This window comes from Papaver somniferum, chromosome 8 (genome assembly GCF_003573695.1).
Source record: "Papaver somniferum cultivar HN1 chromosome 8, ASM357369v1, whole genome shotgun sequence".
Taxonomy (NCBI): domain Eukaryota; kingdom Viridiplantae; phylum Streptophyta; class Magnoliopsida; order Ranunculales; family Papaveraceae; genus Papaver; species Papaver somniferum.
The window spans coordinates 41,654,082-41,725,724 of record NC_039365.1 but is presented as its reverse complement, the minus strand read 5'-3'; the positions used below and the strand labels follow the sequence as shown (position 1 = coordinate 41,725,724).

At 36.3% G+C, this 71,643-nt stretch overlaps 5 protein-coding genes across 9 annotated transcripts; 4 read left to right on the top strand and 1 right to left on the bottom strand.

Moving 5' to 3' along the window:
* Window positions 1–14,152: 14,152 nt before the first annotated feature.
* Window positions 14,153–29,982, top strand: LOC113306748 (DExH-box ATP-dependent RNA helicase DExH7, chloroplastic-like). Of its 4 annotated transcripts, none has more exons than XR_003338817.1 (35): window positions 14,153–14,502; window positions 14,603–14,705; window positions 14,791–14,993; window positions 15,342–15,410; window positions 16,823–16,976; window positions 17,058–17,473; window positions 17,693–17,911; window positions 18,088–18,199; window positions 18,336–18,509; window positions 19,051–19,130; window positions 19,559–19,681; window positions 19,899–19,985; window positions 20,488–20,588; window positions 21,538–21,595; window positions 21,882–21,947; window positions 22,083–22,174; window positions 22,307–22,490; window positions 22,736–22,888; window positions 23,031–23,132; window positions 23,245–23,397; window positions 23,499–23,603; window positions 23,912–24,052; window positions 24,131–24,220; window positions 24,325–24,381; window positions 24,772–24,855; window positions 25,415–25,513; window positions 25,606–25,746; window positions 25,992–26,062; window positions 26,514–26,583; window positions 27,302–27,391; window positions 27,657–27,872; window positions 28,356–28,448; window positions 28,794–28,916; window positions 29,360–29,515; window positions 29,603–29,982. XR_003338817.1 is itself a non-coding variant. In XM_026555658.1 (35 exons), the coding sequence occupies exons 1-34, from the start codon at window positions 14,182–14,184 to the stop codon at window positions 29,435–29,437; spliced, it is 4,428 nt and encodes a 1,475-aa protein (XP_026411443.1). In that variant the 5' UTR covers window positions 14,153–14,181; the 3' UTR covers window positions 29,438–29,479; window positions 29,603–29,982. The 4 variants fall into 4 exon arrangements, 2 of the variants coding, with proteins under 2 accessions (XP_026411443.1, XP_026411444.1); XM_026555658.1 differs by having other exon boundaries at window positions 29,360–29,479; XR_003338818.1 differs by having other exon boundaries at window positions 14,386–14,502; window positions 14,587–14,705.
* A 1,916-nt stretch (window positions 29,983–31,898) lies between these two features.
* LOC113306749 (probable serine/threonine-protein kinase kinX) lies at window positions 31,899–36,331 on the top strand. 2 transcript variants are annotated; one of them, XM_026555660.1, is made up of 4 exons: window positions 31,899–32,025; window positions 32,675–35,608; window positions 35,726–35,884; window positions 36,085–36,331. In XM_026555660.1, exons 2-4 carry the CDS (start codon window positions 32,681–32,683, stop codon window positions 36,295–36,297), a joined length of 3,300 nt encoding a protein of 1,099 aa, XP_026411445.1. In that variant the 5' UTR covers window positions 31,899–32,025; window positions 32,675–32,680; the 3' UTR covers window positions 36,298–36,331. The 2 variants fall into 2 exon arrangements, with proteins under 2 accessions (XP_026411445.1, XP_026411446.1); XM_026555661.1 differs by having other exon boundaries at window positions 31,908–32,025; window positions 32,679–35,608.
* A 45-nt stretch (window positions 36,332–36,376) lies between these two features.
* Window positions 36,377–38,436, top strand: LOC113306750 (SNF2 domain-containing protein CLASSY 3-like). Its single transcript, XM_026555662.1, has one exon. It carries the CDS (start codon window positions 36,421–36,423, stop codon window positions 37,240–37,242), a length of 822 nt encoding a protein of 273 aa, XP_026411447.1. The 5' UTR covers window positions 36,377–36,420; the 3' UTR covers window positions 37,243–38,436.
* A 277-nt stretch (window positions 38,437–38,713) lies between these two features.
* On the bottom strand, window positions 38,714–43,086 carry LOC113301369 (FHA domain-containing protein PS1-like). The gene is made up of 7 exons (XM_026550143.1): window positions 42,625–43,086; window positions 42,321–42,535; window positions 42,132–42,200; window positions 40,595–42,037; window positions 40,372–40,510; window positions 39,583–39,977; window positions 38,714–39,209 (listed from the first exon to the last, which is right to left on the bottom strand). The coding sequence occupies exons 1-7, from the start codon at window positions 42,902–42,904 to the stop codon at window positions 38,952–38,954; spliced, it is 2,799 nt and encodes a 932-aa protein (XP_026405928.1). The 5' UTR covers window positions 42,905–43,086; the 3' UTR covers window positions 38,714–38,951.
* Window positions 43,087–58,883: 15,797 nt separating this feature from the next.
* Window positions 58,884–62,891, top strand: LOC113306747 (uncharacterized protein At5g49945-like). Its single transcript, XM_026555656.1, has 3 exons — window positions 58,884–60,047; window positions 61,671–61,874; window positions 62,229–62,891. Exons 1-3 carry the CDS (start codon window positions 58,998–59,000, stop codon window positions 62,454–62,456), a joined length of 1,482 nt encoding a protein of 493 aa, XP_026411441.1. The 5' UTR covers window positions 58,884–58,997; the 3' UTR covers window positions 62,457–62,891.
* The last annotated feature ends 8,752 nt before the right edge of the window (window positions 62,892–71,643 follow it).

Sequence of the window (71,643 nt, the reverse complement as noted above, 5' to 3'; positions counted from 1 at the left end):
TCGTAAGCATATATATTGTTTTTGCCTTCCCTAATTGAAAACGAAAATGGAGAACTCCTCAAGACCTCAATAAGTGGTGAATCTTGAGATGGAAGAAGACATTAAAGGATGCGATTCTGTTCAAGAACTTGTCTCGGAAAAAGATGATTGAAAGGAAGGAGTACAACTCCTGGATTGGATATTTTGTCAAGGATTTAATTCTTTTTCAGAATGACTCTAGGGTCGAATTTGCAAATCTTCAACTGCAAATAAATCAGATTATTGATGGTCAAACCAAAATCCTTGATAATCAAAAGATCTTGATTAGGAATCAGAAGAAACTCATCATGGACTATGTCAAAGCTAGGCATCTTGGCCGCATTGTTGGTCAGAAAGTCAATGTTCAAACTCATGAACATGGAGTCTCTACAGTCAAAAGAATCAAGGATATCAGTGATATCTTTTATGATGGACCCTTTCAAATGTATGATGTTATCAAAGAAACTTGATTTTGTCTAGAAAACTTCTTATGAGAATTTATTCTTGTGTTTTATAAATGATAAATAGGGTATGGAATAACAATTATTGTGAGTATACATGGCTATTACCAACAATTTTCATCTTGCAATGTTTTTAGATTTATTAATTTAAATTCTAAAGTTTATTTGGAAGATGATTTTGCAGTATTAATCTTTACTGGTTTTATATATTGCAAAAATTCTTATGGGATATGTGTGTTTGCGTCCGTGAACTATGATTGTCCCATATATGTCAAAAGTTAAGCCTATTATGTCATTATGTAAATATTGATGGATGATAGGATGAACTTTTGATTGCAAAGATGAAGTCTATTATATGTCTTTATTCAAATATTGATGAAAAATAGAATGAATCTTTGAATATTCCGCGGTATTGATCCTTCCCTGATCCACTTCTGTGCGGCTCTGTAAGTTCTCTTATGTTGAGCATTTCCGATTAAATTAATCATGGATTCTCTTGTGGTTAATTTAATTGAGTTTTTTGGATACAAATTCATATTTCGTATAATTTGTTAATGTCCAAAGAAATCCTTATTTTCTTGTAAAAGTAAGGTCGCTCTTGTTGTTCTTTCGGGAATGACATTATACGGGGGAGAGTTCTTAATTGAACTTGTGTTTAATTGCCAAATATTTGTGGGGAGTGCGGCTGTGGAATATTATAGGAGTTATCTTGTATCTTTATAAACTCCTTGATGAGTACACTAAGTTTCGACTATGTGAAATCATCGAAACAAAGTTAATATGTTTTCTTTTAGTCATGAAGTATCTCTATGAGAATTTCATTATGATCCCACTAGTTTTCGTCCCTTTGCCAATTTATACTGACAAAAATAAGGAGAATTAATGTGTATTTCACACTACAAATGCATATGGTTTACGGATCATTATGTAAGGGGAAGTGGTTTTCATGTGAGATGAAGTATTGACTAAGGCGGAGTGATACCTATCACCGTAGTATTGTTGTAAAAGTTGTGATGCAATTGAACTTAGATGTTGTGTAATGATACTATGACACTGAGTAACAATGATTGAGAGCGACTGTTTTCTCATTGTTATAGCTACGGATCTTCAACAACTATGATGCTGAGTTGAATACGTCCATAATCACTGGAGTGCTTGGAAGTGACAAAGATTTCGAGTAATGTTGAGAACCAAGGAAATCAAGCATTTGGATGAGAAGCTACAAAGTTTATTTATTTTGTAATCCATATGTATTGATAGTTTTGTCACTAAAATTGACAAAAGGGGAGATTGTTAGAGAACCGCTTGGCCGAACTAGCAAGCGTTTCTATTTCAAGCTTGTTGTCAAGTTTAGTTGTCAAAACTATAAGTCTTGATTTCTAATCTACTTATAACTAAGTCTCGGATTAGGATAAAAAGTATAGTTGAGCATTAGACTTCACGACGTTTATCGATTGAAGACGAAGAACTACTAAGAGGAGCATATGGAACTTCATCAACAAAGGGTATGTGGAGACTTGAACTCATCTATCACTCAAAAATCTATATACTCTATCTCATATTTGAGACAAAAGTCGTATAGCTATATAGACTTCGATTATACACATTTGACATTTCGAGCTGAGTTTAACTCGCTTACATATTTTCTTGAAATATGTGTTGGTAAGCTTTTGCTTTAACCAAGTTCATCTTATATTCTTGACGAAACTAAAAAGATGACCATGTGAAAATCTCCTTGTAACATCTTACGTGATTTATGTGATACAGTCATTTGATGTAGACTCGGAATGTTTCGTATTGATCATCGATCACTTGAAAATTGCTTTGAAGCTAATAGTTTGTGTGAGACAACTTTTCCCATCTTCTGAGAATGTTTCAATGATTGAATTGGGAGTTTAGAACTATTAACCATGATTGGATATAACACAGTATGCGTACTTGTATGCTAACTGTTGCAAGTTATTCCAAGTCCGGGAACCATAGTATGCATACCCGTGCACGTACTGGTTGGTTTAGTGAAAGTCTGGGAACTTAGTATGCGTACCCATATGCATACTGGTGTAAGTTCAGTTCCGGGAAATTCAACTGAGTTTGGAAGGTATGCGTACCCATTCGCATACTGGCGATCCCAAACTTAGTCCGGCCACTTAGGTATGCGTACCCGTTTGCATACTTGAGTAGGTTATGTTCTAAAATCGGTTTGTTCATGAACTAATACATATTTTTATTAAGGAACGCAATCTTTTGCAAACCGTGGCTATAATGTTCATGAATTAATTTGAGTGAATCCAAATCGATTTTGCTTCAATTGTGTCTTGTATACTTCTACGAGAATATAAACAATTGAACAACTCTAGAACTAGTTTCATTTGAACTAGTTATGATTAAGATGAATAAGGTTGATATGAAAGTGTTCATATGGCTAACTTCGGTTAACTATTGTTGATCCAACAAAGTGTACACGTTTAGGTACAATTACTCATATCTAAATGAAGTCACTTTTCATTTGTGTGTAACAAGCTAAGTTCGATCTAACGGTTGAAAGATATTAGCTTGAGTCTAATCAATTTTTCATCTAACGGTGGATATTGAATGCTTTGTTACCAAGGTAACATTGATCGCAAACCCTGATTTGAAGACTATATAAGGGAGAACTCTAGCAAATAGGAAACGTAATCCCACACCTCATGTGTGATACTAGTTGCGACTAGAGTCGATTCTCCTTTAACCTTAGGTTTTTTCCAAAACCCTGTAGGTTAACGACTTGAAGACTTCATTGGGATTGTGAAGCCAAACCCAACTATTTCTCTGTAGTTGCGTGTTCTAGTCTTGCTGTTTTCTATCATATTGAGTATTATCTTCTCTAAGATTTGCTCGAGATTTAATCTCTGATAGGAAAGATAAAAAGTAGTCACAAACATCTTCGTCTCATCGTTTGTGATTCCACAATATCTTGTTTCGCTACCATACATTAATATTATTGTGAGTTGATTGATATTACTAGGATGTTCTCCGAGAATATAAGTCCGGTGTATCAATTGGTTCCCGTTCACCTTGATTTATAAAAATATGGAATAAAACTCTTAGGTATTTCTGTGGGAGACAGATTGATCTATTCAATAGACTTTTCTGTGTGAGACAAATTGGTTTATCAAGTCTTCGACTTTGAGTCATAGCAACTCCTGGTTGTGGGTGAAATCAACTAAGGGAATCAAGCGCAGAGTCCTGCTGGGATTCAGAGGCGTAAGGAACGCGATCGTACCTTGATCGGTGTGATATTGGTTAGGTCTCAACTACATTCCAATCCGAAGTTAATTTGGAGTCGGATAGTGTCTGTAGCGGCTTAATACAGTGTGGTGTTCAAATCTGGACTAGGTCCCCGGGGTTTTCTACATTTGTGGTTTCCTCGTTAACAAAACTTCTGGTGTTTGTGTTATTTCTTTTCCGCATAATATTTGTTTATATAATTGAAATATCACAGGTAGTGCGTAACTTCAATCAATTATGAATCCAACCTTTGGTTGTTGATTAAACTGATTGAAACTTGGTTTTTGACACCGTCCAATTTATTTCTTATATTCAATCGGGCTCGCAAATTCCTATTTGTTTGATTTCAGATTGAATTGAGGAATTGAGATATAACGCTGGGATATACTTTTCTTAAGATTGAGTCTGAATTTTTAGTTGATTCTCTTGAAAGTATATTGGAGTTTGTCTATATAGATTGTTAAACGAAATATTGGGTGAGGTTGTTAGACCCCCGCTTTTTCAGGAATGTTCTCTTGTTATTAGGGAAGCAAATAAAACAGGTGACTTGTTATAGCTAAAGAGGCTTGTGATTGCAATTCAAAACTGCTTAGATTTCAAAAATCTCATTTATGGTTGAACTCCTTTATATGTGAAGATAATATATCTTGGTTAATTCAATATTATATTTCCTTCACTAGAAAAAAAATCTCTAACAATTCTTGGTCATCAAGAAGACTAGATTAAGGATTTGTAGATTTTTTAACTACTCCGTATATGATAAGATTTTAAAATAAATATTGATCCCTAGATGTCTCAGGCATATCAATTTTGAAACCGATTTTGTTATATCTTTGTCAAGGTAAATATTTTATTCTTTTTAGCAAATTTAGTAATATGTGTCGAACGTGAGATACTAGTTACGATTTTTTTATTTTGGTAGTCGAAAAACATCATGAATATTACTGTCGAACATGACGGAGTGTATGTTTCCAAGAATTCCTTCCCGGTACCCTGTGATTACAAATATATTGGATGAACCTTACATGAAAAACAAAATGGATGTCTCGTGGGAATCGGAGGAGGGACCTTTCATGAGAGATTTGACATTAGACTCTATCTGAATGTGAAGACCCTATCTTTTTTGAAACCTCGGATTATTCTTTTCATTGGAAAATACATCCATTACAGTGAATAAATATCAATGGATGGTGATGAATATCTTTGTAAAATAGGTAGATGAGGGTAAATCAATCAATTGCCTTGTAAAAGAGGTAGTAGGCTATTTTGATTAACATTAGTAACACTAAGACTAATTGGATACAGAGAAATACGTGCTTCCAAAAGAAAAAAGAAAAAAAAAAGACGAATATGGGAGTCACAATACTTAAACAACATGTTAGGAGTCGCGACATGCAACCACTTGAATGTATACAAAGACATGATTGAATTTTGAAAAAGACGATTTGAGGCCAACAAGATTGAGAATTATTGGAACTAGGAAAATATTTGCATATATTATCCCGACTTACCATTTGTCAATGCACATTCAAAGAAATGATTTATAAATCCTATGCCAATGACAACGAAACTGTGAGAATCAAAGGGAAGATGCAGATGTCGACTTTGTATCAGAAGTAACCATCAAAGGAAGTACACATGAGATGATTAGAGTTTTAACATCCACACCAATCTGTGATGAATTTTCTGTATTTTTTCTTCAATAATTTTTTTTCTCTCACACCATAACATCTAGAGAATTGCTGCCGCAATTTTTTCGATATGGTGATAACATTTGATGTTGTCGGAATGTTGGTAGCGAGGAAAAAGATAGTGGAGGCTACGAAGCTATGTAGATGGAAAAATTTCAGGCGGTGGATGATCTGCAAAAGGGAAGGAAACAAGTAGACGAGTGGATGCACTTCGTTTCAAACACGTTGGCATCGACTAACCAAGTGAAAAAATAATTTTCTATTGAAATTTAGCATTTAATAATGTTTAGCGCATTTTGTTTATTTGGTATTTATTTGTGTATACGCCTAGGTTCTTATGTTTATTCCTCACAGGTGTTCTTGGAAAACCAATAATATTATGCTACGAGAAAGAAAAATTGGACATGCATGAAAATGATGTATTAGAATCAACGATCGAAAACACAAGGTAGCGTAATAGAGTATACTTATATATTTTGATGAAAATAAATAAACATCATTACCATTGTTTTTTATTTTCTTTTTTAAAATAGAGATGCATAAAAAAGGATTAGCATGTATAGACAATGCGATTGGGATGACGAGAACTCGAACATGAAGCAATGACCAACAGGGAAGGAGAATATAATTTATAGAGAAAAGAAGAGAGTGGAGGGAAAGAAAAAGTAAATTCAAGGGGCGGCCTCCACTCGGACAAAGTGTCCCAATTGTTACTACTTATTTATTTCATAAGTGAGACTTCAGAGCCAAGATGATTTTCAGCGCGTGGTAGTGCTTCCGGAATAACAGTAATAATAATTGCAGCAACATTTGTACGGAAAAAAATGCAGGCTACAAGTTCAACAAATGGAATTCACATCAGTTCGCATAATAGGATTTAAAAAGAACATCATAAATTGTACATCGAGTGTTCCAATGACAAACTCGAAGAGTGGTAATTAAGTTTCTTTTATAAGTCTGTCTGATGCAAGGAGAAACATGAAATTATTGAAGATCAAATAAACTTCGTTGATAACTATTATATCAAATAATTAACCGATTGTGTTTTATCTTTACCTGCAATGGAAAAATGGTCAAAGACCACAATGAAAATTTGCATTCCTAAGTTAACACGTGTTATTGCAAATGTTAAATGGAGTGTTTTTTTTTTTATTCTTATGAACACGATCATGCACACAACTGAATGCCAAATATACTTCAATTTTAGAATGCAAAATATATTGACCAATACATTCCAACACAAAAGTTAGTTGTTATTGTCGATGTGCGGAACATTATACATTAGTGTAATACACATGATTTCTACCTATGGAAGTTAAAAATGACACACCGTTGGAAGTTCCCTTTCGGCTTGGTTGTTTAATGCTTGTGGAAGCTAATATTATTTGAACTTTTAAAAGAATATTTTTTCCCCAAATTTTTCAGAAGAAAATGAACAAGTTGAGCATCATGCTTTCGTGCTAGGTATTATTTAAAAATTTCAGTTTAAAAAAATAATATTTCAGAGGCGGCACATAAATATGTACCTTTCATTTATGTTGTCAATCTGGTGCGTATGTACCGTGTCCAGGCTTGTATAGATTATCACGAACAATGCGTCAAATTTTAAGGCATATGGTGGGTGTATTCAAGAGTACTTAAATATTTACTAGAGCCCTTGCATCACATTGTGTGAACTTAATGTGTGAAGACATATCTGGGATTCAGAAATTTTCTGAAGCCATAATGTAAGACAGTTACTAGGTACATCTAACCATGTTAACGTTCTTGCAATGATGAGAAGGTACACTGTTGATGGAAAGCATACATACAGTAAAGAACGGACTAAAGGTGATGACGGTTTCAGCGGAATGGACATTAAATGGGAAAAAAGTTCTGATAGCAATAGAGTGAGCAAGATACTGAATGGGTCTCAATTTGGAAGGATTCAGACTTTTGTTTGAAAGTTTTCACACCATTGGTGAATCTTAATTTAGAAAAAACTCCAGTGATGTGGTATATATACCATGCAGTTGATCAAATGATGAAGCAAATTCTTGTTATCTTGAGTGATCCTAATGATAAGATTATTCTTGACAAAGTGATGAAGATTATTAGGGAACGTTGGTCAGAACAACTCCACCAACTGTTGCATGCAGTGTATCTCAATCCTTCAATCTACTTCTCTGATCCACCGGAATCTGGGGAAAGTCTGGATAGTAATGCTGGTGTTAAACAAGATTTATATGATGCTATGGAAATGTTATTTAAAGATAACGAGACCCAAGACAAGATTATTCATCAATTATTGAGTTATCGGTCAGCGACAGGCTTGATGGGTAACCAAGCATCCATAAAGAATATAACAAAAACATCACCAATTGGGTAGATAAACTGGGGATCATAGGTTCCTTCCGCTTCTTCGTGCGAAAGAAATTGGAGTTTATTCAATAATGTAAGTTAAATCTTAACGTTAGTTAGTTGTTCATTGTTCTCTTGAAAGTTTTTATAAAATTCTCTGCATTCAATAATGTCAATGAGTTTGATTTTTAGCAACTCAGACATATATACAATCATTTTCAACTTAGAACAATATATTTATAAATAACGCTACAACTTAGACATACGATATTTAGTTTAAACTTAGAACCAGAGGCGGAGCCACATACAACTTGTGTTTGATCTTAAGTTCTTGAATTTTGTTTTGCATTTCCCTCCAAAATTTTCGGAAGAAAATCTCTTTTATAAATAACAACATATTATTAATTTTTGTTAAATTGGTATAGTATTCGTTAAATCTAGCATTAATTGGTTAGAATTTTTTTTTTCTTCTTGCAAGGTAGTTTATTAGGAAAAGGTATTTCTTCTTAAAATAAAATTCTAGTTTAGTTGTATTGTAACAAAAAGATCAGAAGACCCAAAGTCTGGAGAAGATGCACATCAACATAGTTTTTGTTACTCGTGGTTTGAATCATCTCCTAGTTGGCAAGAATATTTTCCTGTATGCCAATGGTTGGTAAATACTAGGTAGTCAATAACTTATCCTTATATCTACAAATTGTTCCTTCTTGTACGCTTGCACTTTCGGTTTCTACCCCAACAACATAAAGATCATTTTCTACTATGGGTATGGTCAAAAGAAAATGACTCCCCACTAGTATACATTGAAAAGCAAATCTCCAAAAAAATTAGTTTACATTCGGGATCTAAAATAGTGACACATTTTATTTTGATATAATATCGAGTTCAAATACTTGAGAAGATGCCCATTTGTCGTTCTAGTTTTTCGTATAACACATTTTTATTAGGTTAATTTATTAACAATTTAGCTTTCCGCTCTGGTATTAACAAATGTATATTTCTCGAGAGTGTTTTTGTCAATTTGATTTTTATATGGCCCCTCCAACATTTAAATCCTGGCTCCGCCGCTGCTTAGAACAATATACTTTGTTCTTTTTGTTTCGTTATTCTTATTTCAATTTTGATATTTTATTTCTCATCAACAGTTGCATACCAAAAAAAAGGAACAAGTTAGACCATGAAAAGTTGAGTAACCTCGTTTTTGTGTCTTACAACTCGAAGCTTCGAGCTCGTTATTCGGATAGAACTAGCGGGCCAGGAAAATATATTGATCCTCTTATTGCGAAAGGTTATGATATTGCATAATAAGTCTTTCTCCTTTAAATGAATATGATGAGTGTTCGGATAACGAGGATTACAAAACAAACAAAGAATATGATGCTCATATCACAAGGCAATATAAGAAGACTGTAAGCAAGAAGAAGACCTGTTGATGATAAGATGATGAGGAAACTGACAAAGAAGATGATGCTCACACAACCACAAGGCAGTACGAGAAGAGCATTCCAACCAATTCTAACCAAAAGGGTGAAAAGAGACCTACAAAGACACGGGGATTTGACGAACCTTATAATTCTGATTCACTTGAAGAGGATGAAAAAACTCTAACTTCTATTCTTAAAAGAAGGAAACGGAAAGCAGTTGATCTCCAAGATTCTTCCGATTCACTTGAAGAGGATGAAAGTCTTAATGTACCTCTAAGATATTTAAGACAAAAGAAGATAGGCCTTGATTTCGATGAGGTTAATGAGATGGGTCAAGCTACTGGTGGTAGTGGATTAGGAATTGGAGATGAGGCAGTAGATAGATTTGTTTGACTGAATGTGTGCCGTCAACTATATAAGAAAGAGGATGAGATTACTTTGCTCTCTTTATTGTTATTGTTTTTTTAAAGTTTATTACTTTTTAGACATGAAAGTTGACTTAAAACTCATGTTTTCTTTTAGGATTGAGTTCTTTTTGTTACATACCAATGGTATAAAAATATGTCATAGAAATCCAAAAAACAAATAAATCATATTAGTGGTCGCCTAGGGCGCTAGGCATTAGGTCTGACGTTTAATACAACATAGATCTAGACAGCCGTGATAAAGTTTCATCTTTCTACCACATCTCTCACGTGGTCAATCCTAACCGTTCCCGAAATCAATTGAGCTCCCAAATGTTTATCACGAAAAGATGCTTGGGTCATGTCAAGTAAAGTGACAATGCGTCTTTTCCTTCCATTTGTACAACCACCGATATAAAGCTTACTTTTAGCAGTATTAATTACTCAAAACACCATGTGTGCGAAAAGTACGATTACATGAATATAAGTCAAACTTGGAATAGCTTAATAAAACAAAATACATACTCTTCATGACTTTAGGGAGTATCTAATAGTTTTTTCAGTACATAGAATATCTATTGGTGCATGCCAACTCTGTTTAATTTGCATAATAAATATGAAGAATAACAACATGACTATAGTTGAATCTTCACTATGGGGACATATTTATTTAAAAACATAGTGTATTTCATGGAATATCAACCGCAAGATCTTAATGCCAGAAATAAACTGTATTTTACAGAGTGAAGATCTATGAAATTAAAAAAAAAAACAAAAAAAGATCCATGAGATTTATACGACGTAAGTAATTCGAATTGATTTTCTTTTTTTGTCATATAAATTCCACGATCTAATGTTTTTGATGATGAGGATAAAATTGCATACCTACAATTCATCTTTAAATTTCCATTTAATTCGATGTAATATCTACACCATAAATTTCTCTATCACCAATACAATTGCTGCCAAAATATCGACGGAGATTGAATTTCTTTTACCTTTGTAATTTTGATAACTAGAAAACTAGGGTTTTATTAGTTTTTTACCCTCTCTAAATTGGATTTTTCTATCTTTTATGATTTCTCCTTCCAACACCATCAACAACACCAATACCCAATTATATCTCTTCAACACTAATACCCATATCACTAGAGAAATCCAAATGATTGATGGGTTTCTTCACGTTGCTATTAATGTACATAGGGAGAGAAAGCAAAGAGAGAGAGAGATTGAGAGAAAAAGAGAAAAGCCTGGTAATACAATGAGTCAAATGTTTTTTAATTTCTTAGATTAATTGAATCCCGTTTTAGATTATGTCATGCTAATTTTCATTCCTCCAATTCATCAATTACTGTCTAATAAGTATTCTTTTATGTGATTCTTTATTCTGTCTATTTTTTTCCCTACATATTATATATGTCTCTAGGTAATTCATTTGCACAAATTTCATCAGTTTTTTTGGTTTAATTGTTCATCATGATTGCCTAAATCTTTTTGCAGGTCCCCTTGTTCTCCTAATGGAAGGCTTTCAGTATTGGAACTTTGTTGCAAGTATTCTCCTAATTACAATGTTGTTACGATCATGGACAACGTTTTCAATCTCTCCCACAACAGTATTGCAATCCATCAATTCCTCGATGGAACCTACAAGTATATATGTTTTAGTATTATCATCAGAACTCAGGTCAACCGAATCAGTTCATAACCCTTGAAAGTACTATTCAGATCCCACCATGTATTCTTACCAAGAATAAGAACGGTTAAGATGATCATGTTCAAACGTGACACATGATATTTTACTCCCCTTGCTTAATTACATTTCGAACCCTTTGAATTTTGGTCCAAAAATCATTGAATTTCAGATTTTCCAATAGATATTTGACCTTCTATTTAAATAAAAACCAAAATTTCAAATTTCAAAAGAACTGCTCCCCCATGCAACCGGTAACCGATTTCTAAGCCACCAAATCTGTTAACTTTCTAACTGAAACTCAATTATTTCAAAAAACATTCCATGTTCATGAACTCTACAACTCTGGAATTTTTGGTGAAAGACTTTCAAAGAATTAGTTAGAGAATTAAAAACTCTCCACCTTGGACCAATAGCTGTCAACTAGTATAAATCTACACTCGTCTCAACCATAATATATGATTTCTTGAGTCTTCTCAATTCCACTATTCCCATGTCATTCTATATCTTTAATTTCCTAATTCAGATGGATCCTACCCTATCCTTGAAGTTTAAGTTTATCGATGTCATTCCAGCAGATTGCATTGCGTTTGTGTATTCCCTCAATCTTATATGGATGCTCTTTTAATCACATATCCCCTTTAAGTCTATGTGAATACAGATCCCCTCGGATTTCTTATTAAAATCGATCCCTACAACCATAGCATGATTGCCAGAAAGCTAATCAACCAAATTTCAGAAGGTTTGAAGATTTTTTTTCCTGCAAAAACACGAAAGAAATAAAGAATTTTAAAGGACTAATATGAATGAACGCAATTAATATGAATTAGAGTATGTGTTTGAAGTTTAAATTTTTCATGATTTACTTTGAAGTCCTAATATCTCAGAAATAGATATGCAGGGAAAAACCAATAAGAACACATCATCTACCCACTTATACCTCACCCTTTCTGATCCTATTGTTGATATCCCTATTATCTAGTTCCTTTAAGTCTACCTATTGCTGCTTTTTCTTTTTATAGGAAAAGATATGTATTGATAGAATCAAACTGTCATGGAGTTATAGTCATTCTCCTAGTCTTCCATAAGAAATGCTGTAGGTAAAGACCATTCGTCATTTACAAAATTTTCTCTAGCATACTTAGCTAAGGTATCCGCACAAAAGTTTGCAGTTCTCTTGACAGATTTACATACCCATTTATTAATAGAAATAAGCTTAATCAAACAATCCTGGACAATATTGATTATAGTCCAACTAATACTGCTTAAAGATCCATTTATGGCTGAAACACTATTGCTACTGATTCCAAATGCAATTGCTGAATCTCTTTTGCTATAGCCCATTCCACCTCTTCCAGGACAGTTAGAGCTTCATCGTGCTCCTCATCTAATGTTGTTAATGTGACTCGTTTTGCTGCTCCAACTCCAAAGCCACCTTTACAATTCCTTAAGATTAGTCATAATCCTGCTATATTAGTAATAGAGTTTTTATCAAAAGAGACATCAATATTTATTTTTCCCATCCATTATCTGGACACTTCCAACATTCAATGGTCCTCAGCTTTGGCTTTGGACCAAATTGATATCAGTCACATGGTTTTCCCGTTCAGATATGTTTCTATGAGTCAGAGTAATAATTTCATATGGATTCACATGTACTTTATCAAAAACCACAATACATCTGTATTTCCATACCGTCCACGTGTAAATCTCAAAGATTTTTGACAGTTCTTGTAGTGGAAATTTAAAGCAGTAAAACAGTATTCATCCATTAAGAAAATGAACTATTTATAGCAGGAGAGGACCCCGGAATCCGACTACTAGGGGTGTGCAATGGACGGACGGCTGCGGATTAGGGGTCACCTGCGTCCAATCCGTTAATTTTGAAAAATCCAACCGTGTCCGGTCCAATCACCCGCGGATTTCAAATCCGCGGATCAACGGATGATACGGGCCGGATGCGGATTAACCACGGATTTAGATAGAAAAAAAAAAGTAAAACCCAAAATAACATGAGAGAACTAGTTTCGAGTCCTCCTTCAATTAGATATGAACCGAAACCTTTTACCTTGATTGTACTAATAGAAAGAAGGATATTGTCATCAACACCCCAAACATACTAGATCTTTAAGTTTTGCTCACGGATGCTTCATATCCTGTTAAGCACTTGGGTAGTTGGTTCAAAACGAAAATCTAGTTGTGTACCTTCTGAAGTTTAATTGTGTTGGAATTGGCTCCATTTGTTTACACTTCCTTCTCCTAATAGCAAAATCAAGAAACAATCTCAAGTGTCAGAGAATGTTGTAATCCTAATTTCAAACGATCAAGATCTGGTAATTAAATCTTTTATTGTTGGCATGTTTCATTTTGAACTGCAAACTGCTTGAGTTTACTAAGTCTGTTATAGTTTTTTACAATGGATATTTGTTCTTCTGGGTGTATGTTTTTACGGCCCCTAGAGTTTACTAACTATCCTAAATATTTCTATCAAATTCCCTTATTACCCTACAGTGCGGGTAAATCCGCGGATTGTAAAGTCCAACCGCAACCAAACCGTATAAACGTGCGGATTTAAGAATCTCACCGTGTCCGGCCCATAACTCTTGCGGATTGAGTTTCACCCGCAATTTTGCGGACGGATACGGATGAAATTCGCGGTTCCGATTTTTTTGCACACCCCTACCGACTACCCCTACTTATTTGGGCCTAGGACCAAATGATAAATTTCCTTTTTTTTCCTTTCTTTAATAGCCCATTACCAGTTACTTACTGCCTCGCTTCGCCACTGCTGCGAACAACATGGTGGTGCTGGACCGCTGGTGGTGCTATTGACAATTTAAGACCGGCCAATAGTGATGAGTCATCTCTCTCAAAGAAAGGGAAAAAATGGCACCAAAAAAGAAACCACAGCAAAATCAACAATCGAAGCAAAACCAGAAGAAAAAAACCCCAGCTTCATCATCATCTTCTAATTCAGGTCCCAAACTTCAAATATCAGCCGAGAATGAACAAAGATTACGAAGCCTTTTACTTAACAAATCAAACAACAACAAGTCCACCACCACTACAACTTCCACCGCTGGTGCTGGTGGTGGTGAAACCATTTCCAAAGCTCAAAAAGCTAAAAGACTTCGAACTATTTACGAAAAGCTTTCTTGCGAAGGATTTACATCAGACCAAATTGAACTTTCTCTTTCTAATATCCATGTAAATTTCTATGTTCCCAATTTTTATTTAGGGTTTCAGTTGTTATTACGTTAGTTTTAAATTTGGGTTTAAACCTTAATTTAGGGTTTTGGTTTTTTAGGATGGAGCTACATTTGAGGATGTACTTGATTGGCTTTGCTTAAATCTTCCTGGAAATGAGTTGCCGTTAAAGTTTTCTACTGGTACTCCTATCAGCAATGAAGGTATAGTACATGCATTATGAGGTTATGTATATATCGAAAGCTACTCGTGGTTCTTCTACTGACAATTGATACTTGTTTGGTGCAGGGTTAGGAGGATCGGTGAGTATTATATCTGGTTCTAGGGATGATTGGGTTCCTTCATCTAATCAATCTAGAGTAATTGATAAACCAATGGATGGAGTTTCGATTAGAACTAAAGGGAATGTTGATGACAAGACTTTGGATTTGCGGCAACCGTCTCAAGCTGATTGGATTCGTCAGTACATGGAGCAACAGGAAGAGGAAGAGGTACTTAATTGAGACTTTTAATGACATTATTATTATCTCAATATAAGTTCTATAGGCAAACAGCATAAGCATAAAAAATCCTCAGAACGATATGTATTATAGAACAACCACATATGCATTAAACAGCCTGTGCACAGTAGATGTCATATGAAACAGTGGAACTCAGGAAAAAAAATCTAAATTATGAGTTTCCCGATATCTTTGCTTATTGACTAAAATCACTCGGTGTTATGTGGAAGAAGACTACTCACATTTCATTTGGCCATACTAATAGACATAGATTAAACACAACAACTGTAGTGCTGCATGTTTCTACGGAAATTCTTACATACCTTGCATTACTTACAGGATGATTGGGAAAGTAGGACAGACGATTACAATCCTAATCATTACATTGCCAAAGATTCTCCCAAAGAGGTATTTGTCTACCTTACCAAGTTGTTAACATTGTTACTAGTGCTTAATGAACTAAATTGATGAATATACTGTATATGTGTAAATGTAAATTTATCAAGAGCTGCCCATGTGCTTACATTGTTTCTGCAAGTAAGTTTCATTTTGAGTTGCTCCATGCTGTCTGTAGTTTTTGTTGCTGCACTCTGATTAAATGCCCCTGTCACTTCTGATAGGTAAGTTACTGTTTTCTTCCTTATGGTTCAAGTACTTTCTTAAGATTTCACCCAAACCTAGCTTAGTAAAGCAGTAAGCGTGTAAGATGCTATGCGCTCCATAGCCTGAGTTCAAACCTTTAATATGAGAGATTTCCACCCTTCTACTTGCCGAATTAAAACTACTGAGATAAATAGCTGCAAGTGCCAAATTGCAATTTTTTTTCGAGTGTTTTTTCCCCATCAAATGTGGTAGTTTGCTACCTTGATCTCTAGTCCCAATTGTCTCTAACACCCAGTGTAAAACAAACCTCTAGTCTCCACCCAAAATATGTTTTCTGTCTGTATACACTGTACAGTTCTATACTTCTAACCAAACCTTCATTGGGATATAAGTAATTTAAGATCTTCATAGAAGCAAGATACGTAATATGCAGATGAAAATTTGGTGTGTTGTGTGCCATGTTATCCTAAGGTTATTTACTTTCATTATCAGTTTGATGTTCTCTGCGGTCAGTTGGATTGGTATCCAAAATAGCTACGAACTCGTCGCACATTTTATTTCATTTATCATCAGCATATGTATAGAATATCGAAATCCAATCTTATAGTCATTATTATCTGTTGCAACCTCATTAAACTTGTACCTAGGTAGTCCTTCGCCAAAAGCTCAGCATTTCATTTTGTTGGCATCACAAGTATTCAAAAGGAGTTGCTAGTGTCACTCTAAAGGGATTTTATCATATATACTTATTTATTATTGTATAATATAAAGCTACGTATTTTTTGTTCAACGTCTATAGAAACAGTAGATGCCCAGATACTTATACAGTTGTACTTGTAGTTTAAAGCAAGGCATCAATGTTTTGTCTATTTCCACCTAAACGAGTATTTATTATTCTTACTTTGATGGACCGTCCTTTAGTAGCATGAAATCCTATCTTCCTCCCCATGTCGGAGGTTGATGGTTCGACCCTCGTAAAACTCATCTTATATTCCTCTTAGTGTAGGAGTGTATATTGTAACGGGGTTAGGGCGGGCTGGATTCCTAATTACAAATAAACTGATTAAATTAATCAAAATCCATGCGTGTAACTGTGTGACTCTTGTTACCTTTATTTGTAGCATGGTATCTGTTGTCACATACATACTTAAAATGGTCATATACTGCGACATTCCTGCTCTTGTGATGCTGACCATGGACTTCTTTCATATTGCTAGACCTCTGATCCCAGCTTACGTGCTATTTCAATTGCAAAAGAGTACCACATTGCGAGGTTAGAAGCTGCAGAAGCCAAAGAGAAAAAGGATAAGAAAAGTCAGGAACAGGCAGGCAATATAATTCGCAAGCTTAAGCAGGAGATGTCTGCTCTAGGTTTTTTCTCAGTCTTACTGTTTTGTCTTAAACATCAACATTCATTGCCAATTTTGATATTTACATGTATTATCTATGCAGGCCTGTCTGATGACATTCTGGATTCAGGGATGGAAAATGAAGTTGCATCTGCTGATGTTTCCCAAGATATCATTTGTGAATTCAAGGCTACCAGTGACCCTGAGACCAAAAAATTATGCGATGGGGAAAATATGCCAGATTTCTTCAGCGATCATGTTGTGCTTCCAGTTAATGAAGATGGTATGGACCATAGCTGCTCTAAAGAATGGGATCGTGCTACTGATCATGTACCAGTCCAGGAAATTATTTCTAAGCAAGACGAGGAGGCAGAGGTAGAGCTTGGTGATTTATTCTGCGAAGAAACCTCTGCAAGCGCAAGTTTACCTCCAGAAGTGTTGAATTCCCAAAAGAAAGAAAAGGCGGCACTATTGTCTGGTGGTTACTTTTCATCCAAGATTGATGAAATATGGAAAAAGGTGAAGAAATCCGATATGAGACTCTTTTCAATTAATTCAATTTTGCTTACTTATGCTGCTAATAATTAGTTTATTGCAGCACTGATACTTGAGATTTGAATTCGCACTAAAGCATTTGTCAAAAATTTGTATAGAAATTACTTCAGTTATTTGATTAATCAGTTCTGCTATTAGAATTGAAGTATTTCTTTTGATCTGTGATGCTCTCTTGAAGAACAGGGGGATCCACCAAAGCTTCCAAAGGCGGTCCTTCATCAGCTCTGTCAAAGGTTAGGATGGGACGCACCGAAGTTCAAAAAGTTGACTGGAAAAGTAGGTAGATACAGCTACGCTGCCAGTGTATTGCGTACTGCTAGTGGTCGGGGTAAGAGCAGAAAACATGGAGGTTTGATTACCCTTCAGCTTCCTGACCCAGAAGAATCATTTGAATCAGCTGAGGTATTATTGATTTTGTTCAGATGATATGTAATTTACAGTGGTGTACTGTTTCCTCCTTGTTTTAGTTGATGGATGAGTTAAAAAAAACATAAGCACCTCGATCCACTTTTAAAGATTTAGCTTTTATATTGGGCAGATAAACTGTATTGTTTAAGCTGAAAAGATATTCGTTGCAGGACGCACAAAATAGAGTTGCTACATTTGTACTACATCAATTATTTCCAGAACTTCCTATTCACAATCTAGTTACAGAGCCATACTCCTCGTTTGTTAGAAGATTTGAGGAAGGTAACCTCGCACATGCTTATATATGTATATATATATATATATACATACATTTTCCTAGCACATTACGGGTTGCTTTTTTTTTTCTCTTAATGATACAACTGAGTTAGTGGGCTGACATGCATAAATAAATTTATAGGAGAGTCGTTCACCAGAATAGAAGATAGTATGGAATCTAGAAGAGCTAATTTTGTGGATTCATTGCTGAGTGCCGAGAGTCCCGGATCAAATGCTTTTGTGCATACCACGAACATTTTTGAAGGAAAGCTTGAAGAATCACATGTTCAAGAAGATCTGGAGTCAAAAACAAAGAGTAAGTTTGTTATAATTAGTTTCATCTTATTTCGAGTCTATATCTTGTCACCAGCTGTAACACAAAAAATTGGAGAAAGATAGCAAAAGGTTCAAAAGTAAAATTAGTTAGTGCACATTAACACAACTGGAACCAAATATACTTACTTTTCGCAAAAAAATCTTACATGCTTGATTTTTTTTCCTCATCTGAAAGGGAAGTTCTCTTATCCATCGGCATTTTCTGTTTGTAAGGCCTCAAGCACACTTTTCACCCCAAGAGATGATTCCGCAGGTTTATGATTTGGACTATACAATCTAATATTATTCCGACAACTAATTTAGCCAATCAGGCTGATGTTTGTCAAGTATTCATCTTATACACTAACACGCTTTATATTAAATTCACATGGTTTAATGGGCTATGTTATTAGTCATAATTGATATGCTCGTCTTTTTGTTATAGCTTCCAGCATTTTATTAATCTTCTTACTGATTGTTAATCATCTTAATCTTCTTTCTGATTGTTTATCATCTTTCCTTAATTTGTACTGAACTTATAGAAACTAATAACTACAAGGAAAAAGACAGTGCTTATTTGAGACAAGAGCAAGTGAAGAAATCAAAGACACAGAGATATAAGGTTTGTGATCATCTGCTTCTTGTCTGTCTAGTCATACAGTAGTATGCTTTTGCAATTGGTTCTCTTATTTTTTTTATTTAAAAGGACTCTTCTGCATTTTATTTGTTTCTTTCTGTAGTTGAATACTTCAATTATGTTCAAGGTTTGAACGGTCGATATTTTCGGCATTGTAGTAAGTTTTTTTTTTTGATCGATTGTAGTAAGTTGACATACTGAGATGTCCAACCGGGGCAGTAATACAAATCTTCATCTCAGCTTCAGTAAAAGTTTCTCTGAATGAAGGAGGATGTTGTTATTCAAGATTCTCATTGTTTAATTTCTTAACAGTGCTCAACTGCATAACCGTTAATGCTTCTTTGTGCACTTTTCTGGTTGTGGTATAAGAATAACAATTCTTTACTGCATTTTCTTTTCTACTGATTCTATAGGACATGTTAAAAGCCAGAGCTTCTCTTCCGATAGCAGAATTGAAGGGGGATATGTTGCGGTTACTGAAAGATAATGATGTTCTTGTTGTTTGCGGTGAAACAGGTTGCGGAAAGACCACACAGGTAATTAATAGACATTGGCCCTAATTTTTTAGACCTGAAAAATAACTAATTAGATCCTAGAATTACTTTTGGCACCCATAATGAAATAACTTAGAAGTTAGCATAGGTGGCACAAATAGAAATATGTTCAACAATATGTTATCTCATGGTTATGTGTGTTAATTACCGTCATTGCGAAGAACTGACGGGATGTATACCCATACGTACTTTTCTGTAGGTGCCGCAATTCTTACTGGATGACATGATTGAAGCAGGACGTGGTGGATACTGTAATATTGTTTGTACACAGCCAAGGAGAATAGCGGTACGGATTTCCTACTCGACTTTATAGGTTAGTACTATATAATGCCCAAACCTAATTTTGCTTCAACCATAATTAGGTATAATAAATATGTATGAATAACAACTGCAGTTCTCTTGTACCTAACAATGAGGTAATTTGGCTCTTCTTAGATAAGAATGAGAGGTGGGGATGTATGAATCGTTCTTCTTCTACTCCCATCTATCTTTTGCATTTTATATATTTATCTAATTTATCTTTGTTGGCAAACTGATAAAATGTCATGTCTAGCCTAGCTATAACACCGTCTGTTACTAATTAAACTCATTTTTATTTGAACTGCAACCGGTATGTCTCGTGATGTGTTTTTGAGAAAAATGCAAGCTATGATGAGAAGATTGAATTTTGTACAGGACAATATACAATTCAGAGTTCATCCATATTTTATTCCTTGTAATATTATTAGGTGCGGAAATTTTAGCCATACGCATCTAAATTTTGGTTTGATTTTGTGCTTTTCGTGTAGGCAATATCTGTCGCAGAAAGAGTTGCGGATGAGCGATGTGAACCATCACCAGGATCAGATGGTTCCTTGGTTGGTTACCAGGTTCGTCTTGATAGTGCAAGGTATTTATGCATCTCTTTGGTATTGAATTAGATAAGTAAAACTTTCTGCTTCATAAATAACTGTACTTCTGCTTCACAAAAAAAAAAAAAAAAAAAAAAAAAAACAGAAACAAACTGTATTTCCTATTTAATTGTTGTTAGTATATTCTGTTTGGTTTTTAAATACCTGGATACAAATATACTGTTTCAGCTTCAATTTTCATGTTTTGAACATCACCATTGTCAGTTTTGCAATAGTTAGAGGACACTGCTTCATGTCACCCGAACTTTTTGCAACTAATGCTGGAACCAGATGTTTGTTTTCAGTAGATAGGCACGACCCGTGACACATTAGTAATGCTTGAATTGGTTGCCTAATTGGTATTTTTGAGACAGAATTAGACACTTCAAATGAATCAACTTTGACATGCCTTCTTAAATATCAAACTTTCTTCATGTATTGGACTATTAGTATTACCCCCATCTACTCTTGAGTCTTGATTCGAGTAAAGAAGAGTAACTGCATGCTGTAGTTTTGTTTCAGTTTGAATGCCTAGGATTTTCACTAGTGTTTATAGTTCACTTCTGAGTTGGAGACATCAATGTGACTATCCTATTGTTAATATTTCTAGATTTTCGAAGTGTATTGGATTGCCGTATTTCCCAGCTTGTTGTTTAGCAGCATCTTGCATGCTGCACTTGGTGTTGATTCGGCCTTTTACAATTAATTGGGAGAATTGTTAATCTTTCATGGACGACAACATTTTCTTTTTCTTTCCTTGGCTTGTCACGGATAGTTTTTCGTTTATGCTTCGTGCCACTACAAGTATTATTCTTTAAAAAGATAACGCTATAGTTTAACCCTATGTTGGTTTTACATAATTATATGTCCTGTACCCAAAATAAATATCTGCCAATATATTCTCTCTGATGCTTGGATTTTTTGTGCATATTTTCTTGTGATATTCAGGAGTGAGAAAACAAGACTTCTCTTTTGCACTACAGGCATCCTTCTTAGGAAGCTCGCAGTAAGTTATTATTCTTCTAATGGTTGGGTTGCTTATTGTTTTGTCAATTCCCCTTCATCCAAAACTATAAGTGAGACTCATAGATAGCGAATATGTGCCAGCTCTTCTATCAAATCAAGAAAGTGATACATATACATACATATATGGACCTTGTTTTTGTTATTATAATGTTTGTTTTCTTTGTATGTGTCTGGAACAACGAATTTTTTTATATCTCTTTGTTGTACGTGGGGATGTGTATTTGTCCTGTATTATTTTCTTTCATGATAGTTCTTTGACTTTGTAGGGGGACAAAAACTTGGCCAGTATCACCCATGTAATAGTTGATGAAGTACATGAACGATCTCTGTTGGTGAGTTGGTCAAATATGTGTTTTATTTACTAATGCTGTATGCCTAAATGTTAGCCATTTATTCTTTTTCATTATACCATTTCCATGAAATACAATCTACTTTCCAGTTAAATTGATTGGTTACTTCTGTAACAGGGTGATTTTCTACTCGTCGTTCTGAAGAACCTGATTGAAAAACAAGCTGCTCAGTCAACAGAATCCACACCCAAACTGAAAGTTGTCCTCATGTATGTTTTCGCACACAGCGGATATTAACTTGCTCTTGCATATCCCATGTCATTGCTCATGGGTTTAACCTAGTTTTTTTTTTTGATTAGTATTGAATTGTTTGGTTCTCTAATTTCTGTTTCCATGTTTAGGTCTGCAACAGTCGATTCAACTTTGTTCTCCAAATACTTTGGGAACTGCCCCGTTATTAACGCAGAAGGAAGAACGCATCCTGTGTCCACGTATTTCCTCGAAGATGTCTATGAAAATCTCACTTATTGCCTTTCTTCGGATTCTCCAGCTTCTATGAATAACATGTCCGCAACTAAAGAAAAGGTTTGCTGTTGTTTGGTCTCGCTAGTTGGATTTGTGGATGTGTACCTCGGCCAAATATCTATCTTTTTTACAATTAAACGTGAAACCCTTGTTTGGATCTTCTCTTTTTTACTTCTAGATACTTCCACAAGAACAACTCATGTGTTCTGGTAACTGTACATGGTTATCTTATACCAATATATCATTAGGTATTTGCCGAACGTAGATTTCAAATACTCTAACTTGTGAAATCTTTCTTTGTGTAGCTTCGAGGAAATCCTGTGGACAACCACAGGGGAAAAAAGAACCTTGTGCTATCTGCTTGGGGGGATGACGCTGTACTCTCTGAGCATGATATTAACCCTCATTATGATCCAAGTTCTTACCAGACTTACAATGAAAGAACTCGAAATAATCTGGTAAAGGCCTTAGTGTATTCTTCATTGACTTAAATTCCAGTTTCTATGAGTTGATATATCAAATACATTTAACAGTGGTTTCTCTGAATGCCGTCTTTACTCGATATTTCTAACAACGTGTTTGGTTATTATGTTTGGGTAGAAAAATTTAAATGAAGATGTTATTGACTATGATCTCCTTGAGGACTTGGTTTGTCATGTTGATGAAAGCTATCCTCCAGGTGCCATACTAGTTTTTTTACCTGTGAGTCCTACAGCTCTAAGCCATGTACTTTATCAGTTGAACAATCTATGGCGAAGTTATTGCGAAATGTTATTTACTGATGCTCATTAACTTTCATTTACCTTTCTTGTAGGGAGTTGCAGAAATTTACGCGTTGCTCGACAAACTCTCTGCTTCGTACCAGTTTGGTGGGTTATCGTCTGATTGGCTTCTCCCTCTACATTCCTCTTTGGCATCTGGTGATCAAAGAAAAGTGTTCTTAACTCCCCCAGAGAATATACGCAAGGTGATTGCTTTGACATAATGTTAGTAGTTTTTGTAGTGGCATGTCTTTATTTGATAGTAATAGTTAATCTGGGTTTTCTTCTCTGTGTTTGTTTGATGCAGGTTATTGTTGCCACAGATATTGCAGAAACCAGTATAACCATTGATGATGTTGTCTATGTAGTCGATTGTGGAAAGCACAAGGAAAATCGCTACAACCCACAGAAGGTTCTTCTTCTTCGTCTAATTCTTAAAAGTTTTGAAGTTATAAAATCTTGATTAGTTGTTTTCGAGTCCTGGAGGGGTCTTAAAGTTCTCCTTTCTTGTATTTTTGGGCTCTCCTCTTATTACTCCTAAATTGCTAAAATATATCGCATCATCTCTTATTTGTGGGTTTATTAGCAGTGAGATAAAACTTCCAAATTTTTAGTCGCGGTATCCCTAATACCTTTCTCCATTTCACCATTCAATTTTTTCAAGCCAGTATGTCTAGAATGTAATTTCAAGGTGCTGATTAAGTAATTTGTTTCTGTTAGAAATTGTCAAGCATGGTAGAGGATTGGATATCTAGGGCAAATGCAAAGCAACGTCGTGGAAGAGCTGGTAGAGTAAAACCTGGAATTTGCTTCTGCTTATACACGCGCTACAGATTCGAAAAGATCATGCGTTCATTTCAGGTATTGTATCACCACACGACTAAAGGTTTTGGACGTTTTGGTATGAGAAATAAAAACTGAAATGCTTTATCTTTATAGGTACCTGAGATGTTGCGCATGCCGTTAGTGGAATTATGTCTACAAATCAAGTCTCTTTCTCTTGGATATATTAAACCGTTCCTTCTAAAGGTGATTTTAGTCTCTTTCTCCCTGAGACTTTATACCTTGATTTGGAAATCTGGTTGTTTATTATTTATGTTTTTAACGTCTTAGCTTGGGTTTTACATGTGCAGGCAATAGAACCTCCAAGGGAAGAAGCTATTTCATCAGCACTTTCTATATTATATGAGGTACTTCGAATTTCTATTTGCAAAACAGAAATTTCAGTCTTGGATCAGCTAGATCTGTTTTTTTTTGTATCGACTGTGATTTGAACTTTCTAAAAGTAGGGTTTAACTTTTTTTTTCTCAAAAGTTTGTCCATATGTGATGTTAGATGTCTAAGTCGAGAAACGTATATGCTTTTGCACAACATTATGTGTGTGCCTATTCTTTTCCGAGAAAAATAACTGGAGCTCTAAAGATAATCTCACTATACAGTTCATGTATAACAGTACTACAGTAGTTTCATGTGATTAGCTGTTCCACACAATCTTAATATATCTCCAGATTCTAGCAAACTTCAGACTGACAAATATTTCTTTTGTATGTGTGATTGTTGTTATATGGCAATGGAATTAGGTTGGTGCTGTGGAAGGGGATGAAGAGCTGACACCTCTTGGGCATCATTTAGCCAAACTACCTGTTGATGTTTTGATAGGAAAGGTTTGGTTGCTGATAGTAATTTTGATTACTTTTCTTTTTGATCTATGTCTTTGCTTGGATTTAATTCCCCTAGTTGCCTTTTGAAATTCTTCTAAGATTTTCACTTTTTGTATTTTTGTCCAAACATCAAACTAACTGGTATTTCTTTTATCCGGTCCATAAATTTCCAACGAATACCTTTTTCGGTTTTTCCTTGTGTGCTTTCACACTCTTAGTTGTGACACATTTACAATCTTCATAAAACTTCTTGCAAGAATAAGTGCTCATGGATCCGATTCAAGAGTCCGTGGGTTTCATTTGTTTGTACTTGTTATACTGCATAGTGATTTACATTAGGTGGTTAATACGGAGGATGTCAGAAATGGGTACGTTAGCTTATATATCTTGTATATCTGTAACTCAACCCATTCTTTAGGGAGACCACTGTATTTTGTTAAAGAAATTGATTACATACGAAGTGTGAGTTTAGTTGGTATGCATAACAAATTTCTACAGAAACACTGGTGCCTCTATTTTGTTGACAGATATTTAATCAAGTTTCTTTTTGTTTCGTTTGCAGATGATGATATATGGTGGAATGTTTGGTTGTCTCTCCCCTATTCTTTCAATTTCATCATTTTTGAGCTACAAATCTCCGTTTCTGTATCCAAAAGATGAGGTCCATTCTATCAGCGATACCAATTCTTTACTTTTATCAACCATATATCTCTATATTAAAAGAATTTTAATAGTAAGTCTATATAATTCCAGAAAGCAAGTGTTGAAAGAGCAAAATTGTCTTTGTTGACTGATAAGCTGGATGGTGCAAATGATACAAATGATTGTGATAGGCAGTCTGACCACCTGGTAATGGTTGTCGCTTACAACAAATGGGCAAACATTTTACGCGAGGTTAGTAAACCTGTATGATCTATCTTCTTTGTGGAGTTGGTGCTTGTAGTCTGGTTACCATGCTTTATGAATTAAAAACTAATGGTGAAGTCATATGAAGGATGATAAATTCGTTTCCTGCAAAGCTGATTGATTGGCGACAGATCCAAAATTAAATTCTGATCATTGTAATGATTTTACATTTATAAAAATCACAAAGCGTGTAATCAGATGTAACAACTGGTTGTGTTTAATTGCTCTCGCAGAAAGGAGAAAAGGCTGCACAAAATTTTTGCAGTAAACATTTCTTGAGCAGTTCAGTTATGCACATGACAAGGTATTTCTTCTCTTCAATTTTTCACTCTCCAACTCCATGTTTGCCAAATGTCCTGTTTATTTCTATTTTCATATACCTAGTTCCTGTCCTAGCAATATTATCAATAGTGTAACAGCAAGCCTAAGGTAATAATTGTCAATAGTTGTACTACTGATTCCGAGACTAGTCATGCATTAGAGGCAGATATATCAACGATCTAGCAAATGGATATTATGAACAGAGGTGGTGCTTTCAGCACTAGACCAATCATTTCAGTATTGCAGCTTAAGAGTGACAGACTAACTCAAGAATAAAGTCTAGTAGATTGCCTTCACTTTCTTGCATGGCTTTGCTAACTTCTGTTATCTCTATGCTTCGTGGATCTGTGAAATTTTGTTTTATGAACGTCACATACATCACATCAGATTGTTGCAGCATTATTGTTTCACTAATTTGTCTGCGGATGTTTTAGGGATTTGCGTATACAATTTGGGAATTTGTTAGCAGATATTGGGTTCATCAATCTCCCACAATCTTTCCAGGTACTAAAATCTCGAATTACATACTATCAATCTGACTGCAGTTTTCAATTAGTTTATGATGTTTGTCACAGATCTTTTTAGCCTAGTTGGAAAAGAATATCTTTACCACCATATAATATGATATTGTTTTAAATTTGGTTTATTGATCTCCAAAAATATGCTTCATCAGAACGATATAATTGTAGCAGTGTTCTGAAGCACCGCATTTTGGAATATTACTGGTCAAAGTGCAATCATAAAGTTTTTCTATAATATGAATCATAAGCATTTTGCTCCATCGACTTGACTAACTAGATTAGCGCCTTGGGTATATATATTTATCAACTCGCTGTATGTTGAGACTTTTGGAGTGTAGCTCAGCACCAGAGAAAGCTTAAGATCATAGATCTTCATGGAATTCCACTTGAGCAACCACCGATCAAGTTAGTGTAAAATGTAAAACGACTAACAAAGATATTAATGATCTGGAGTCTAAGCCCATTCATTCAAAAGTGGACCAAAACTGAAGTCTGAACTCTGAAGAATACTAATAAAGGGGTATACTACCCTCCTTAGGAATGGCCTAGTTGCTGCTACACCTCTATTTGATTTGTTATATTTGATCTGGTGACCTGCTCAACTTTCACTTATTGAATATTAAGAGTGCTCTGTTAGACAAATTGTTTGTGAGTATATTGAACTCTTCTATTGAGACCTTAATGAGGATAACTTGGAGCAGGCTGGCAAAATGAAAGACAAACTTGACACTTGGTTTGCTGATAAGACCCAACCGTTCAATAAATATTCGCAACAATCTGCCGTTATCAAGGTAACTTCTAATATTACTATTTCCAACATTAGTTATTTTTCGCAATTATTATCTCCCTAAAACCAATATTTTAAGAGAACATTTCTTCTGCCTCTGTATTATATATCCTCATGTTAAAATGTAGTCTTCTTAGAGTCTAGACCATATTTCAGTGGGTTGTACTGTGAATTGGTTTTGCAATGTATTGTATGATTTTCATCTCACATTAGGAACTCGAGTGTGTCGCACCAATTCATCTGAGACATAACTCAATATTTTTTTTCAGTCAATCTTATGTGCAGGTTTATATCCTAATGTGGCTGCAACTGAAGATGGAATTGTTGGAGGAGCTCTAGGAAAAAATCTTCAGCAAGTTACTAGTACTGCAACGAAGGGAAATCCGTTTTGGTATGATGGAAGAAGACAAGTTCACATACATCCCTCTTCTATCAATAATGGTTCAAAAGTTTACCGCTACCCATTTCTTGTCTACCTTGAAAAGGTATGCTTTTTCTTTAGCCCTTTGTGAAATTCCTCACTGGGTTATTGTTCATTATACTGTGACAGTGTGACTGCTGATTGCCATTTGGTTTACTTGAGTTATGATCTGCTATAGTGGTATTCATTCGAGCTGGAAAACTGCTCAACAGTTAAGTTTTCATTTGTGGAAATCCTCAAAGTCGACTAGAGACCCGTTTATAGAAACCAAAAGACATGCGAAGCTTATCCATGCGACCATGCGTAACCTATCATGTTCCAGATTCTAATGCTTAGGTCAATCCTCCAGTTGGATGTTTTTCTGCAAGGCGTATATCATATTTACTCAAATGTTATGAATTTTGACTTTTATGTCTAATTTACTTCTTTGGAACTGGTGTATAATGTACTACATTTAGTTAATAACCACTCCACATTCTTTAGTCCAGAAAGTCATTTTTATTCCATGTATTGCCCAATGACGATTTACTTTTTTTTTTCCCCTCAGGTGGAGACCAACAGAATATATCTGCGAGATACTAGCATAATCTCTCCCTACTCTATTCTTCTGTTTGGCGGTCCCATGAACATCCAACATCAGGTATTGCTATAGTAATTGCAGTGCAAATATTGTCTGTCTATAATGTTTGCTTGTGTCAGGCTAAATACTTAGCACACTAGGTGTCCATTGTAGAAAATACTGCTTTTCATGAAAATCAATTGTTGCAGCAGCATGTGAACCTTGGTCATTTAGCTACAATTTGTTCTAGCTTTATCTGATGAATATTTTAAGAATCAACTGGCAGATACTTATAGTATCATTTGGTAAAGTACAATTCTATTTTTAGCCTTTTATTGCGGAGTCAAGACCTAAGAGTGATGATATCCTTTCTTGTGCGCTTTCTCAGTTAATAAAGTGGCTGTGTTGTTTGTTTTACTATTGCAGACTGGACTGGTTTCTATAGATGGTTGGTTAAAACTTTTAGCACCAGCCCAAATTGCCGTTCTATTCAAGGAACTTAGGTCAACACTTCATTCCGTTCTGGAGGAGCTGATCAGAAAACCAGAGGTATATAACATTTCCATAACTTTGCTTGAAGAGCATTTCAGGCAACAGGAGTTCAACCGCATCTATGTATTGTTGTAGATTGCTTTAACAGTTTTAACCTCAATTACTGAATTCATTAGCTAGAAATCGCAGTTCTGTTTTTGTTGTATTTTATCATAATTTGAGCTCATGATATTTCAGTCGATAAAAAGTTTGTTTGAATGAATTTCCCCAATGCCGTGCATATGTGTGGACAGTGATGATATAGCTTGATCAGTTATGTTGACTAAAATGTTTATCTGCACCTAACTAGATCTATCCTGGGCATCGTTTGCAACATTGCTCAGCTGCTGCCTCATAATCCGATACATTAATATTTGCTTCTTTGTTGATACCTCCTCCACATAGTGTTTATAATCAACCAATGCAGCCTTGAATTTGAGCTTAAACTTTCTCTTTTTCAGATCTCAGCTGTTATTGAGAATGAAGTCGTCAGATCCATCATTCATCTACTTCTAGAAGAAGAAAAAGCTCAGAAATAATTAGAGATTGTATACAGGGTACAGTGGATTCCCATGGGACAGGTTTTTTGAGCTTATCTTTCAACTACATATTCCTAGGTTTGCTTTACCTTTAATCTGAATGCATCTCTTTTTTGTTTTCTGTCATTCCATTGAGCTTTATTTGACGTGTCCTTGTCTCTGCAGTATGGGTGTTCATGCTAGTTTTTGATGGTCTTGGTGGAAACCATGTGAAATATTCAGCAGTGACATCGTTGCATCTTACTTGGACGGACTACAATATTTGCAACCTGGTCCTGACTCTCTAAAAAATTGTTTTGGCTCAACTTCAAGAACAAAGAAAATGAGACAACGAATAAGTGAAACTTCAATGATACTACATCAACACAAAGTTACATTCATTGGTGCCACAAGGCACTGGCTCTTGTGTACATAGGTTGGAATTTTGTAATTCATGTAATTGATGGATTCCTAATATAAATATATTGAAAACGGATCAATATTTTGTCAACTTGTACACACAGAAAGGAAAGATGCAATTAAATAACAAATTACATCTTCCTTTAGTCAGAGGGTTGAGGATCTTGTCCTTCATATACGTAGATTGAGACTAATCTCATAGTATCTTGTTTTGATTTCTAGCGAAATTCGCTAGTCTATTCTCTCTACTCACAACAGTTGTATTCCTTCAAAAACAGAGAAAAAGAAGAAAAAGAAAACAGGTCTATTTACATATAGTATCAGAACCTAGAAAAACCTCTGTTTCTGGCACCACATGAGCATGAGGTTTGCTGACCACATAATTATACTTCGACAGTCACAAAATTTTGTAGCTTTCTGTATTCTCTTCTTAGTAAATCTGAGCCTGCTAATTAATGAGAAGCGACTTCTACTTTTGGACCTGTTGTGAAAATAGGAATAGTAATGGTGAAATTATTCACATGGCATGCTGCCTGAAAATTCAATTAAGAAGTAACTAACACCTCCCTTTATCCTTCAGTTTAAAATTAATTTAAATAAGTACAAAATCTCAACCGCTTAGATATCCTTCTTCAAAATATTTACTGCCCCTCGTGGTGCTGTAAACCATAGTATGCCCAACCTAGTCAAGTTTATACGTAAACATGGACTTGCATTTACTACACCTCTAGGACCTATGAACATCTAGCGTATGTACTACATGCGTATCCTACCTCTATACTAGCCCAGAAACTTACCTGTTCGGTTTGTTAGCATTGATCTGATGTCTTCCCGCAAGCTGCAACACCACCACAATTTCTTAATAACATTGGTTGCACTTGGAAACTTGCTCATAATCACCAGTATCACGGATTGTTAGCTTCAATCAAATTTCAAAAACAACTCATCCATCAAAAAGATTTTTCTTGAGCTATCAAAATATTCCCTTCGTTTTGAAAAAAATTTACCATCACTTTTTAAGTTTGACTTGTTTTTATGCTAAAATGAAAAAGAGTCGTAATAATACCTCTTTTATGGAAACAGAATTAGTATTCAATTAATCAGAGCTTTAATCTTTATGTCATGTCTAAAACTACAGCCCCCGTCACATCATTTCCTATTACTATCACTACATTACATACATCCAATGACAAATCTTAAAGTCCCACTTCATAATAATAATTATTACCAGCTTCCTAGGCATGGCGTGGTAAAAACCTCCAATCACATCAGTATGGGTCTCAACTCAAGAAGTATCAACACCGATTTCCAATTTACACACAGAAATGGAAACTGTAATTAACCACCGTGGGGCCCACGATCTTGACGCCTGTGTTGATTGGTCAGCAGTCAGCACCAAGTTGTTCTTATTGGGTGATGAGAAATTCAGAACGGATGGAAACTAACTGCGTCTGGTTTACATTTATGTTTTGCTTGGATCAACTCACAAATAGGATGCAATTAACAAGCAAAAACAGCAACAGTTCACCCATTTTCACACTTTTGCAACCAAAGCATAAATGCGCATTTGATTGTAGTCCAGTTATGCAATCCAAGAAGTCTAAAATGTACCAATGTTGCGAGACTTGTCTTGCTCACTTTTGCAAGATTATTTAGGCACATGCACACATAATGTACATATAGTTAGTTTGTCTTGTTAAACAAACTCCAAGAAAAATTAATAATCTTCTGAATCATGTACTACAACCAGGTGTATCTTGATTGGATAAGATAATTAAAAGCAAATCAGGTCATGGATTTATGGATAGAAAACCTAATAATCCATACAATAAATTTGGTTGCCATTTTAGCTAAAGAGTTTAAAACCCTTAGGACTAGGCTGTCATGAAAAACTCGTATCAAAACAGCAAAAATGCAGTTTAGTTGTTGTATGAATTTACTGTTCTAGTATTAGGTGAAGTGCTTCATAAATACAGTAAAAACAAAAATTAAAGGCTTCTTCACATCTTCGTTTATAAAAACAACATAGTAAAACGCTCTTGCCGCTCAAAATCTCCTTTTCCTCTCTCTCTCTAAAAACCTTCCATATTTGGGTTGTCAACGGTTCAGTTTCCTCCTCCTGCATATTTTTCTACCTTTCAATATCTTTATTAGGAAATATATCTCGCCGGCAGGAGTAGTTTACAAGGGTAATGGTTTTTCTTTTCACTTCTTTCTACCTAAATGCATCTCTGTGTTTCCTTTGAGATTTTTAGTAGTAGTTGTTTCTGTTGAAATTTTAGTTTTTCTTCTTCTGTTTATGTTCACTGTAAATGCATCTGCTATCTTACTTGTTCTCTGTTAGTTTATATATATATACTTGCCTTTTCTGGAAAGAAGTGTGTTTGATTACAGGGCAATACATTTCTTAATTTTTCTTCTTCTTTGTGATGATGATATGTTTGATTTTAGTAAACCTTCTTTCCTTGAACAGTAGACAATTTGACTTTTGTGTACACATATCTGACTTAAGCATTTCAAATCAAACTGTCTTGAACTCCTCGTGAGATTTTTGGAAGTGATTTTGCATAAACAACTTGCTAGATGCAACCTTTAAAAATGAAACGTTAGAGTCTCCGATGTCAAAACACGTTAAAATTTGCTATTAATGGTACGTTAGTTTGAAGGAAATACAAAACAGAGAATTAATGCATCAGTTTGTTTTTTATTTTTTCATTTTTTAAGTGTCAAGCTTTTGACTGGGGTTTTTGGGGTTTTTTTCTTTTTTTTTTTATCATTCATCAATCTGTAAATATATGCTTTGTGAAGTTAAAAAGTAGTGATTGTGTTTATGTGAAGGTAGGGATGGATTTCTCGACCATAGCGAGGAGAACCAGGTCTAGAGATCCTGAGTTTTACAGACAGCTGCATGAGAAACTCAAGAATGAGAGAAGAGCAAGCAGTAATGGTGGTGGACAGGCTTCTTCAAGTGGAGCTAGTAGGAGTTCTACTGCTCAAAATCTAGGTGGTGTTGGGACTTCTAACGGAGGTGGTGGTGGGAGTTCTACTCGTCCTAGTACCAGTCAAAATGTCATTGTTGTTGATCATGAAGAAGATGAAGAGGAGAATAGAAGGAGGTTGAAGAAACAGAGACCTATTATTAGCAACAAAGTGACGGAGATAAACAAAGAGAGACAAAGAGAAGAAGCAGAGAGAACAATCAGAGAATTGGAGAGAGCGAGACAAGAAGCAGAGTTCAAGAAGGAGATTAACAAAGGAAGTACCTACATCCGAAGTGATAGGAAGAAAGAAGAAGAAGAGGCACATAAGAAGATTCTTGAATGGAGACGATTGAGAGCACAAGCAGAGAGGATTCCGAAGAAGAAAGAGATTAACATAGAAAATACCAGCTTCAGAAGTGACCGGAAGAAAGAAGAAGAAGAGTCACATAAAAGGATTCTTGAATGGAGACGATCGAGAGAAGAAGCAGAGAGGAAGAAAGAGATTAACAAAGAAGACACCTACTTCAGAAGTGGCAGGAAGAAAGAAGAAGAAGAAGAAGAAGCCCATAAAAAGATTCTTGAATGGAGACGAATGAGAGAAGAAGCGTCAACAAAAGAAAATGCTGCTTCCACTTCTGATCTGAAGGGGAAAGCCAAGATGGATTCTGAAGGATCTTCTAAACACGAGAATGTGGTTCATATTGATGATGAAGAGACTGAGTCGGATTCTTCGAGTGAGTCGAGCTCCGAATTTGAATTCACTACCTGTGATGATGATAATTCGGATGATGAGGATTTTGATATACATGAAGTTGAAGAGGATGAGGAAGATTCAGACGAAGACGCAGATGAATTGGAGGTGGAAGAGGAATCTGGAGATAGTGAAGATTCTGACGCTGTTATTGCTCTTCCTAAACCACAGAAGGTGAAGCGTAAGGTGGCTAAGGTTGAAGTTAAAGAGAAAAGAACAATTATTGATTTGGAGAAAGAGGTGAAGAAGACGGTTGCAGCTAAGAAAAAAGTCTCCAAGAAAAATATAATTACTGAACCAGCACATCAAACTCTTAGTGATGATTCTGATGACAGTATTGCAATTCCAGAAAACCAGAACGCCAGTGTAAATGTTGAAGAGCAAAGCACTTTTGATGGTTTGGAGGATGTAATAGAGGTGGAGTCAATTCCGCCCAAGAAAAACTCCAACAGTAATATAGTTGGTGAATCGGCACATCAAGTTCTTAGCCATAATGATTCTGAAGATGGTAATGTGCTTCCAACAAAACAAAGTTCCAGTACTGCTGATGTTGAAGTTCAAGCGAAAAGAACTTCAGTTGATGTGGATGAGGAGAAGATTGAGTCTGAAAAAAATTCCAAGAGAAAAAGAGTTCCTGAACAAGCAATTCAAGCTCCTGCCACCAAGAAAAGCTCCATCAAGAATAGAGTTGGTGAATCAGCTCACCCAGCTCTCAGCGATGATGATTCTAATGACGGTATTGTATTTGCACAAAACAAGAATGCCACTGCAGATGCTGAAGTTGAAGAGCAAAGAACTTTCGTTAGCGTGGAGGAGGTAGTGGAGGTGGAGACAGTCACGGCAAAGGAAAGCTCCACCAGAAATATAGTTGGTGAACCGGCACACCAAGCTAGCGGTAATGATTCTAATAACGGTATTCCACTTCCAGAAAACCAGAGTGCCGATGCATATGTTGAAGCTGAAGTGCAAAGTACTTTTGTTAGCTTGGAGGATGTGGTGGAGGTGGAGACAGTCACGGCCGAGAAAAGCTCCAACAGAAATGTAGTTGGTGAACCGAAACATCAAGGTCTCGTTGATGATTCCGAAGATGGTATTGCGCTTCCAACGAAACAAAGTGTCAGTGCTGATGTTGAAGTTATAGCAAAAACAACTTCAGATGATCTGGAGGAGGAGAAGATTGAGGCTGAAAAAACTTCCAAGAGAAAAAGAGTCGGTGAAGTAGCATTTCAAGCTCCTGCCAAGAGTGAAAAGAAAAACCCCATGCCTTGCAGTTCTACAGCAAAAGTTACAAGGGTGGAATCTGGTTCAACACGTTCTGTGGAGCAGAAGACGGAGAATAAGACTTATGGTACTCGTCTACTTGACAAAAAGAATAATGCTCCTCGAAGTGGGAAGGCCAGTGCTTATCAAACTCCTCCAGTATGTGACGAGGCTGAGTATCATTCTCTGTCAAAGAATGAGAAGAAGAAAAACCTTGGTACTCGTGCAGCTCGTATCGAGACAAAGAATCATTCTCCATTGAAAAATGGAAAGATTGGTTATTGTCAGATTAGTCCAGTACGTGATGAGGCAGCATTTCATTCTCTTTCCGATGATGATGCTCGTACCGGTGATGCTGGCATTGACAATTATGTCGAGGATGATGATCTTGGCATTGACGATCTTTCTGAGGTTGATAATGCTGTTAATGATGAGGATGCTGACGCTTATGATTATTTACTTGACGATGATATTGATGTCGCGGAAAAGGAGGATGGAGATTTAGGAGGCAAGCGTGTACAAAGTCCAAAGATTGATCCCCTTTTCAAGCTCTTTCTAAATACTATCTGGGAGAAAGGGGAAGGAATTGAGAAAGAGCGTGAGGTCGTTGAAGTTGCTCCTGTTGTCCCTGAGCCAGTGAATATATACAAGTTTAACTATGGTGTTGAGAAACGCCCGCCAAAGGAGAAGTCAGATTATGAGATAGAAATGGATCAGCTGTGGGCCGAGTATGAATTTGCGCTAAAATCTTGCGAGCTTGATACTGCTGCTTCTTCCACTGTAAGTTCGCTCTTATCTATGAAGTGGTTACTCGTGTTATAATGCATTCCTTTCCTTTTCTTAAAATGCCGTTTTCTTTTCTTTTCTTTAAGCACAAAATGTATGTGATTTTTGCAGGTTGCAATGGAAGAAGATGAGGAGCAACAAATTGTAACGGAAGGATTTACTTCCTGTGGTGTAGGAAAGCATCAACTCATTCTTGACGAAGAAATTGTGATCCGATGCATGTTTTGCTCTTTAGTGAAGCGAGAAATCCGACATATATTACCTGCCTTTGTAAGTTGTCCTCCTTTAAATGAATCATATGATTTTGTGTTTAGGCATTTACTGACAAGTATGAATATTAGCATAATATCCTGACAGAGCTCATAGACTACTTTGTTTGTGTTCTAACAATATATCCAGCTTTAGGCTTATCTGCATCAAATCAACAACTAACAGTTTTATCTGGACTTGTCATTTTTTGCACGTTAAAGGGAACACCATGTGCTAGAGAAAGACCAAGTCGGATATTGTCTCCTGATGATCCAGAGTTCTGTATGTTCGATAGCTTTCCATTGCAAGCAACCGGTGGTGATAAGGATTCTAATGTTCATCCCACAGGAACTGTCTGGGATAAGTTCCCTGCCGTAAAAGAAAATCTGTATCCCCATCAGATTGAAGGTTTTGAGTTTTTGTGGAGAAACTAAGCAGGAGGCATTAATCTTGATGGGAAAAACAAGAAGCCCCCTCATGGTATTGGTGGATGCATCATTTCTCATGCTCCAGGGACTGGAAAAACCTTGTTGACTATTGCTTTCCTCCGTTCGTACATGGAGATATTCAGAGATTGTAGACCTGTTCTTATTGCACCAAGCAGCATGCTTCTTACATGGGAGGAAGAATTCAAGAAATGGAAGGTTGACATTGCTTTTCACAATATTAGTTCTGTGGAATTCTCAGGGAGGGAAGACGTTGCAGCTCGAAAGCTGGTGAAGAACAAACGAGACGCGAAATTTAACCGTCTGGTGAAGATTCTCTCTTGGAGTCGTGGAAACGGTGTCTTGGGAGTTAGCTATCAACTATTTGAAAAGCTTACTGCAGACAGAACTGGGGGGAACAAAGAAGATAAAGAGAGTGAGGAAATCAGGAGAATTCTACTCAAGAAGCCTAACTTGATAATTCTTGATGAAGGTCATACACCAAGGAATACAACTAGTAACATTTTCAAGTGTTTGAAGAATGTGAAAACGGACAGGCGGGTAATTCTATCAGGCACTCCATTTCAGAACAACTTTGATGAGCTTTTCAACACTTTGTGGTTGGTAAGACCAAAATTCGCTGACAAGATCTCCAGCAAAAGAAACCAGACTCGAAAGAAAAAATCAAAGACCCTTGAAAGTGGGGAGCAGTCAAGAGAAATATGGGCTTCTTTTACCAGTTCTATTGGCAAGAACTCAGATGTTGGAGTGGCAGAGATAAGGAGAATCATTGAGCCTTTTGTGAATGTTCATACAGGAAGCATATTGCAAAAAAAACTTCCTGGTTTGCGGGAATGCGTAGTTGTTTTGCACCCAACAGATTTGCAGAGGCAACTTCTAGATGAAAAACATGCAGGTAATATATGTCGGATTTCTCGCTTCACTAAAGGATAAAGAATTCATTTGAAGTAGAACGTGCAGTAGCATTAACCTCTGTGCACCCATCATTGTTGATTAAGTGCAGTTTGGCAAAACAATCAAATCATCAGAAGTGTGTTGTCAATACACTCATTAAGAAAAATCAGTGTATCAAAGAGGATGCTTTCAGGTTGAACTTTCATGAAGGAGTCAAGACAAGGTTTCTTATGCAACTCATTAAGCTCAGTGATGCGATGAATGAGAAAGTTCTGGTATTCAGTCAATTCCGTCATCCCATTGCGCTTATAGAGGAGTATCTTCATTCCGCTTATGGTTGGAGAATGGGGGAGGAGATACTGCAGATGGATGGGAGTCTCGATGTGAACAAAAGACAAGCTCTGATTACTCGTTTCAACGATCCCGGAAGTCAAGTGAAGGTAATGCTTGCATCCATAAAAGCTTGTGGAGAAGGTATGAGTCTGATTGGTGCTTCAAGGATTGTGATGTTGGATGTTGTTTGGAACCCATCAGTCACAAAGCAAGCTATAAGCAGAGCCTATTGATTGGGCCAGAAGAAGGTGGTATATACTTATCATCTCATTACTTCAGAGACATCAGAAGAAAACAAGTACTGTCGACAAGCTCACAAGAATCAGTTGTCTCAGCAGATATTTTTCGCCGAGCAAGGGAAAACAGAAAATCCAGACAACAATTCGTCAAAAGTATCATCAGATGATAAAATTTTAGAAGTGATGCTGGAGAACAATGAGCAGAAAGACATGTTTAAGAAGATTATATACCAGCCAAAAGAGTCGATCCTGCTTGAGACTTTTGGGGCAGTACCATCAAGACTGGCATGAAATGAAATGGTGTGTGTTGCTGCTGTGGCTTAGTTTTCTGGTGTTCATAGCATATACATAGGCAAATAAGTCTTTATTTCCCTAATGTTTCAAGGTACTTCAGTTGTAGGAATATCACTCTTTCCGTAGTATATCAATACTGCTATCACTTATGGCGCAGCAGTTAGTTGTGGTGCTGGATAGGCTCAATATAGTGGTGCAGGATAAGTAATCTATTAGGGTGTTAATTGTACTGGTTGTTTAGGTATTGTATTAGTATATAATACTGTTACAACTATCTAGTGATTTTACCATCATGTTTTTGCAAGCTGTTGACATTTTAAGACCACTAATGGTCTTGTAACAGGACATCTTAACTAGAAATCTACAATTTGAGCCTTAAATCTGTTTTCTATTGATTGACTTCTATCGTTAACTAAAAAGTTTGAAGGGGGAGAAAACACTTGTAAGACTACCAGTTTGCAAATATTTGTTTATGATATTAGCTAATACATAAGAGAGGTCTGCTACACTTACTCTTGCCCATCACTGAGACTCTGAGAGAGTGAGAAGGTTCTTACAGGCGATGAGTTGTCACCATTATCTGTAACAAGGTCCTAAAACAAGCATTTTGTCACATCCTAAACTTACCATGATATAATAAGATCTATCAGACGCATATGTTCTTATAACAAGTGAAAGAAAACATTATGTCATTGCAACGCAGCTATGATATATGATGTCACCAAATACTAACTTTCTTATATGCTGTGGCCAAAAGTTTCGGCCAGCAGGAAATGAGCTCAATTTTCAGTGTCACATGTTTGTTCCAAGGAGAAACAACAACAAAAACAGCATATTGAGTAATTTATGTATATATCTATAATGGGACTACCGTCTGGTTCTCTAGTTGACTGTAGAAGTCATTATCTTGCCATAATGCGAGGAGTTATGGAGCAGTATGAGCTTCAATCCCTTCGCTCCCTCAGCAGACTTCGTCTTCTTCAGCGGAAAATCTTGATAACATTTCTCTCTTAAAACTGACCTGTCATTGAAGCTAGACCAAGTAGGTCCTCTTGGTGTGCTCCCTGCCCACATGAATCTTTCAGAGTATGGGCTCACGAGACTTTCTCGAAACTCTTCAGCTGTCTCACAGATTAATCCCTGAGACAAGCCGACAAACTGGATTAAAACTGTATACACTTATTAGAGTAACACTACATCTAGTAATGACAGAATAGAAAGCATGTGATGATTGTGCTCTTTCTGGTGTTTATGTGAACCTAGGTTGACCTTATCATCATAGCATTTTCTTATTCTGGCTCTGTTAAAGGAAGACATGCAAGGGAATACAAATGACACTGAGATTTATGTGTTTCATCTAAGAAAACAGATGAACTCTTTTACTTCTAGAGGAGCCACTAAATCTCCACTTAATGAGTTGAATATAGTAAGGTTCTTCTTTGGTTATCGGGTGTGGAATTGATTTGCAATAGAAGTACAAAAACCAGCAGTCATCCATGAGGGGAAAATGTACCTCTGCCATGGCTTTGATCTTCAGAGCAACATCGTTACTGAGAAGGACAACGCGTTCATTGTTCTTAATTCTCCTGAAAAGTAGAGCGCATTCAAGGGTATGGTCTTGTGCTGTTGGGGAAGCAATCTCCATCAGACTCCCGAATGAAGATAACTGGAGTGCCCTACCAAAGGCATCATAATTTGCTTCGCTTAATATAGGGTGTGGCGATGCAGGAGGGGTTGGTGCTGTGGGCAAGCTCTCCTCCAGCGAGTTCTGAACATGAATCCACCAATTTGTTTTGATCATGCACTCTTCGATCCAGTCCAATACAGTAGAAGAAGAGACCTCTATTGCCCTTTTGAACAGGCTACCTCGGCTACCCCGTCGCTTGAGACCATCCAGCTCCCTTATGACTGCATATATGATTGGAACATTAAACTAATGTGTGTAAGTAATATCCTCAAGGGTGATGCGGAGATAAGCACATCCTTGGTTTAGAATTTAAAATAATCAGGGAACATTAATGAAGATAAAAATCAACTACAAAAGTAAAAAGTACAAATAAGTAATTAAAAATATCAATCTTTATGTGACAAGATGACAGTTATTCTGGTCTAGAGAACAATGATTGGCATGCGGGTAACACAAAATGTTACACAAAGATGACTAAATCCTTTTACAGGTTCCTGATACAATGAGATGACAGTTATTCTGGTTTAGTGGAGCAAATTTCATATGGCAGATTTGTATAAAATAAACTCACAGATAGAAAAGATAATCAATGAAAAGAACAAGACTAAGTTTTACCCATTCTTGGTATAATGAGGTGAGTCCCTTTAATGCCTTCAAGTAGTTTTAAGGACTTCCAAGAATCCTTATCTAGAAGACAACCTGTATCTACCACCATATTCCACCTTCTGTTATCAGCCTCCTCGCCAGATAGGTTCTGCAACAAAAAAGTCCAGTTCAAAAAAACTAGTTTACTTAAATGTATAAAATGGAAAACTGTAACTATGGCCAAGAAACTTACATTGGGAAATGAAACACAGCTCTTTTCAGTAGATCGGCTGAAGTTGGCTGAATCACAGCTCGTGGTAGTAATAATAAAAGGAGCTGAGGAATCTGACATGCTTTTGCTGATGGAATTTGGTGATAGAAGGGACTGAAAAGGCACTCTTCCTTCTTCTCTCTTGCTCAAAATCATCTCTGATTCATTTCTTACATGATCTCTAAAACTAGATTTCCTTGATTTTGAGTCTCCATAAACTATAGGTGTCAAATTCTCTTTATCTGAAAAGTAGAATCTACCTTCTTCGACATTGGAATTTGGGGTAGTAATGAACTTTGAGTTTGGAGATTCAAAATTCTTCAATTCCTCTAGCCCACCGTCTTCCATTGAATTCATCCCAAACATAGGTCTTGGGGAGAAATTCTCCTTATCTGGAGTGAATATTTCTTCTTCACATTTTCGATATTCCTCCTGAAGAATATTTGAGTGCATTGCCGCTTTTGAACCCAGAGATCCAGAACTTTGGTTCTTCACTACTGCTAAGCAACCTTTCTTCTTTGATTTCAATCCAAGTACGCGTCGTCCTGGAGTGATATTCTCCTTATCTGGAGTAAAGAGTTCTTCAGCTTCTAGATCTTCATCAATATTCGGGTATGTACTAACTTTAGAACGCAAGGGACCAGAATTTTGATTCTTCATTTCTTCTAAGATACCCTTTTTCTTTGATTTTAATCCAAGTAAGGATCTAGGTGCAGAATTCTCTTTATCTGGAGTATGCAATTCCTCACCTTCATTATCTACACCTGGAAAAAGAATTCGAGAAACTATTTCCTCCTCTAACACATTAGCACTGTTAACCTCCATATTCTTCATTCTGCTCCTAACCTTTGAAGCAAATGATCCAGTATTCCTGACCTCATCTGACCCAACCTCTTTTCTCATCAACTTCATTCCAGGTGCAGGTCTTGGTGTACAATTCTCCTTGTCTGGAGCAAATTCTTCTTCCATCTCTTGCTTAGAACTACCCTCAACCTTCTTTACACTGCTCTTAGCTATTTCAATCTGAATCGAACCAACAGACTTGCCTCGTCTCGACCAAATATTCGGCGTACCAAACTTCTTTTCTGATTTCATTGGTGGGCTCTCTTGATTTGCAAGTTCAGATAATACATTATTCATATCAACAAGAGACTGTAGAGTCACGTTTTCCTTGTCAATCTGCTGAGAACTTGTTTCTTCTACAACACTCTCTACAGCAGCCAAGGTTGATGAAAACACAGATTCTTCACCCATAGCTCTAGACCCCAAAGGACTCTCCCTTCCTTCTTCTCTCACCACTGCCATCATATTATGTACTCCATTATCATCTTCACAAACAAATGAAGCATTTCCGTTTTCCGACATTGGTAATGCCGACGACACAGTATGATTCTCCTCTCTTTCAAAAGAGAGTTCATGCTCCATCTGTCAAACAACAATAACACTTCCTTAACAATAAGTAATGACGACAAACTATAAACAGAAAGTGTTAAATTCTAAGTTAAAAGCATAATCTAACCTCGTTATCTTCTCCTTCATTTTCCTTTTCTTCATTTGAGAATTTTTCAAGAGAATCAAGACAATCATTCTGTCAAAAGCAAAAAACCCTATATTTTAAACCCTAAAAACTTCATTCTCACAAAAAATGCAGAAAAAACCTAGATATGTGGAAAATCTAAAATCAAACTAAATTAGGGCAAAATCTTACCTCATTCATATCGTCTCTTCCTTCTTCTACCTCTTCTTTCTCTTGAATTGACAACGGATTTTCAAAATTGGGCGAGTTTTCAAGATCAAATGAACGTGGAACCCAATGTAATCTGTAAACTCTAGTTGAAGCACCTAATCTAAGCGTATCACCTTCATTCAGAACTACTCTAACTTGTGGTTCAATCTTCTGATCCGAAATCCATGTACCATGAGCTTTAAACCAAAAACAATATCACAAATCAAAAATCAATTCACAAAAAAATTAAAGAGAGAGGAAGTTTCAGAGTAAATCTTGTAGATACCTGATGATAAATCCATGACGGAGATCGATTTCGAAAAAGTTTTAGAGTAAATCTTGAGATGAAATCTACTAATACTCGGATGTTCTAACATTATATTACAATCTGGATGTCTACCAACAATGAATATCTCCTCCCCTTCTTCTCCTCCGACTAATACAGTATCATCTTCCCCAGAAATCAATAGATTATCAAGATAGATGTTCTTGACAATAGAACCTTTCTTTAAGACTGTAAACACAGGGATTTTCTTCTCTTCTACTTTCTCTGTCTCATCCGCCATTGTTGAGAGATATACAGAGATCTAGGGTTTATGAAGAAGAAGAGTTGTGACTGAGTTTCTCTTTTTTGAGAAATTGAAATTATGAAAAATGAATTTTGGGGATTTATTATTTCAAATTTTGAAATTGAAAATTTGGGCTCGTTTTGCGCTTTGATTTTGAAACGGCTAGATTTTCATTTTTTATTTACATTTATGAAATGACCTGGAGGCTGGAATCACGCAGACGTTTTTTTTTTCTTTTTGGACTCCGACTCCGATATCTCTGTGCCCATTTTTGAGAAAAGATTTTTTTTTTGTTTGCCAGGTTTAGCACCGTTTATAAAGGCTGATACCAAATTACTAAGGACTGATACATCTCAAGATCTTAAACGATCCTGACCGTTGGATCGACTAAATGGTATCAATCCCCAGTAATACTGGTATCAGCTTTTATAAATCATGAGGTTTAGCCTAGGGGTGATAGAAAACAACCACATCCGCGGATTTTACCCAACCCGATCCCAATTTGAATTTTAACGGATGAATATCCAGCTTGTAATTTGGTGGAGTGGATGTTTGTGCATTTTTAAATCTGGTTGTTTTCAAGGATTGAACGAACGCGAGTAGGTGATGAACATCCTATCCGAAGGGCAATTTTGGTATTATATAAAAATACAAAGGATAGTATAGAAAAATACTAGTGCCTGATATATTGTTGTCCTTACTGATGAGGATTTAGGTCTCGGGGATTTTCTTCTCACTTCCCCTAGATGTTGTAAATCTGCGATTCTCTCCGTAGTTTTCTAATTTTTTTCATTAAATTTTCATTTTGTTTTTTCATCTAGTGTTTAGTATAATGTAAAATCAAGTTAAAATTTGGGGAAAATTATAAAAATCAAGATTTAAGTAAGCAATAAGTTCACCGAGTGTGATTATGAACCTGACTGATACACCCTTGGGACGAGCAAGATCAGTGCATGCTTTCACCAACGTCGAAGTGAAGCAAAAACGTATGAATATGCTTGCAATGGCCTGTGTGTGAGTCCAAGGCATGCCATATGCCTGGATAGGGCTCGAAAGCTAGCGACGCATGCATCTGCATTAGCATTTATGGCTTTATATCCTTCGCAAAACAAGTGTAAGTTGGAACAATGGGGAAACTAAGCTTAAGGCATCAAGCTTGCGAAGCATGCTTGCAATGACAAATGAACGCCCATTTCTAGCGCGAAGAAAATCTTTAAAGCCTGGTCACTAGCATCAAAATGGCGCACCATGGAGCTATGGATTGCATGGCTTGGCACTTTATATAATTTTTCGATCGGTCACACATTAAGATTAGGGAACACTAACAATATTATATAATAGTCCACCAATTCATTATTATTTTCCTGAAATTTACATGCCTGATTTTAGCCCAACATTTGCTTGATTTTGCAATATTCCATCCTAACTTCATTAGCAAATCTCTAGTCACCAAATCTAACGTATTCATACATTAACTACCTTGAATTATAATGCACTAAACCTTGTTAAAAACCACAAGTTTCGTTCTTCTTTTTCTTCGAGTCCCTCAGCATGTAAAGTTCGTAATAGTTTTTCCATATTCCTTGATATACGAGCATTCTGGTTTTGGAAAAATCTCAATCAGTATCGAGAACCTATTTCTTTATTGTATTATGTTTTCTTAGTATTCCTTGTTAGGATACCAATTGGAAATACATTCATCTTTGACCGAAGAATTCTTATAGATTTATTATCTCACAATCTAATAATTTATAAACATTTTAATTTAGAAAACTGTTCCCATCACGATATATAACAGCTAAATAAATGACATGAAATTTGACATAAATAATCAAGAAAAACAAAATATTACCGATAGTCATCCGTGATCAGTGAATATATGAATATACGACGTCCAACTAATTTTTATGTATGTTACAAAACAACATGGTTAGCATTAAGTTTGGTGATATCAAAGCAAACTCAAAAATGTTACCCATACAGTCAAGAGTCGACATACTTAATTAGACCACAAATTGTAAAAAGATAAATGTATAATGGTAAATCCAATATAAGAATAATCAAATCAAGACACATGGGTAACTAAATTTTTGTACCCACTACGACATAAGTTACTAGATAATAGCCAAGATATATAAATGTAATTGTTACACAACGGTTTTCCTAAATTTTGTATGTGGTTCAAATTTTGATGTGGGCATGTGGAGCTAATGATAATGAAACATGTGATATTTAAGTTTGTTAAGCTAAAACGACATTTTCTACGGATTTTTTAAAAAACAAATTAGTTAAGTATTAATTTATTGGAAATATCATTTGATATTTCAATAAATATATCATAACACATGTTAAGTCATGATTGGACCACATGTTGATATTAAAATTTTATTCCCCCTCTCTTACAGCCTACCCTTAGCTCACCGATGGTTGCATATTTTTCACTTTTTATATGCTTTATATACTAGTTTTTATGTAAATATGATATGATTTTAGTCATCTTTTAGTTTTATAGGAGTTATGATAATGTAATTTCGGCTCAAATAGAATATAGTTGAAGAAGAAGAAAAATCCAAGCCAAGGCCAAGCTTGAAAGATAAAGTTTTGATGAAAATAGGTAAATATTGGAACCAAAAAAGTTACATAACAAAAGGCAAAAAAAGTGTTTAGGGAAAAATTTTTTATGTCAAACAAGTCCTGGATCATCACTTCTATGTCTATTTGATCTAGATATTTAAGATTAACAGGGGTGTATTGGATCAGGATTTATATGGATAAAAACATATACTAGTTTACCTGAATCTAGTGGATTTATAAGGTTTCTTAAAAGAATCTTATAGATATATAATTTTGGATTATATTGGATTGAGTTAAGATTAATTTAGATTTATAAAAAGTGAAGATCATTTTTCCCTTTCAAAAAAAAAAAAAAACCATCAATAAAATTGAGGTGAAGGTGGTGGTGTGTGAGGCTGGTGGTGGCGGCGGTGGTTGTTGTTGGTGGTGGTCAGTGACGATGGTCGATTGTGGTGGTGGTTGGTGGTGGTGGCACTAGTGTTGGTGGTGTGTGGTGGCGATGGTGGTGGTTAGTAGTGGTTGTGGTGGGTGGTCGGTGGCGATGGTGGTGCTAGTGTTGGTTGGTGGTGTGTGGTAGTGGTGGGGAAAAATACATAGTATGATGTGATAAAAAAAAGAAAAAAAAAATTCCACTACAATCCGTGTAACTCTTGTTGTTTGGGTTGAGACTATAATGAGATAATAATATGCATAATTTTCCTACAAGTATCCATAACAATCCTGATATATCCTTCTCCTCAACTATCCTAAGAAATCTTAAATGAATTGAATACCTCGGATATTTAAAGATTCCTGACATCCTAATTGAATACCTCGGATATTTAATGAATCCTGACATATCCTAATTGAATATCTAAGAGTTTTTAGGATTGTTAGATATCTATCTAAATCCTAATCCAATACACCCCTGTAAATTTGTCCATCAAGTCCTTAAAAACGTAAAAAGAACATTCATAAACGAAACTTCTTCTATGAACGTTTAGATTCTCTCTGGAACTGTTAGTTGATGAAATTTGTGGAACATTGGTTGTTATTATATTTAGAATGTTTGTTATTTTGGTCTTAAAGACTTCATTGGGATTGTGAAGCCAGACCGATACTACTTTCTCGTAGTTGTGTGATCTGTTCTTGTTGTTTCTATCGTACGAGTACAATCGCAAAGATTGGCTTGAGATTGATATCTCCGATAGGAAAGATATAAAAGTAATCACAAACATCTTCGTCTCATCATTTGTTATTCCATAATATCTTCTTTCACCGCGTCGATTAAGATTATTATGAGGTGATTGATAATACTGAGCTTCTTCGGGAATATAAGTCTGGTTTGCTCAATTGGTTCCTGTTTACCTTGATTTATCAAAAGACGAAACAAAACTTGTAGGTATTTTTGTGGGAAACATATTTATCTATTAACGTAGACTTTTTTGTGTGATACAGATTTGTTTATTAAATTATTCGACTTTGGGTCATAGCAACTCTTAGTTGTAGGTGAGATCAGCTAAGGGAATCAAGTGCGTAGTATCCTGCTGGGATCAGAGACGTAAGGAGCATAAATGTACCTTGGATAGGTGTGAGATTGATTGGGGTTCAACTACAGTCCAGACCGAAGTTAGTTTGTAGTAGACTAGTGTCTGTAGCGGCTTAATACAATGTGTGTTCAATCTGGACTAGGTCCGGGGGTTTTTCTGCATTTGCGATTTCCTCGTTAACAAAATTCAGGTGTCTGTGTTATTTCTATTACGCATTATATTTTGTTACATAATTGAAATATCACAGGTTGTGTGTTTGAATCAGTCAATTAGAATATCCAACCTTTGGTTGTTGATTTACATTGATTGATACTTGAACATTGGTCTTTGGTACTGTTCAAGTGATTTCTCTTGTATTCAGTTAGACTCGCAGATTTCTATTTGCTTGAGTAAGAATTGAATCGAGAAAGAGAGATATAACTCTTTGATATACTTTATTAAGATTGAGTCTAGTTGATTCTCTTGAAAGTATATTGGAGTTAGTCCATACAGATTGCTAACCGAAATATTGGGTGTGGTTGTTGTACCCCCGCTTTTTCAGTAGTCATATTTCTAAAACAAGGTAAGGTTGTAAGTATAAGTTTTAGTGGGAGACTAAAATAAATTTGTGTGAAATAATTTGAGAACGAGGTATAGAGATGGTGTAAGTTCAAATTAAATAAAGGTATGCTATATATATGGGATGGAAATTATTGACTGCCATATAGCCGAACAACAAGATGTTGTCCTCAATAATCAAACCATCAATTTTAGTCGTTTGGTTATCGAGATTGGTTATTTGATTATCGTGTGGGAAAATAATAACTATACCACTGATATCCTTTGTTAAGTTTATTTTTATAAAAACCACTTTGTGAATTTATATTAAATGCTATTAACACACGATTTTCCGACTATTGTCCCTTATATGTTAAATTTTACAATTAACTATAAAAATAACAATGATTTTGTAGATACTCCTTAAAATGAAAGGGCCATTGTTTCCCCAAGGATTTGATGCCCCAATTCAAGGAAATCTCCCATTTAGATGGAAAGTAGGATGATAAAGAATTTAATCTCACATTTAGATGGAAAGTAGAATGATAAAGGATTTGAAGCACATTTTAGTTGTTCTTCTTTTTCTTTCTTGTGAAACAAACGAAATTTGTTGATTAGGATAGACTAGGACCTACGCATTCCACTTTCAAGCTTCTCGGAATTCATTCCGAGGGATAGACAAACTACATATTCACCATTACAAAGTATATTACATACACACAAGCACAAAAATTACAGACAAACTACCATTCATTCCGAGGGACAGACAAACTTTCAGCTTGTACATCTCAGGCGTTTGAATCTTCTTATCCATAAGACACTCATTTGCAAAATGATCAAAACCTTTACACTTAAGGCATTGTGGCATAGCCTCGTCAGCATCCCTGTGTTTAAGGAGGAATGAGATTGTGAGGTTTAACTGATGACCTAGGTTTGTCTCTGGAAAATCGTTTACTTCTCTTCAATAAGAGATCTCTAAACTGTCTTGTGATCAAAGAGACTGACTTGTCAAGATTTTCATCTGATGAATCATCCCCCGAAAGATCATCCTCAGAGACATAAACACTTTTACTTTTGTCAAGTAATTTAGTGTTCTTTTGTACTTTGAAAGCAACATCCTTTCCGATTTGGGATGTATGATCATGATCAAAGATCTTTAGCTTTCCAACCATCGTATTTATGGATAGAGCATCAAGGTTATTTCCTTCAACGATGGCATGCTTCTTAGAATCGTATCTAGATGACAACGATCTGAGAATGTTTATCACAAAGTCCTTCTCAGGAATGGTCTTATTCAATGCAAAGGATGCATTAACAATTTTAGACACTTTGTGATTAAAATCATCAAATGAATCTTCATATGCCATACGAAGGTTTTCCCAATCGGAATTAAGGTTTTGAAACCTAAATTCCTTTTCACTGATATTCCCTTCAAATACGGTTTCTAAGATATCTCAAGCATCTTTAGACCGAGTGCACGTAGTCACATGATGCTGAAGATCTGGGGTAATGACATGTATAATGGCATTCAAACCATCAGAGTTTTGCTTTGCAGAAAGTACCTCGGAAGCGTCATATGCACCAATGTTCTTTGGAATGGTTGCATTTCCTATTGCCACAACGGGAACATCATAGCCATTAACTACATAAACCCCATGATTAAAAATCACGCGCTTGAAGAAAGGTAAGCATATGAATTTTCCACCACAAGTAATTTGAGCCATCGAAGACTGGTGGTACGTTTATAGAGATATCACCTCTGTCCATATCAGATCACTACAAACACAGACTTATGAGGTCTTCAATGTGCTTGCCTGCTCTGATACCAATTGAAAATGCGGGGGTCTAACAACCACACCCAACAATTCGTTTGGAAATCTGAGAGGACTTGCTCCAATGTACTTTCTATAGAATCAACTAGACAGTCAGACACAATCTAGAGAAAAGTATATCAAAGATTTTAATATCTCTTACTCTTAATTCAATCCGCAATCAACAAATAGAAATCTGCGAGCCCGGTTGAATATAAGAGGAGTTACTTGAACGGTACCAAAGACCAATGTTTAAGTGCCAATCAATATAAATCAACAACCAAAGTTTGGATATTCTAATTGATTGATCTTAACGCACAACCTGTGATATTTCAATTATATTACAAAATATAATGCGGAAGAAATAACACAAACACCAAAATTTTGTTAACGAGGAAACCGCAAATGCAGAAAAATCTCGGGACTTAGTCCAGATTGAACACTACAGTGTATTAATCTGCTACATACTCTAGCCTACTACCAATTAACTTCAGACTGGACTGTAGTTAAACCCTAATCAATCACACACTGATTCAAGATATAGTTGCGTTCCTTACGTCTCTGATCCCAGCAAGGTACTACGCACTTGATTCCCTCAGTTGATCTCACCCACAACCAAGAGTTGCTACGACCCAAAGTCGAAGACTTGATAAATAAATATGTCTCACACAGAAAAGTTTATAAGTTGAATAAATCTTTCTCACACAGAAATACCCAAGAGTTTTTGTTCTGTCTTTTGATATATCAAGGTGAACATGAACCAATTGATAAACCAGACTTATATTCCCGAAGAACAACCTAGTATTATCAATCACCTCACAATAATCATAATCGGCTAGCGAAACAAGATATTGTGGAATTAAAAACGATGAGACGAAGGTGTTTTTGATTACTTTTATCTTGCATATCAGAGAAATTAATCTCGAGTCAATTATTTCAACTGTACTCAATACGATAGAATCGGGATAGATCAGAACACACAACTATAAAGAAAATAGTTGGGTCTGGCTTCACAATCCCAATGAAGTCTTTGAAGTCGTTAACCTACAGGGTCTAGATAGAAACCTAAGGTTAAAGGAGAATCGACTCTAGTTATGCAACTAGTAACACACAGGAGGTGTGGGGATTAAATTTCCCAGTTGTTAGAGTTCTTCTTTATATAGTTTTCAAATCAGGGTTTGCAATCCAAGTTACCTTGGTAACAAAGCATTCAATATTCACCGTTAGATTAAAAACCTGATTTAACCAAGCTAATATCTTTCAACCGTTAGATAGAACTTAGCTTGTTACACACAAATGAAATGTACCCTCATTTAGGTTTATGTAACCATACCTAAACGTGTACACCGTGTTGGTTCATAAATAGTTAACCGAGGTTAGCCATATGATTACTCTCATATCAACCGTATTCATCTTAACCATAACTAGTTCAAATGATTTAAATGAAACTAGTTAAAGAGTTGTTTAATTGCTATATTCTCATAGAATTATACAAGAACACAATTAAAGCAACATCGGTTTGATTCACTCAAATCAATCATGAAAATTATAGCCACGGTTTGCAAAGATTGCATTCCTTATTATATAAATGTTTATGTTCATGTTTAAAACCGATTTTAGAAATTTAACCTTCAAGTATGCAAACGGGTACACATACTTGAAATACCCGGACTAAGATTGAGTTCCGCCAGTACGCAAACGGATGCGCGAACTTCAAATCTTAGCAGAAATTCTCGGACATGAACCTGTACGCCAATACACAAACGGGTACACATACTTAGGTTCCCGGATTTCTCAAACCAACAGGTACGCAAACGGGTGCGCATACTATGGTTCCCGGACATGGATTACATATGTGCAAGAATGCACAACATGACATATCCAATAATGGTTAAGTGTTCTAAACTCTTATTTCAATCACTGAAACTCTCTTCGAGGATGACAATAGCCGTTTTCACACACTATTAGCATCAAAGAAATTTTCAAGATATTGAAAGAATCATCACGAAACATTCCAAGACTACATCAAATGATTGTATCACACAAACCATGTAAGATGTTACTCGGCAATTTTCACATGATATAAGATGAACTTGGTCGAAGCGAAAGCTTTTCAACACATATTTTGAGAAATATGTAAGCGAGATAAACTCAACTCGAAATCTCAAATGTGTATATAGAAAACTATATCGTAATACGACTTATGTCTCAATATAGGAGATAAAGTATAAATAGACTTTCCAAATGATAGGTGAGTTTAAGTCCACATACCTTCTGTCGATGAAGTTCCACAAGCTCCCCTTAGTAGTTTTTCGTCTTTAAATGATGAACGCCGTGAAAACTAAGCTCAACTACACAATCTATGTCCTAGTCCGAGACATCTATAAATAGGCTAGAAATCAAGACTTATAGTTTTGATCACTGACATTGAAAAACATGCTTGAGATAGCAACACATGTGAGTTCGACCGAGCAGTGCTCTAACACAAGGTATTTTTCCACATATTAATCTTTTATTCATAGTAAGATACCTGTTTCAGAAAGTGGTTGATCTTGAACATCAGATATTGTTTTCTTCTTACGAACTCATATACCTTAGCTCTAAAATTATTGTCACGATAACATATTGACAACAAACATGTATCTGGGGAGGATTCAACATCTCCTGAAGATTTTTCCTTCTTGATACTTGATGATTTGATTCCTTCACAAAGAAAAACGTTGAATGCTTCTATTTCATCCTTCTTCGTAACACCTCTAGTTATTGGAGCCATTCTTCTCTACTTTATCATATTATGTTAAGTTTAAATACCAACATTATGATAAGAAAATAATCTTAGCGCATACTGAATCTTTAGCTAATTTACTAAGAATTCTCATGAATCATGTTCCCGTCTCTTTCTTAAGAGCCCGATAGGAAGGGAAAATTCAAAATAATAGCACAAGAATATTCGATATCATATCAATTCGTTACATTTTATACTTATGAGAGATGTGGTGACACCTAGTCAGATAAACTAATAATGGTGTAAAGGATAGCGAAGATTGTGACAACCTTCATGCATAAAGTAGACACTTGTGTTTTAAAGTAGTTTTAATTTCTTGGAGCAAAAGTTCAACCTATAAAATGACCTTTAGATGTCGTCGTCTTTCATATAGAGAGAATTTTAAAGATTGGGTTCCATTCAATAATTAGAAAATAGTTTAAAATATAAGAAGAAAGCAGTAAAACTACTTGAAAAACCTTAACATTAGAAATATACTTCTTATGATGTAAATTTTGTGCAAACCTCATATTCTAAAATTAATGTAATAAGGTTGCACATATCACTAAGTTATTAGTGACGGGGTGAGTAGGAAACTCACCACTAGTGTTAAAAGTAGACATAACAAGGCCATTTGTATTTCTATGATTAGGTAAATTATTACTGTTTTTGGGATTCCTTCTTCTTTTATCTCTACGTGGCTCTGAAGAGTTTGTAAAGTTCTTCAAAGTGAGATTCATCATTTTCATGTCATTCTGAAGCTTAATAAAAATCTTGTCATTTTCTTCGATCTCTGACACTTCCATTTAGAATTTACATAACTTCCAAAGAAAGCGCAGTATGGAGAGAGAGAATCACCATGAGGTGCGGCTCTCTTTTTATCACCATAAATACTTTCATCATCCTTAGATCCTCCAAGAATCAAGGTGTTATTCTTGGTGAATGAAGTATTACTTTTAAAGCCTATACCACTAGTGTTACCAAAGGACTTTTAACCAAACAACATGGATGTAATCTTATCAGAACTTCCAGAGAGACTTTGTCAGTCAGACATAAGGGTACGAATATCTCCTTCCTTTAGAGATAATGTTTTAGTGAAGTTCTCATTGAGTTTATCAAACTCTAGATTTTTTCACACGAAGAGATGTTTCAATTTTTTCGATTTTTTTCTTTAGAGAAGGTTTTCACGATGATTTTCTTCACTTCTACTCAAAAACTCAAGAATCTCCTTATTTGATTCATTATCCGTGTCGAAATTAAGATCTACAGGTATTTTGGCTAATCTTCATGAAGAAGCTCATCAGACATATTATCAAGAGAAACTATGAGAGTATTATTTCCTTTATAATATTCCTTACTTGGACATTCCTTTTACACATGTCCGAACCCATGACATTTAAAACGCTGAAGAGATTTTTCATCTTGAGAAGAAGTTTCATCCTGAAGGTTGGATTTATAGACCCGTTTTCCAGATTGTCTTTCTCTCTGTCTCTTGAGAATAATTCTGACAAGTTGTGTGATCATAGACATGGTAATGTATAATTCGTCGTGATTTTCACAACATTTATCGGCCCAAGATAAGCTAACCTTTGGAGGAAGAGATCTTGTTTTGATCACAACTTCTAGAGCGCAAGTCTTCACCTTAGTTGTGAGTTGATCATGGTAAAAAAGATATCTAACTTTCCTACGAGACTAGTTCTGGAAAGTGTAGTAAGATCGTTTTCTTCAATTATGGCATGTTCTTTAGACTCGTATCGAGTTGGAAAGATCTCAGAATTTTCATCACAATATCCTTTCAGGAACAATCCTTCCTGATGCATGACAAACATTCACCATTTCAGACGACTTGTGATTAAATTCCTCAAACGTGTCTTCGTCAGCCATACGAAGGTTTTCCTAGTCACTTAGGTTTTAAAGAATGGCTTCTTTCTTTGTGATATTCCCTTCAAATGAGGTTTCTAAGTTATCCCAAGCATCCTTAGATCTAGTGCACATAGATACATGATGTTGAAGATCTTGGCTTATGACAAGGATAATAGCATTCAGCCTATCAGAGTTGTGTTTTGCATCACCGGTTTCGGTATCACCATATGTAGCTATGTCTTTTGGGACAACCTCTACGCCTTCCCCAACTATTGGAGGATTATATCCACTTACAAAAAGAACCCATATATTGAAATCACGAGCTTGTAAGAAGGATCACATAACTATTTTCCACCATAAGTATTTTGCGCCACCGAAGGCTGGTGGTACGTTAATCGAGATTGCACCCTTGTCCATAATTCAGATCGCCACAAACATGGACTTATTAGGTCTAAAGGTGTTTTCATGCACTGATACCAATTAATAAGGAGAGGGCACCGAGTACACCACCAACTTTTTCTATTCGGTAACCAGTATGGACAAAACCTAATACAATTGCAAGTAAACCAGCTTAATGATCATTAACAATATGTATATAGAGTTTATATTTCTATCTATTCTCGATTAGAAAGTCTAGAAAATACAGTCTGTGAACCTGATTGTTAAGAATAGTACTTAGACGGTCTCAAAAAATCTATATCCATGATCAATGTAGTCGTATCCAAATACTCCAATTGGAACTCTGCCAAGTATGAAACTTTTTATCTATCTTTCAAGATACGAATTCTACAAGAATGAGTCTCATAATAGATCACAATTAATATGGATGTATCTACTAAGACTGAATATGTACTAGTTGTATAAATCATATTTAAAAAATAAAAAATAAAATACGGAAAGGAAAAAATACAAGATACTAGCTAGAAGTTTTGTTAACGAGGAAACCGTAATAGCAGGAAAACCCCGGGACCTCGTTTAGATTTGAACACCAAACCGTATAATCCGCTATAGATACTAGTCTGCTATAAGAATTCGGATTAGAATGTAGTTGGGACCGATTCCATCCTCCAAACAATTCAGTTACATTCATGCTCCTTATGTCTCTTGGACCTCGCAAGGCTCTACACAATTGATTCTCTTAGCTGACGTCTTTTACAACCTAAGAGTTATTTCAACCTAAGTGAAGAATTTTGATACAAATCTGCCTTTAACAAATAAGCATATTTCATTTTCCTTTAGATCAACTATCAAGGATTGGAAATATGTTTGCAATAGACAAAGCTAACAAACCTCACAAATCCGGAACATTTACACTCAGTTAGCGGAAAAGATTGGGTTCTTATCCACCTTTCAAGAACAATCGTGAATTAATTAATTAAGAGCACAAAATCTGAGACGAACAGAACTTTGTGGTTTCTATATATCGTGCCTGAAAGATATTAGGAAAAGCTCGATAATAGAAAAACAAGATCTGGATACACGAACTATGAATGTAAAGACAGCCGTACCTGGCTTCAAGAATCATAAGGGAAGTTTTTAAGTCGTAGACTTAATTAAGTTTCTCAGAGGAAGCCTAGGTCAACATAGGACGACTCTAGCTATTAACTAGGACACAAAGTGTCAGGGATTGATTTTTACAGTTGAAAGAGCATCTCTATTTATAGATGTTCAAGACTGAGGGTTTCTTAGAATTCAGGTTAAGATAACTTGAGATTCAAGCAAAAAATTTCTCTATTTAGATGAAACCCTAATTAGGGTTTCAAGTAAGCATGTGAGAAGTTCTTCTTGAACTTAAATAGAAGAATATACACAGTGGTTCAGTTACTGAACCACGTAGAATGACCGTTCTGGCAAGCATGCCTTATGTATTATTAAGCAATTTGATGTTCATTATTTCGGAATTTAATCACGCTCCACGTACACAAGTGTTTTGGTGATCAATGATGTCTTAGAGGAGTTTATGAAAGTCATAGCAATGCTAGACATATTCTTAAGAAAAAAAAATCTTTAAGCATCTTCTAAAGTTTTACTAGGACCGTTGGTGAAACAGTTCGTGAACCGTAAGGCAGTTCATGAGTCAGGGAGCTACAGTTAGTCAACCAGGTTTGCCAACTGTTTTGCGGCTCATGAATTCAGATGAAAACAGTTCCTGAACTAAGTTCTCCAACCTTTAGACTTTTCTCCGATTTAAGATCACCATGGTTCGTGAACCGGGTTGGTGAACTGTCCCGTTCTTAATTAAGGTTTTCCAACCTTTCTATACTCCAGAAACTCATATATCTATGGATTACAAGATGGTTCACCATTCTACCCCGAGTCTAAATAACAAAAGTTCTAAATTTTTCTCTTTGGTGTTTAAAACATTCCCAAATGATAAAATCATTTCTTGTGCAATTTTCAATTGATCCACAAAATTAATTATTGAACAATAAATACTTTCGAACTAATGTTGTTACGGACATTTGAACATCCAATGCTTGAATCATATTTCGATATGTTTAACAAGACAAGCTTGACAAAAAATTTCTTCTTTGCAATAAAATCTACTAGAAATCATACGACATAGTCTCATAAAGATAGAATGGTAAATCTTGTTAGTAAACAGAATGGTTCAGTCTTCACATGTTAATGAAGTTTACTAATCGATCTTCAGTCTTTCAGAGTGATGTCTGATACTCAACTACCAACTTTTATACCTAGTCCGAGACTTGACTTAGTAGACTATAAATCAAGATATAGTTTTGATCAACTAACATTTAGAACATGCTTGAGATAACAAACTTTTGTGTTCAACCCGAGCAGTGCTCTAACAAAAGTGATTTGGTGCACTAAGTAAATACTTTTTTTTCCTGTTCAGTGTCGTGATTCTGCAAGAATTAGGATGTATATTAATCCTTAATGAGTCTACTATTGATTATAGGTGTCTCGCTGAAACACCTTAATAAACTTACATATATGTGTATGAAAATTAAGACGTTTTCTAAAGTAGACTCTTAACTCCAGGATAGAGCACATTTCCATTAACGTGTTAAGCTACATAACACATCGTTCTGTGAAATCAATATGTGTGAAGATTCTGATTTTATCCCAAATGATACTTGGTGCTATATTAGTTTTACTATAGAAACTCGATAAGGCTTTGAATTTCTTACACTAAGTGAAGGTTCAAATCTAAAAGATACCTATCATTTATGTATTGGTTTCTACGGTGATGCTTATTCCAAATTTTGCTTGAACTACGTCGGCTTGATCCCACTCAGGTACTTAGGCAGTCACTTGAGTGATGCATCCACTCCAGTTTTTATTTTATTTTTCCTGTTTTTGGTTATTGAAAATAAGAGGAGATTGTTGGATATTTTCAATATCATAGAAAATAAAATGATTTTCCTTTTTGGTTTGTCGCTACGATTAGGTAGCGTCATGTGCTGAATCAATATATGAGATGGATGTTTGTTGGAGATGAAGGGGCATCTCCAAAAGGTGTGATGGTTCACGTAAGATATTGGAAATGAAGAGTCATATCCAATATGTATGAGTTCCTTATAAGTAATAATGATTGATTTTCATTCATGAACGAAGACATCGAAGTTTTCTCTCTTCTCTAAACATTATCAAAAGATTCTTATTAGTGTGTTCTTAGTCGAGTCAATATCGTATATGTCTTGAATTCGATAACGTTTTTATAAGACTTCATTATATCATGACAACAATATTCATTTAACCAACTGTACTCGCGAATTATATTCGGAAGGGTTGAATATTTATCCAAAAGAATTGAAAGGCTTTGAAGTCAGAAAAACAACAATTCTCTGTTAAAGTAGACCTACAAGTTTCTTGTTAGTGATTTTCACCCTCTAACTCAGACCTAATTTCCAACAAATATATCTTTGCCTATTGTATTAATTTTTAGGTGCTCATTATATCAATTTACAGGTGTTCAATACGATACATGCATATATTGTTACGAAATCATCGGAAAAAGTGCATATGTTGTTACGATATCGTCGGAAAGAAATTTACTTTATAAAAGGCCATGTGACCATGTTGGCACAGGTCTCTTTCAGCCGGGATCGTCTCTGCCAACAACCTTACATTTTTGTTCTTATACGCTCAGATCTTAGGCCAATTAGATTAAAATTTTTATGGTAGAAGAATTCCATCTTCCATGCCATCTCAACATTTAATATTGTTGATGGAAACTCAAGTTTTATGATGGAATCATGTAAATGCTAACCCAAACAGCGTTTAACCCTAAAAATAATAGCATTTGACTTGGTCGATGTTGTTTGACTAAAATATCTGCATATTCTGTACTTGACTTACGTTATTCAGAATAACATTTTTTCGTAGAACGCTCTTTAAAATAACGTTTAACGCTAGCCAGATTACCGTTTATTTAGTTTCCGCTCATCATTTCATAAAACAATCAAACATGACTTGAAAAAGTATGGATAAAACCAACTTGGAATCAATTAGGCTTGACATTCCACACTTCTTCGAAGCTTGGAATAGTTGTATTACACCGTTAGACTTGCTCCTAGGCCATGATCCCAATCCACCAAGATCGAAAGTTCCAAACACACACCTCGTTTACTCATATTTCACACATAGGCAATACCATTAAAATATCAATTCTGAACCGGTAATATCGGTTATAAATCGGCCGTATCGATGTACACCCCCGAGATTATCGGTCATATTTGTTATCGCGGATATACTGGCTTTTCGTCTCCCTCAAATGCCGAAACAGATAATATCGGCGGAGTTCGGCTACATTGCTCGTACGGTACAAGTTAGGCCAATTAGGCCATGATATCCAAGATCCAAAGTTCCGAACACACACCTCATTTAGTCATTTAAGTCCAACTGTCTTTCTTAATAACTAGGGTCATTTACGGCATTCCAACATATATTCCAGTCGTACTAATCATCCCCTTCCCATTTTCTGTACCAACACTTCTCTCCTCCAATCTGTGCGACGGAGATCGAGTGAGAGAGCTCCAACAAAAGCCATGGCGAAATCATTTTGGTACTTGTTAGCTCTACTCTCTCTCCTATCATTAATCGGTCAACAACTCTCACGCTCTTCAGTCTATGCTGCTGCTGATTTCGAAGGTTTTGGTGATGAATCTGAGGAAGAAGATGAAGATCAATCTGAATCTGATCTCATTACTAATTTTCGATCTACTTCTCCACCTCCAATCTTAACTCAATCTGATTTCAAAAAAGATGTTGAGCAACAAAAAGATGATGAATCAAAACCTGATTCGTCATTGAATTCTCCATCAATTGATTCTTCAAAATCCTCGTCAACTGTTTCATTTGAGTACTGGGATGAAGATGAATTCGAAGGTCTTCCAGTTCAAGAACGAGAGCAACAAGAGAATGAAGAAAAGAAAGAAAACCCTAATTCTGATGTTGCTGAGTCATTTTCCGAATCTGGATCATCTGATTCAAAGACGGATGAATCTAAAGAACGTGTACCATTTTCCTTCTCTCCTCGTAATTTCATTGTTGAGATAATCTGTGTGAGTTTTCTGATTATGTTTGCTGTGAATTACTTTACTGGGAAAAAGGAGAATGAGAATATAGCTTTGTCTTGGGCATCTAGATTTGCAACTAAGGATTCCATATTTGACAAGAATTTTAGTTTATTAGGAACTGGAGATGGGAAAGATACACCATTATTGTTAAAAGAAGGGCAAAATGTGTTTAAATTCTATGCAAGTGGGAGGAGGTATTGTCAAGGGTTATTAGCAACAATGGAATTAAAAAGTAGACATGATCTGATATCTAGACTTTATAATATGGTTGTTCCATGTAAAGATGAGATTACATTTGAAGTCTATATGAATGATGATTCAATGGATCATGTCATGTTTGCTCTTGCTAAAAAGAAAGCGGCTAAGCTTATGCATAAAGAGTTCATGGATCTTCAGAGATATGCTAGTTTCGTTACTACTACACCGACTAATAGGAAATGGGTCGCTGAGGAGTTGGGCGTTGTTACAGAGTCTAGGGAGGTAGCTGGGGATCTCATCACTGAAGCGGTTCTTGATCAGGTAATTATTATGTATTATATTGTTTTTTCTTTGATGTTCTTTTGGTTGACTTACTTTATCATAGCTTGTGGATTTAAGTTGTTGTTACTAGTAGGAATAGCTTGAAATGGGATGGCAATTGTATTTTAGTATGAGTAGGTCTCAAATTTATAGTAATTCTCTTTTAGAACGATGAATATTAAGGTCTGCGTAACTGAGTCGGGATTAGAGATTGAGTGGCCTATGAGGAGTAATGATCTAAAATGGGAAGGACTTAGGCATTGATAGAATGTTACTCCATTCTATGTCATGGTCTCTCAGATAATACAGTGGAGGGTAATTCCTTCATATTTTGTCCTGGTGCGCATAACTTTAGGATCTTCATCCGCTTACCTGTGGTGATATTCTAACCCTGAGTAAGCTGACTGTTCAACATGATGTGTGATATGTTTGGACTGTACATGCAAATGCTATCTGCTAAACTATTGATCATGGATGTATAAGTTAAGTGCTGCAGAACCAGCAGAGCAGAGCCAGCGGTTGCGATTTTAACTTAGAAAATTAAGAAACATTTAACCTGTAGTGTGATATGAATGATAAAACTTCTCTACTGAACTTGCATAATGTTTGCACTTAAATATGTGGATGTATCTAAGTTGGTCCTTTAAAGTTGGGTGGCGATGACCATTTTTAGCCTATATGTGGCTCTACCTTTGAGAACCAGGAAGAGAAGGGGATAAAGGAGTTGGAACTTAAAAGCTGTTATTAACTTTTTCATTTGCCTTTAAGATGTTAGTTTGTGATAGAACATATTATTAAACAGTGTTATGCTGATGTGTGTAAATTAGTTTTGCACCTTTACCTTTTGAATGAATCGGTTTATAACATACTGAAAACGAGAAGAGAAAAAGGATGAAGCTGCTTAATCGGCAGGGTCTGCATGCCATTGTGCAATATGAAGTGTGAGAGTGGTATTGAGAAAGGGAAATGTCATGCAATTTACTGTTACTCATATAGTCTTATAATTAGAACAACTTATAGTGTTAATATAAGAACAAATTTGTCAGAGTGTATTGATGTCTGACCTTGTGCTTCTAGGGGATGTCTTTGAAGTTTTAACTCATCTAAACACACCTTATATATGGACTGTATGGTTCAACTGTCTTCAGTAAGGTTGAACCACGAACCGCTTTCCTCTTCCCCAACCCATTCAATATTTCTCTCTCTTCCTGTTGCTGCTTGTTTGAGTGAGGGCTAAGCCATGATGCTCGTTCTGGTACTTCCTGATTGTGCCTTCTTTCTCCTCTCTCCCGTATTTGATACCAAACAGATCATGATCTTCGAAAAGAAATCTTCGGTGTGTTCTTCACGGTAGAACAATAGGATTTTTTTCTCGGTTCATTAAGGTGAATACCTTGTTGTTATAATGAGAAGTTTGGAGTCTTGGTCACTTATTGTAGATGAACATCATGCTAGCTATCATATTATTTCCCTATCTGAAGATAGAATCTCTTTGGGAAGTCAGCTTAATCCAAATTCACCGTTCATCTCTTAGATGTTTAACTTGTTCTGTATGTTTATATATTGACTCTACTGATTTTTATCGACTCTGGTCTGATTATTGTTTAAATTTCATTTTGATAGGTTTTTGGGGATAAAGCATTCGAGAAATTTGGTAAGGGATTCATATCTATGCATTTTTCCGATCAACACCAATCATCACACAGAAAAATGCTGGTATTCAAGTTTGCTGTCCCTGATGCGAAGAACATGGCTGATATGACAAGATTGGTGGCTCTTGTACCTTATTATATTGATTTGATCGGCCGATACAAGCTCAGTTCACAGGTTTGTGATATTACTTGTTTTTCTTCTTAAAAACACACTGGCAACTCATAAAAACAGAAAGAAAATTCATAACCATGACTGGACTATACTGAAGCGGTGAAGCCCATATCCTTCCCAAGTGTGAGAGACCTGTCAACCCATACTCACACCAGGCGCATTTATAGCTTTTAGTCGACTCACTCTTTAAACTCCAAAAGGATAACCAAATCGAGAAGCTAATTCTTAGATTAGGAATTGATGCATGGTATACCTTTTGAATAGCTTACTTCATACTGTTATTCGAAGACCTAAAAAAGGCAGAACGGGCCAGTATTGGTTCTTTTTATGACTCCTGCCAAATTGTTTTAACTGCAGGCACGATCTAAAACAGAAGCAGCTAGAAATAAGGCTGCCCAAGAAGTATACAAGGAACTTCAGAATGCAAGACAAGAAGCTTTACAAAAGAAGAAAGCAGAAAAGAGGAAGATGATGGAAGAGCTCGAAGCTAAGTTGAGTGCCGAAGCTATTAAAAAGAAAGAAGCTAAAGAACGTGCTAGGCAGATGAAGAAGGTGATGCCAAAAGTGAAGATGAGCCGATCTTAGAAGCGATCATGACGACAATCTTATCTACTCTGTCTCAACTGTCAGTTCTCGACAACTCACAGCATAAGTTTTTTACCCAACACTTCCCTCTGATCTTAACTGTCCATTATTATCACGGTTAAAATTTTAGCTTAGCCATTCCTCAACTCTTCCACAGCTTTCTGATTCTTGGAAATGCTCAAAGCATTTTCTTTTGTTAGGTTAGATGATAAAAAATTTGGTGAGCAAATTTCCCAGATGTCTTTTGCCTCATTGTAGTGGAGAAGTAGAGAGGGAGAGAGAGAGATAGGGGTAGGAGGGGAGGGAATCATGTGTTGTAATTTTCCATTTATATGGAACTACTTTGATTTGTTCAGTATTTTTCTTTAATTTGTACCTCTTATTCAGGCTCTTTGTTTAGTTAAACCATTTGAATTGAAATGTCATGTTACTGAAGCTATTAGAAAGAGAAAATAATAAATTAGTTGGCAAGTCTCTTAAAAACGTGCAGGGGTGAGCGACATAGAAACCGTCAAGTTAGCAAATGTCCAAGGATCTTCCTCTGAAATAGTTGTTGCCATGCCTAAATGGGTTCAGAAAGTATAAACATTCAGGTGGACAGGGTTATTCGGATGATGGTGCACTACATAATGCAGACGTTTCCGATGATGATTCCTCATCAACAAAAGGTCATCTCCAGGCTCAGCACAAAAATTGACCGTGGGGACAAGTGTCCAGTGGTTAAGCAAACATCTTGGAAGGAGTCTACCAATATACAAAAGGTTCGTGTCCTTAAGATGAAACAAGTTAAAAGATTTGTCCTCGGAGCCAAACTTTCTAGGGTTAGAGAACCCTAAATGTACTCTTTATAAGGAACAATACGCCTACAATTTGACAGATTTTCAACGACCAATTATCTCATAGAAAATGGACATGGAAAACGAGAAGATCAAGAACCAGCTAGCAAAAGGTACTGAAAATCCTACTTACCATCTTCCTCTTAGTGATAATTCATCTAATAGTAGTAAAGTTGATGATGAAGGGCCTGATACTATTAGTAGTAAAGCTGTAGTCTGTGTTAATAGAAATGGTAAAACCCCTGGTAGTGATAATTACATAATGTGTAATATACTAAGCAGACTTCGAGCAAAACACCTTGTGAGGTTCAAGTCTGTATGTACACAATGGAAATCTATGATCGAAAGAGATTCCTACCTCATCGATTTACAATATCGATTTCATAGTTGTGATAACAGACCACTCTTGTTTATCAGCTCAGACCCCTCACCACCAGAAGATGCAGTAGGAGGAACTATTGATTTCACTAGTATTGGTCCAACTGAGGTTCATAAATTGGAGTTGGATCGCCCTAATTTTGGTATACCTAAACAGACTGTGGCTGGTTTGGTGTGTATTACTGCTGGTGATGAGGCTTTTCTCATTTACAACCCTAGCACTGGAGAGAGAACACCGTGGATCGAAACACCGAAGGTTAATGAGAATATTGGCGAGGAAAGAAGACGTGAGGTTAGTTGCACTTCATTTGGATATAGTCCAAGAACAAAGGAACACAAAGTCCCGTGCATATCAACTATGAAGAAAAAAGGAGTAGCAAGAGGCCTATCTATCTACTGCCCAAGCATGCCTGGATGCACAGAGGAAGATAGAATCTTCTGCTTTCGAAAACATGAGGATGGTATAAAATCCTCATTGCTTAATCATGCTGATGGTTTTGAAGAAGTTGGAGCTGATGAAGAACAAGTATGTGAAGTCTTCACCGTGGGGGAAAATACTTGGCGAAGGATTGATGCAGTTCCACCTTACAATTTCCTAAGTAAGGTTTCTTATATTGGCGAGCTTGGCCAATACAAAGAAGAAAGCAAATCTGTTTATGTGAGGGGTAAGATATACTGGCGGTTTCGGTATACTAGCAAAGGTGAAGTGTTAATGGTGTTTGATGTTAGAACTGAGAAGTTTCTTGTTATTTCGATCCCTGGATATGTCACTGAGACCCCCTGGAAATATCCACAAACTGTTGAATTATTGGAGGTTGATGGTCATATAGCTGTATTGAACTTTACACCAGGATGTCCCGTTTCGTTTTGGATACTTGATCAAGATGATGGTAGTAATAAGTGGACATATGAGAAGGTCAAGACGCCTTGTAACTGGAATGGAAATCTTGATCTTTCTATTGAAGCTATTCTAGGTACAGAATATATTATCATGAAAAGACAGATGTCAGAAACTAATTTTCTTTATGATCGGGTCGAAGAAAGGTATAATGCCTTTACAATCAATGAAATGTATGAACTCAACTATCAACCTGGTGAATTGAGAGGGATTCTTACTCTAGCCGACATCCTCGCACCTGTGTGTACAAAGCGCTGCAACATGTTTTGAAGGAGACTCATGGTTTGCCTATTTCATTTAAGTTTCAGGTACTTTAGTGTAGATGTACTTGTTGAAGTCTTAGGTAGGCTGGTTGAGTCGAAGCAACTTGTATCTTTGCAGACGGTATTTTGAGGTTGCAGGTGTGCTGGATTTTGTTAAAAGTGCTGATAAGTGCATAATTCATATGATTTTAGTGTCCATTCCATACTTGTTTTAGCTATTATTCTTGCATATTTTCGTATTATTACTCTTGTTTTCTCTTATTTGCCTTTATTAGATGAATCATCCAAAAAGGATCTACCAAGTGATGAAAATAGCTAAGAAGAGAAGTATTCCTACTATCCAAGTGCCCAAGTCCAAGAAAAGTGGAAGAAGTGCGACGAAAAGGAGCAAAACGCTCAAAATCAATAGAAGGGCTAAATATCGGTCTTAACTCATTCAAATTAAGGATTTCTCAGCACCATCTTGAATATAATCGAAAGATAAAAATAATGCAAAAATAATGAGGTCATTCCGAGTTCGGACGAAGAAGTTGTGGCCAAAACAAGCTTTTTATCGAATAATGAAGACAGTAAAGTATGCAAACAGGTATGCACACCTTAGTTCCGAAAATTTCTGCTGGAATTTGAGGTACGCATAATTAACAAGTATAAAAACGGGTATGTATACTTGTAAAGGCCTAAGGTCACGTTTTGGGTCGGGTTCTTGAAACGAACTAAATACGTGAAGACCAAGCAATGTAAACCTATAAAAAGGTATTAAGTTATATAAACTGATATCATATTAAGAGGTCACGAAATGGTAAGTCTTGGAGAGGAGAAATATCACACGGAGCGAAAGCTAGGGTTTCAGAGCGGTTCTTCAATCGTAATGATATCTTTTAACTTTTCTCATATGTATATCATGGATGTTTCTACATCCATGAGTAGCTAAACACCTATTGATTGAGGATGAATTCTAACTTGTAAACAAGATTTGAGTTATTATATTAATCTACTTTGAAGTTCTTTATATGATTATCGTTTGTTTATACTATATCGAATATTTATGATTGATTGATAAATTGTTTAGGTGTCCAACTAAATTGATTTGTTGATTCAATCCATTGCTAGTATTGAGTTAGGAGATAAGTAATCGTAGAATAACCTTTACACAAGTAGAAAACACGAGACCTTACAGAGGGATTCTGTGGAGCGATTATGTGTATAAACAACACTAGAAAGTGGACCTTAAGCCAAGAGTCTAACTACTTGGATCAACCTATAAATTCACAAAAGATAAAGCATTCGACCAAATTACACCTTGAGTGAGCTACTACTAGGTGGTTTAGACAAATAGAATCTGGTATTGGAGAGCTTCCGTACTCAGTGATAAAAGGAATTTAGGGAACAACACTGAGCTAGCTGTTATTCCATGGTTGGTGATAATCTATGATTAGCGACAAGTAGGAAAGTATAATAACTCATTGACGATTTATTAACAAAGAAGGATTCCTCGATCATACCTCCCTTTATTGATTACAATTCGATTTTATTTTTTTTATTTTACTTTGTCCAAAATCTAAAACAAAACCCCCCCTTTGTGATACTTTGACAACTAAAACTCACTGCTCTTCGTGGGAACGATCCTTACTTCCATTATATTACCAATTAATTGTGTGGAAATAATATTATTAATTTGTTGAGCCTACGACACCCATTAAGTGGGAGTATCAATTTCAATTAGGGAATCAGGAGTATCATTTGGGTTACTGATGATATCACATTCCTTTGAGGTATCGCAAGTCATAACTATTTCGTTGGGTTATAGGCTTTTATGTAGAGGTTTATGACTGTTAACTGTGTCGGGAAACCGAGATTACGTTCATCTCGAACCGGCATACTTCCATACAAATCAATTCCATGAAACATCCTACTTTAGATAACTAGATTGAATCCTCCACTTACATATTTAGATTATCATGATCGGATAATACTAGCATGAATATATAATCAATACGATAATAGACAATCACACACGACACAAAGATTACGTGGTTCACCTTTGTAGGCTACATCCACGTCCAAAACCTCCCCGAGAATCTTCATTATCATAACAAGTTATTACATCGTCACAAATCATATAACCAACTAGTTATAAGAGTTTACCTCTTCCTTTGTTCTTCTTCTTCCATAAACCTCTACCGCCATGGTTGCTTCGACTTTGGACAAGAACATGAAGAACATCATGAATTCTATCTTCTCCCATATGAACCCTAGAAACCCTAGATTTCTCTCATACCCGCTCTTTCTACAAGTCACTCTTCTCACATAGTTTTTGCTTTTCTGTTTTTAAAATGGAAAACAGAATGAAACACGTTTGATAAACATGTTTCCTGAAAACTTTTTTCTATGGTTTTCAGTTTTTAGTTGGCCGCCCAGCTTGTTGCTAGGCTGCCAACTAAAAGCTTTGTTTAATTCTTTCCTTATTATCATCATTAATTCAATAATATTTTTTTTTTTTAAAACGAAAAAAATAAAAACGACATATTATCATTTTCTTTGTTTTTTTTTTCTTTCTTCTTTCAAATGAAAGGTATGAGCTAAGGTAAAAGAACTGGAGGTATGATCTCTTCAAAACTCTTTTGCATGGTTAATTTCTCTATTCAAACATTCAATCTTCTATTCACTTTAATTTCCAAATTAAGATGTTGTTCCTTTGTTTTCATATTATATAAGAGGATGAAACTGACAAGGGAATTAAACCCAGTATCGTTGTTGTTGATGGTGGTTTTTAGTTCAGAGCTAAAATTGTAAAACCCTGTATTTAATATTCCGTATGTAAAGATACTGAGCCATTTAGAAGTAATGAGTCCCCGAGCCTCTTTACTCGCACATGTATTGAGCAATTCAGTATATTTGTTCAGAATGGTGCATGCAGCAACAATCACATACATTCTGTAAGCCCTCGCCTGCATTAGTCATTAGTGTACGGTTTATTGAGTATTTTCCTATGCCATGTTCCCCGGATGAACCCTTAGTATTGGTATGACATGACAATTAATGTTCACTCACAACTGAGTAGCATGGATTTCCCGAAGTATCAAAATTAAGGTCTGCATGAAAGTGCTCAATCATAAGATGCGCCCACTGCTCTCTAAAACTAAAGGAATTTTGTGTCAACACACGGAATTTATCAAATTTGCTCAATTTTGTGATAGCTCACAAGATTCAAATTTTGGCTTTAACTAATTTGCAAAAAATAGGTCTTTCGCGCCCTGCGACATATCCCAAATCTTATTGGTCGAGGCCAATCCTAGGAAAGCTAGGGAATTGATCCTCCATGGACTAGTAGGAGCAAAATCCTATCAGAAATCAGAAAACAAGAAATAAAAGAGGATCCGCGAAAATAGGAGCATCAGCAAGAAGAGGCGTGTCCGTGTCACATGGCCGGCCAGTTCAGGCGCCACCCACAGATAGCCATGCCCCATGCAGCTTGCCGGTCACCCCTTTTCATATCGACCAATCAGGTCGCTCCAAATCCTCCACATGCACTTGAGATGTGGCGGCGCCCCATGCTTGCCGGCCCTCTTTCCTATCGACGAATCAGGTCGCTCTAAATGTGCCAGACGCACTTGGAATATGTTCGGGCCCATACTGCTTACCGGCCCCCTTTCGCATCGACCAATCAGGTCGCTCTAAACGCGCCACACACATTAAAAAAGACAAACTGCGCCATATGGCCTCCATGTCGATTAGCTAATCCATTTTCCAAATCGCGCCAACATGCTAATTTGCAGGCCATGCTATTCTGCGGAGCAACATACCAACGTGCCATAACAGTGTAGCGCGTGCTATCTCACTTTTGTTTGTGGCCAACGCCATGACAAACCCTAACAAGAGTATTCTGAACTCTTGTTTTAGTGACATTGGTCGAATCAAGAGGAAACCCTAAATTCCTAGTCATGGACTAAATTATGGTACTTCGACCCCATAACATGCCACAAGCCATGTGGGACCCAGAAGACCCTAAAAATGGCGCCATACTATGACCACCCATGGCTATCCCGCGCTTATAGTTTTTCCCACATTATGGCCTTGCCATAATTTCTTTGACGTAGCCATGACACTCTCCGCACAAAAAATGCCACCGTGCTACGGCCAAACAGCCCGCACGCGCCAATTAGGGATTTGGCATGCCAAACCCTAATTTAGATAGGGACGCTATGCAAACCATGTCAAATAATGCCACCTAGGGAATTAAATTTGATACGGAAACTAGAGCCAATATTGTTGAGTCATATTGTGACCTAACACCAATATGCAAAAATATAGTGGTCGCGGCTACGCCAAGCGTTAATTGCGCCACTATACCACTGGCAGGCGTCACGACGCCACTGGCAGGCGCCATTACGCCACTATGTCACTGGCAGGCACCATTACGCCATTATGTCACTATGTCATTGGCATGCGCCAACAAGATGTGGCCATAATCAATGGACACCCCTTTCCATAAATTACAATCTCATCCGTCTAACTTCGCCAGCCGAATTGACCGGCCTAGATTGAATCTTATGCGGCCAATAAGATGTCATCATAGTCTCCACGATATTTTATGAGTATCGGCTTCACACATAACTTAGTTGTCTGACCTAATAGCGCCATATGTTGTTCTTTGCGGTAGGTATCATGGCTTGGCTCATCACACATGACCACTCGCCACTTAGCTTGCGTGCGATCGGTCAGAATAACTAAGTCTTGCACACAAGACCTACTCAGCAGTTTGCTGCACATTTTCCACGAAAATACTCGAGACATCAAACATGTCACAAACTGGGGGATGTTCCTCAGGGTATTGATCTAGCGGTTTACAGCGTGCGGCATGCAACGTGCCCATTACGAGAAAGTGTCAGAAAAGTACAGACGGTTAATGAGAAGTAAGTGAGTAGTGGGTGTAAGGCTGACCAGTCTTCTCTCGTGATGGAAACATGATGGCCACCACTTTTACATGACTCCACTTCTCCACTACCTAACTGTCTACACTTCCTATGAGATCAGGGGCACTCAATTATGACTTGTATAAATAGGTTTTCAACCTATTTCGACAAAAAACAAGTGTTAATAACAGAGTATCCAGAAAAAACACCAAAGAACTGATAGCTTACACTCCGCAAGCCAGTTCCATATACTGATACAAGTCATAAATAGCCACACCTTCAGAATTAACCATTCTGGTCTCATCACCTTATTCGCTTCCCTCCATAAGACCAACCCTTCTCCTTCAATTTGTGACTGAAGCAAGACTGGAACAACCATTTCTTGGTTTAGTCCAGGATTGTAAAAATTTATCTCTCGAATATAAAGTACTCCCGTGAAGTGCATTTGTTTAGGGTTTAGATTTGTTTCTCATCAACACACCCAAATTTACCAAAACCAGCAGAAACAGTTTTCACCCTCAAACAACTGGCGACCACAGTGGGAGATTAATCTCTCGGTTGCAATCCCAAGAATTTTCACAAATATGGTTGGTCTTAGGACTAATTCAACTACTCTGAATGCCGGTCGAAATCTTGCAAATGGTGATGTTTTTTCTCCCAACGCCATATCTGATTACTCAGCAAATGGATAAATCCCAACCTTGATCGAGTTGGCGCGAGTACAAGAAATCCACACAAGGAATATGGATCTACTAAAGGAGACGATTAACAACATACTCAATATCCTTGTCAGGTTGACATCAGATTTGGGAGGCTCCTCTGTCCCAGAAATCTCAGCACTGGGGACTAACCCCTCAAACGATGGATATCCTCAACTCAACAGTTTCACCACCAACCAGATGCCAGTGGATAAGGAAGTGGCTTATCTAGTGGAGAGTTTATGCGAGCTTCTACATCTCTCGAAGGACCAACGAGCAGAGACGTTTGATGCGATCAATCAGATAGCTCTGGATACACATTTAGCTCCTCCGCGCCCTGAAGCCTCAAGGACGTCAGAGATGTCCATAAACAATGTTACGTTTACTGAAGACGACATGATGGCAGAAGAAGGCCATAACAGAGCCATGCATGTTACTGTACGCATTAAAGATTCAGAATTCAAAAGGTTTCTTATCGATATGGGAGCGTCCTCAAATTTTATTACTCGGACAGAGAAGGTTCGACCAAACAAAATTGTACGACAGCCTACCATAATGACAAATGTCGAAGGAAACCAAACCAGCACGTATGGATACATCAGTTTGAATCTATCAGTAGGACATGTCCAGTCAACAACAAAATTCGAGGTAATAGAGAAGGATCCAGACTACCACATGATACTGAGAAGACCGTGGCTTCATGATAATAAGATCATCCCCTCAACGTATCACCAACGCCTGAAAAATATGCTAAAGGAAGAAGTTTTTCCTATTCCGGCGTCATTGTCTCCTTATGCACCCATTTGTGGCGTGAAGATATTTTAACCAAAGGAAGATTCACGAGACTCATTAAGCAAGGTTTACTGCACTCCAATCCTCACGTGGAAGTCGATCGAGGAGAAAGATCGGCTCGTATCATTGAACAAAGAGACCAAATCCCACGACGCGCCTCTGCTGACAGGTCACACCAATTCTGCTTCATCAAATAAAAACTCGGTTCACCTTCATACCAATAGGGAGCGTACTTTTATGGAGAGTCGTGACCAAAAAGGGAAAACTGTATATCGGCGTCGCTGTTAGCAATTAGCAGGGGAGACTGCCACCCAGCCTCTCCACCCAATGGAATGCAACCATAATGACAAGCTACAAGAAGAAGTACCAGACGCTCCACGTCAGTTGCAAGACGGCACCGACTCCATCA

Bases quoted from the DNA above. Each gene is read 5' to 3' on its own strand.
- LOC113306748 (XM_026555658.1), top strand. From the start codon at position 14,182: ATGGCACCAAAAAAGAAACCACAGCAAAATCAACAATCGAAGCAAAAC. The intron at 24,053-24,130 runs GTATTGTATCAC...TTATCTTTATAG, and splicing joins AGATCATGCGTTCATTTCAG to GTACCTGAGATGTTGCGCAT. The intron at 24,221-24,324 runs GTGATTTTAGTC...TTACATGTGCAG, and splicing joins TTAAACCGTTCCTTCTAAAG to GCAATAGAACCTCCAAGGGA.
- LOC113306749 (XM_026555660.1), top strand. From the start codon at position 32,681: ATGGATTTCTCGACCATAGCGAGGAGAACCAGGTCTAGAGATCCTGAG. The intron at 35,609-35,725 runs GTAAGTTCGCTC...TGATTTTTGCAG, and splicing joins ATACTGCTGCTTCTTCCACT to GTTGCAATGGAAGAAGATGA. The intron at 35,885-36,084 runs GTAAGTTGTCCT...TGCACGTTAAAG, and splicing joins GACATATATTACCTGCCTTT to GGAACACCATGTGCTAGAGA.
- LOC113306750 (XM_026555662.1), top strand. From the start codon at position 36,421: ATGGAGATATTCAGAGATTGTAGACCTGTTCTTATTGCACCAAGCAGC.
- LOC113301369 (XM_026550143.1), bottom strand. From the start codon at position 42,904: ATGGCGGATGAGACAGAGAAAGTAGAAGAGAAGAAAATCCCTGTGTTT. The intron at 39,978-40,371 runs GTAAAACTTAGT...TCATATATGCAG, and splicing joins CCTCATTATACCAAGAATGG to TCATAAGGGAGCTGGATGGT. The intron at 39,210-39,582 runs GTACATTTTCCC...GGCTTGTCTCAG, and splicing joins AGATCAAAGCCATGGCAGAG to GGATTAATCTGTGAGACAGC.
- LOC113306747 (XM_026555656.1), top strand. From the start codon at position 58,998: ATGGCGAAATCATTTTGGTACTTGTTAGCTCTACTCTCTCTCCTATCA. The intron at 60,048-61,670 runs GTAATTATTATG...TCATTTTGATAG, and splicing joins CTGAAGCGGTTCTTGATCAG to GTTTTTGGGGATAAAGCATT. The intron at 61,875-62,228 runs GTTTGTGATATT...TTTTAACTGCAG, and splicing joins GATACAAGCTCAGTTCACAG to GCACGATCTAAAACAGAAGC.